The sequence below is a fragment of the Aegilops tauschii genome, chromosome 5, assembly GCF_002575655.3.
Source record: "Aegilops tauschii subsp. strangulata cultivar AL8/78 chromosome 5, Aet v6.0, whole genome shotgun sequence".
Lineage (NCBI taxonomy): Eukaryota > Viridiplantae > Streptophyta > Magnoliopsida > Poales > Poaceae > Aegilops > Aegilops tauschii.
The window spans coordinates 311,279,005-311,351,093 of NC_053039.3; positions in this window are offsets into that span (position 1 = coordinate 311,279,005).

Below are 72,089 nucleotides of genomic sequence, written 5' to 3' on the forward strand. Positions count from 1 at the left end.
GCCTCTGGTTGGAGCACTGCTCTAGTGGTCTTGTACTTTTGCTTCCTTCCTCTGCCCCGCTAAGTGTGGCCGTAAGTGCGGCTCTAACTGCCCGTGCACAAGTAACGGGGTACAAAGAGGGCCCCTACTTTTGTACACCGACAGCGCCCAGGGGGGTAGGGCGCCCCCACCCTTGTGGGCCCCTCGTGACTCCACCGATCTATTTCTTCCGCCTATATATTGTCATATATCCCAAAACCAACAGAGAGAGCCACGAAAACACTTTTCCACCGCCGCAACCTTCTGTATCTGTGAGATCCCATCTAGGGGCCTTTTCCGGCGTCCTGCCGAAGGGGGATTCAATCACAGAGGGCTTCTACATCAACACCATTGCCCTTCCGAGGAAGTGTGAGTAGTTTACCACAGAATATGGGTCCATAGCTAGTAGCTAGATGGCTTCTTCTCTCTCTTTTATTCTCAATACCATGTTCCCCTCGATGTTCTTGGAGATCTATTCTATGTAATACTATTTTGCGGATGGTAAGGATTTGATGGACTATGGAATAAGGAGTAGCAAGACTAAGCTTGGGGATGCCCAAGGCATCCCAAGTTAATATTCAAGGACAACCAAGAACCTAAGCTTGGGGATGCCCCGGAAGGCATCCCCTCTTTCGTCTTTGTCTATCGGTAACTTTACTTGAGGCTATATTTTTATTCACCACACGACATGTGTTTTGCTTGGAGCGTCTTGTATGATTTGAGTCTTTGTTTTTTAGTTTGCCACAATCATCCTTGCGGTACACACCTTTTGAGAGAGACACGCATGAATCGTGATTTATTAGAATACTCTATGTGCTTCCACTCGTGCGCGTCGATCCTAAACAAACGGTTTTTTACCCCTTTCCGCGACGGCATTTGGAACCGTCGCCAAGTGAGTGTGGGCGATAGGGGGGTCCTTACCACACGACCCAGAAACCGTCAGGGATATGCCCTCCTGGCACACACGTTCGGCAAAATGAGGTCGTGTGCGAATGGCGAGCACTCAAATACGGAAATACATATAGTAGAGCTAAAAAAAATACAATTATATGGCAAAATTGTTTCTGGTCGCAAGTACATCCCACACAGTCAGTCCCCGCTAAACGTTTCTGTTCGTATGCACATCCCACACAGTCGCTCCAAGGAAAACGTTTCCGTTCACAGGTACATCACACACAATTTTTCCCGTTAAATCGTTTGCGTTATTGAATGTAGCACACACGGTCCGTAGAAGAAACTGTGTGGCAAAGGCTGTCCATGACACACATTTTTTATGTGGTAAACGTTTGCGCAAGGTGGCCTAACGCAAACAGTTTTCAAGAGAAAGTCGTGTGTGATTGTTCATTGATCCAACACGGTTTATTCCTAGAAACTGTGTGTGTTGCCTGAGGTCATCGCCCACGGTATTTTTTCAACAACCGTTTGCAATATCAAAACCCAATTAGCAGGCTAATTCGCCAGTAGCAGGCTAATTGCCCTATTATTAATAATCCATTTATTAATCTAATTGACATTCATATTAAGCACACAATATATTTCATTTCCATATTAAGGAAGCAGAATTTCATAATTGAAATACATCAGAGTATAACATGATATAGCTTCAGCACTCAGCTACCCCATTACACAACTGCACCAGCAGCAAGTTCCACATGCAACATGTAGAACCTTTCGAAATTAGCATTATAGACGGTATATAGACAGATGCATCTCATCCGGAAAACTGCTGAAGCGGAAGGCGAATATTGAGCCTTCATTCATGTTGAAGGTCTTTGCAACTTTAGGCCAGTGCCTATAGATGATTGACCGTCCGTCCTTCGACCTCTTCAGGAACACTTCAATATTGAACCATGGGTGTTGTATGAAAACCTTCCTCGCCTCCTGACCATAGAGGTGGTTTGAGAGGTAATCATCAGTGAACTACTTTGGAAAGGCCTGAAAACAAGGATGTGCATAAATATCTTCTCTATATTGGAAATGGGGCAAAGGAATAAAAAAAGGCAAGGTATAATCGTTAGTACCATCTTGTAGTGAACTAATGTCTTCTTCATTGTGCAGACAAAGATGTTGTTGTTTTTTGTCGCTAATTTCTTTATCCTAACAATCTTTCTGAGTTTCTTGATTTGATTGATATTCATGGACAACTCATTTCCCCATATGCAAAAAGGGTCGAACAGTGGGTCAAAACCTCTGACAGCAGGACCTACATGTGCAAGACCAAATTGTTAAAAACCAAAATGTTAGAATGGTTCCTGCAATTGCACAATAATGTGCTATTAGACAACGGACCATGCACGTGCTAACCTCGATTGTAAACCTCAGTGCTTCCCATTGTTTCCCTGCAACACATATAAGGTAGTTAGTCATCAGGTTAAGTAAGGGTTCGCATGCTATTAGTAAAATATGTTGATGAAAAATAAGCACATTGCAGATTCATCAGATTAATTGAAGCCACACGGAAAACCCATTTACCCAAACCAAGCATGATTAAGAACTAGGAAATATAGCACTTGTATATGTTTCCCAGGTATTAAGTGCAACCAAATTCGATTTATTCCTCACATGCACAACAATACAAAATTCTACCCACGACAATTGGACATCGCATTGCAGAATTGAACCAAGCAGTTAACTAAACACCACAACAAATGAACCAAACATTAACTGAGCACCACATTGCATAATATAACATCGAACCAAGCAGTTAACTAAACACCACAACAAATGAACCAAACATTAACTGAGCACCACATTGCACAATATAACATACTCCTAATAGAAGATCAGAGAGTTAACCAAATAGTTAACTATAGCCAATTGTAGCAATTGTATTTGTTTCTCATGTATTTACTACAGCCAAATTCAATTTATTCCTCACATGGTATACAATAACAGAATGCACCCACAATTTTGTAAAGATAAATTTGATTTATTTCTCACGTGGAAGACAATACAAAATTGCAGCCTGAAGAATTGAACATCACATTTGCAGAATTGAACCAAACAGTTAACTGAAGACGACAACTAATTAACAAAGCAGTTAATAAGTGAGCACCACACTGCACGACATATATAACATATACACTAGAGAAATAGATTGCATGGTGAAATTAGATAGCACAATTCACTAGATTTTGTGAAGGAAAGGCAGGAGCAGCACACGCAACGGGTAAACCGAGCATGCTTAACCGGCATAGCTAGCAATTGGCAAGGTGCTCCTCCAAGATCTGGGGGTCGGCACGAAGGCAGCCATCGCGACCTCATCCGCGCGTGCGGCTGCGAGTTGCTTCTCCGCTGCCAAATGCTCCTTGAGGTCCTGGCTATACTGCGTGCACCATGGCTTAGGTCGTCGCTTATTTGGTGGAGGGGTCGGTGATTTGGGTGGAAGGTGTCGCGCTCGCGCCGGCGGTCGGGGCATGTGGGATGTGGAAGGAGGAGGAGGATGGGGGTCGGGTGTGGATTACCTGCCTGGATAGAGGAGGCCGAGCAGCATGAAGGAGGGTCGCCGGCGAGGAGGCGGCAGCGCTGCAAGCAAGGAGTGAAGGTTTCAACTTGGAAAGGAAGGCGGAAAGAGGGGAAATGTGGCTTTTGGTAAGCGGGAGGGGGCGGGGAGGTAGATATTTCGCGGAAGCCGAAAAATTGGAATCGCTTCAGCCAAAAAACTGGTGCGCAAAGTGTCATCAGACACGGTCCCTTATTCAGAATTGTGTACGATATGTGGACATCACAAATGATTCAGATAGCTTAACCCGTGTGTGATGAGTTTGAACATCAAAATTTTTGGTTGAATTTCCATGGTTACAGTGGTCATCCACGTCATTGCATAATTTGGGTACACCAAGGAGACTACAGCACACCCACACTTCTTAATCGAGCAAGTTCAGCAATTAAACATAGCTAGCAGACCTAAACATTACTCTAACAAATTAAAGACCGGCGCTCTTAATTAGAAAAAACATAGAGTACTACTACGGCTGGTGCTCGTCGATCTCCGCCGCCGCCTCCATGTCCAGCTCGCGCCCGATGGTCTCCTGGGGAAGGGGCTCCATGGCATCCATCGCACCATACTCGGCAAGCATCTCGCCATCCGCGTCCGCCATCTCTTTGGAAAAGGCCGCCACAAGCTGGGCGTGGGGCGCACGCGATCTGGGCTTGGACGGGCTCCCCGTCACAAGGTATGCGGCGGAGGAACGGATGGCTGCTCGAATGCTCGCGGCAATTGCCAGCTCTTCGGCCGTGGGTTGCCGACCGTTGTCGAAGAAGCTTCATTCGATTTGTGCGGTGACCACCAGGAGCTGGGTGTGGGCGGCCTTGACATGGTCGTGGGCGGCCTCCATCAGGGCTAAGGCCGCCGTTGCGGAACGGATAGCTGTTGTGCCGCTCTCGCCAGTTGCTATCCCCGAGGCAGATGTTGCTGCCGCCACCTGAGAAGCAACAGCGGCCGTTTGGGCTGCCTTTACCGCCCGGTCGCAAATTGCGGCCGCGCTCATGCCCCTTATTAGCACGCGCATGGCGGCTGTGGCCGCGCTCTCGCCGGAGTGGGCCACCGAAGTTGCCCTCACGACGCGGGTCCACGTGCCCATCTTTCACCGGTGACGATTGAATAGTGAAATGATATTTGGGGAGTGAGCTAGTGTGCTTGAGATGCCGCCTGTGGCCGACGCACCTTCTCGCGTAAGCCATAGGCGTACTATACACCGACGGTGCTCCAAGATATTTTGTACTACATCTCACACGGTTGCTGATAATAAACTGTGTGCGATCTACTTGAATTTTCATCTTGATTTGAATTACATAATGGGGTCACAGTGGCAATGGATGGTGTTTGAATTGCTAGACCTTTTATCTGGAGTGAACATGCAACTATATGTGTGTCGTAAAAGAATTGGAATTATTCAGGGTTCGTTTGAACATTTTATACATTAAATTGGTTTTCTAGCCATTTCAGGTGAACAATTCAAATTTGAACTACATGCACATGCTCCAGTGCATATAAATTGGTTGAAAAATCAAATCTGTGTCCTTGGGTGCATGCTTAGGTCCCATGCAAGAAATGGGAATGAATTTCAAACACTAGGGCACCGTTGATTGCCGGCAAAACATTGAGATGCCTGGTTTTTAAATTCTAGTAAATCCAAAACTCGTCTGAAATTCATGAAACTTGGCATGCTATCATGGAGTAGCATAAACATGCCGTGGTACAAATTTTGTCCCATTTGGGGCAGGTTTGGGTATATGCTTCTCACAAACCGGAGTTTCTCACAACAAGCATGATGGTTTTCGGTAGGGAACGTCCCACCTTTGGGGACGAAACGATATCCATTGCCTCTTATTGCTTTCAATTTTTTTCTCGTGTCAACATAGAACAACAGGAGTGTTGTGTGATTTTTTGTGATTTTTCGGTGTTCGTTTGAACATTTTATACATTAAATTGGTTTTCTAGCCATTTCAGGTGAACAATTCAAATTTGAACTACATGCACATGCTCCGGTGCATATAAATTGGTTGAAAAATCAAATCTGTGTCCTTGGGTGCATGCTTAGGTCCCATGCAAGAAATGGGAATGAATTTCAAACACCAGGGCACCGTTGATTGCCGGCAAAACATTGAGATTCCTGTTTTTTAAATTCTAGTAAATCCAAAACTCGTCTGAAATTCATGAAACTTGGCATGCTATCATGGAGTGGCATCAACATGCCGTGGTACAATTTTTGTCCCATTTGGGGCAGGTTTGGGTATATGCTTCTCACAAACCGGAGCTTCTTACAACAAGCATGATGGTTTTCGGTAGGGAACGTCCCACCTTTGGGGACGAAACGATATCCATTGCCTCTTATTGCTTTCAATTTTTTTTCTCATGTCAACATAGAACAACAGGAGTGTTGTGTGATTTTTTGTGATTTTTCGGGGTTCGTTTGGACATTTTTATGCATTAACTGAGTTTTCAATGAATTTTATGTGCATAATTTAAATTTGAACTACATGCACATGCTCCAGTGCATATAAATTGGTTGAAAAATGAAATTTGTGTCCTTGGGTGCATGCTTAGGTCCCATGCAAGAAATGGGAATGAATTTCAAACACCGGGGCACCGTTGATTGCCGGCAAAACATTGAGATGCCTGGTTTTTGAATTCTAGTAAATCCAAAACTCGTGTGAAATTCATGAAACTTGGCATGCTATCACGGAGCGGCATCAACATGCCGTGGTACAAATTTTGTCCCATTTGGGGCAGGTTTGGGTATATGCTTCTCACAAACCGGAGCTTCTCACAACAAGCATGATGGTTTTCGGTAGGGAACGTCCCACCTTTGTGGATGAAACGATATCCATTGCCTCTTATTGCTTTCAAATTTTTTTCTCGTGTCAACATAGAACAACAGGAGTGTTGTGTGATTTTTTGTGATTTTTCGGGGTTCGTTTGGACATTTTATGCATTAACTGAGTTTTCAATGCATTTTATGTGCATAGTTCAAATTTGAACTACATGCACATGCTCCAGTGCATATAAATTGGTTGAAAAAAATCAAGTATGTGTCCTTGGGTGCATGCTTAGGTCCCATGCAAGAAATGGGAATGAATTTCAAACACCGGGGCACCGTTGATTACCGGCAAAACATTGAGATGCCTGGTTTTTAAATTCTAGTAAATCCAAAACTCGTCTGAAATTCATGGAACTTGGCATGCTATCATGGAGCAACATCAACATGCCGTGGTACAAATTTTGTCCCATTTGGGGTAGGTTTGGGTATATGCTTCTCACAAACTGGAGCTTCTCACAACAAGCATGATGGTTTTCGGTAGGGAATGTCCCACTTTTGTGGACGAAACGATATCCATTGCCTCTTATTGCTTTCAATTTTTTTCTCATGTCAACATAGAACAACAGGAGTGTTGTGTGATTTTTTGTGATTTTTCGGGGTTCGTTTGGACATTTTATGCATTAACTGAGTTTTCAATGCATTTTATGTGCATAATTCAAATTTTAACTACATGCACATGCTCCAGTGCATATAAATTGGTTGAAAAAGAAAATCTGTGTCCTTGGGTGCATGCTTAGGTCCCATGAAGAAATGGGAATGAATTTCAAACACCGGGGCACCGTCGATTGCCGACAAAACATTGAGATGCCTGGTTTTTAAATTCTAGTAAATCCAAAACTCGTCTGAAATTCATGAAACTTGGCATGCTATCATGGAGCGGCATCAACATGCCGTGGTACAAATTTTATCCCATTTGGGGCAGGTTTGGGTATATGCTTCTCACAAACCAGAGCATCTCACAACAAGCATGATGGTTTTCGGTAGGGAACGTCCCACCTTTGTGGACGAAACGATATCCATTGCCTCTTATTGCTTTCAGTTTTTTTCTCGTGTCAACATAGAACAACAGGAGTGTTGTGTATTTTTTGTGATTTTTCGGGGTTCGTTTGGACATTTTTATGCATTAACTGAGTTTTCAATGCATTTTATGTGCATAATTCAAATTTGAACTACATGCACATGCTCCAGTGCATATAAATTGGTTGAAAAAAATCAAGTATGTGTCCTTGGGTGCATGCTTAGGTCCCATGCAAGAAATGGGAATGAATTTCAAACACTAGGGCACCGTTGATTGCCCGCAAAACATGGAGATGCCTGGTTTTTAAATTCTGTTAACCATTCACGTGACGCCACGTGTCTTGGTTTTAATGGCTGTAGGAGGTGCCGTGCGGACAGCTGCTTGACCTTGACTGAACGGGAGGCGTGCGAGCGCCGTCCGGTGCGCAGGCTGACCGAGAGGCCTGCAAGCTGTCCTTGAGTGCGCAGGCTCACCGGGAAGCGTGCGAGCTGTACGCTGCGCCGGCTCACTGGGATGCGAGCCCTTTGACTTCCATGGCCGCCCGCCTTGCTCGCATCGTCTCCACTAATGGCGCCCAAGCCACAGTTTAATTCACTTTTTAAATATAAAACACTCATCGCAAACATTTTAGTTAGAACACCCGTATGCAAACCGACAGCTTCTGCAGGAAGCCAAGAGAAAATGTGCCGAGCAGGATTTCTGCAGCTCTTGATCGCAAACCTTTTAGATAGAACACCCGTATGCAAAGTGAGAGCAGCGCATGATTTGTGCATCCCTTCAATGCAAACGGTTGTTTTGGCTGACCCATGTGGAACCACGTACAAACAATTTGGTAGGATTTGTCAATCCTTGTAACACTGCGATTTGTCAAGATATGAAGCTAAAAATCACTAGCAGTATCTAATTTTTGCAACTAAAATTTAGTAATTAAGCATAGATTTCATTCATAGGTTAAGCAGTCGTTCTTAATTTATACAAATAGTTCAACTCGACAGCTAAACTGACCAAACTTTTCCCCAATTGTTGCCAACCACATACTAAAATAGCTAGTTCAACAATATATACTACCTAATTTTAAGTACTTTGTACAGTTCCACCACATCTATAGTCAGATGAACTGAACAAAATAGCCCCTAAATACTACTACTACTACTGCGGAGGGGCTTTGTACTACTTCCGGCTGCCTCTCCTCTGCCGAGCACACTTAGTAAGAGGCGGAGGAGGAGGAGCCTACCGACGAGCTGGGCAACCGCAATGCGGTGCCTGCCGCTAATGCAGCTTCAGCGTCGCTCGTCTCGAACGCCCTCTGCCGCTCCAGACGACCCCTCTCGAAGTGGTGGTTCTCCTTGTAGATCTCCTGATCCTCGCCTCTGAGGCGGCGTGTGCCGCTGCCACTGCGATGGTAAGGCTCTTTGCGTGCTCGACGAGGCGCTCCTCCTCCTCCCGCAGGAACTCGGTGTAGCGCGCAAGGTCGCTGTCGCACGTGTGGGCATCCACCTCCGCCTCCCGCCTTCGGGCGGCGGTGGCGGAGCGGGTGATGACCTCGGCGGTCGACGGTGGGCTGGCGGCCACGGCGGCCGACGACGGGGTGGTGGCCACAACCACCACCTCCCGCCTTCGGGCCGCGGTGGCGGAGCGGGTGATGGCCATAGTTGCCGGCAGTGGGGTGGCGGCCACGACGGCCATCTCCCACCTTCGGGCTGCGGCGGCGGAGCGGGCGATGGCCCTGGCTTTCGACGGTGGTGTGGTGGCAACGGCGGCCGGCAACAGCTGCCGACGGGCACCGGCGGCGGAGCGTGTGGTTGGTGTTCCGCGCACACCCAACAGGGACGCCACGCGCACTACACTACACCGGGGACTGCTCCGCCGCCGCGGTGTAGCCTCCCAGCTGGAGCTGTCCTCTGATGACGGCGGAGTGGCTGAGCGACGACGATGGAGCGGTGCCATTGGCGAATGTGGGAGAAGCAGACGAGATAAGCTACAGGGATGGAGGGGAAAATCCGACGCAGGACTCGCCGGCCGTGAGTGTTTTTATAGCAGGCCGGTAAGCATTGCGATTTTGGGGGATTTCACTGAGTCGAGTGGGAAGCTTGTGCGGGAACCTGCGAGGTTGCACGGGAACGGGCTCACCGACGATTCATTGGCGCCATCGTTTGGCAAAAAGAACGCCCCCGCGCGCTGCGCAAGCTTGTGCTGTAAGCCGTCTGCGGCAGCGGGGTGACAAGACGTGCGAGAGGAGGACGAAAGGCCACGTACACATACGGTTAATAAAAAACGTTTGCCATTTAATTACCTATTGTACCACCATCCTGGTTTATAAGTATGATTTAACTAATAAAATATGAATGCATGTCGCCAAAGATTATATAGTTGGATTTGTATTTGAACATAGTTTCCAATTATATAATTTTTAAAACATGCATTAACATTTTGTTGGTTAAATTTGAGGGCAAAGTATGGCACGAAATATAAAGGAGACTATGGACTAGACGGAGGTGGTACCACACGGCCGCTCTCTATGCAGCGACGCAACTGTCGGCCGGCTTGTAGGCGACCATTTGCTGCGTGTTCAACTGCTCCATGCGCGTGGTTGCTTGCGGTTCAGACGGCTGCGGCGCGCTCTGCTCGCATCCCGCCGCGCGCGCTCTGCTCTCGCGTCCCTCTGGGTGCTCTACCCTCGTCCCTCCATGCGCGCTACCAGTGTTTTGGGCTGGCGCACGATCACGTACGTTCGTGTGCAAGCGGTTGCGCCGGGCGCGGCGCGACAATGCAGTTACCCGCTGTAAAAACTGCCATGCGGACGCGCCGAGAATCCACGCCGCCCATCCCCCTTTTATTCCTGTGGCCATTTACCTTCATCTCTCGTCTCACACGTCACAATAAGCACACCCACGAGGACACATACAGAGAGGACATCCAACGGTTCCAATGGCACTCCCCGTGGCTCCAATGGCGCTCCCAGCGGCCGACGACGACAACGGCGGGCAGTTCACCATGCATCACGTAGTGGACACCCACGTGAGGGGGAAGGCCCTCTCGGTGGTGTACACGAATAATCCGGTCTCGGTGGAGAGCTCCATCCAAACTATGGAGCAGTTCCTTGCTGAGGACAAGTACCGAGTGGTCGGCTTCGACCTCGAGTACACCATCGGTCATGCCGGGCACGATCAGAAGGTTGCCGTCGCCCAGTTGTGCGTGCGACACGACGTCCTCGTCTACCACTTCCACCTTGACACAAGGCCTTGCGAGCGTTTCACCAGGTTTATCAAGAGCTCCGACTACAGTTTCGCTACGGTGGACACCACCAACGATCTAAAAGCGCTCAAGGTTTCGGACTTGAAATGCCCGAATCGTGTCAACATCCAGCACCACTACAAGGTCTGGGGCACCGACAAAAGCAAACTGAACTCCCTAGTTGACCTCGCCTCGGCCATCATCGACCCCTACTACGCGAAGATGAAGCAAGAGAGCAATAAGGACAAGAACGCCTGGCACAATGTGTGGCATAAGAGACTGGATGAACAACATGTCAAGTACGCGACCATTGACGCGTACACAAGCTACGAGATGTACATGCGGATCGTTGACATGAGGAACTGTCTTCTTCCTGACCCAGACGAGGGATCGAGCCACATAGCAGTGGTGGGAGCGTCACAAGAAGTAAATGACTAGACGATCGTTTCTCCTACTTTAGAATGCATGCAATTGTTTATTGAGGTGTGTGCGAATGATCTGCTTATGTAATTGGATGTTTATTTCAGTTATATATATATACACATGTTATTCTACTGTAGACAGAGCAATTCACACGGCTTATTAGCAACAATCGTCTGTGTTATTATTGGTCTTCGCACACATTTCAGATTACGGACCTGTTTGCCGTGTATCACACACATCTTATTCAGTTGAACCGTTTCCATTGTGTTGCCTAATCACACACAGTTCATCCTAGTGAACCGTATGCTATATATCACAGACGCCTTCATCTGGTTGCCCATTTCTTTTGTGCCTCCTCATCACAAACAGTTCATTGAGCTGAACCGTATGCCCTGCATCGCACACGCAACTAAATTCTGAACCATGTTTGATGCATCTGTCAGGCAAACGTTTTGCACCTTTTTGACGGTTTTTTACACCAGTTTCGTCAAAGGGTCTCTGATCGTAGTGTCGCATTTGGACCATCCTGCAGTAGTGTTCACTTATATCTTTTGAGCTAGGCAATATTGCTCTAGTGCTTCACTTATATCTTTTAGAGCATAGCGGTGGTTTTATTTTATAGAAATTGATGAACTTTCGTGCTTCACTTATATTATTTGAGAGTCTCTAAACAACATGGTAATTTGCTTTGGTTATAAATTTAGTCCTAATATGATAGGCATCCAAGAAGGATATAATAAAAACTTTGATATAAAGTGCATTGAATACTACGAGAAGTTTGATTCCTTATGATTGTTTTGAGATATGAAGATGGTGATATTAGAGTCATGCTAGTAAGTAATTGTGAATTTGAGAAATACTTGTGTTAAAGTTTGTGATTCCCGTAGCATGCACGTATGGTGAACCGTTATGTGATGAAGTCGGAGCATGATTTATTTATTGATTATCTTCCTTATGAGTGGCGGTCGGGGACGAGCGATGGTCTTTTCCTACCAATCTATCCCCCTAGGAGCATGCGCGTAGTACTTTGTTTTGATAACTAATAGATTTTTGCAATAAGTATGTGAGTTCTTTATGACTAATGTTGAGTTCATGGATTATACGCACTCTCACCCTTCCACCATTGCTAGCCTCTCTAGTGTCGCGCAACTTTCGTCGGTACCATAATTGTAACCCACATATACCTTCATCAAAACAGCCACCATACCTACCTATTATGGCATTTCCATAGCCATTCCGAGATATATTGGCATGCAACTTTCCACCGTTCCGTTTATTATGACAGGCTCCAGCATTGTCATATTGCTTTGCATGATCATGTAGTTGACATTGTATTTGTGGCAAAGCCACCGTTCATAATTCTTTCATACATGTCACTCTTGATTCATTGCACATCCCGGTACACCACCGGAGGCATTCATATAGAGTCATGCTTTGTTCTAAGTATCGAGTTGTAATTCTTGAGTTGTAAGTAAATAAAAGTGTGATGATCTTCATTATTAGAGCATTGTCCCATGTGAGGAAAGGATGATGGAGACTCTGATTCCCCCACAAGCCGGGATGAGACTCTCGACGAAAAAAAGAGGCCAAACAAAATGAGAGAAGGCCCAAATAAAAAAATAAGAGAAAAGAGAGAAGGGGCAATGCTACTATCCTTTTACCACACTTTTGCTTCAAAGTAGCACCATGATCTTCATGATAGAGAGTCTCCTATATTGTCACTTTCATATACTAGTGGGAATTTTTCATTATAGAACTTGGCTTGTAAATTCCAATGACAGGCTTCCTCAAATTGCCCTAGGTCTTATGAGCAAGCAAGTTGGATGCACACCCACTTAGTTTCTTTTTGAGCTTTCATAAACTTATAGCTCTAGTGCATCCGTTGCATGGCAATCCCTACTCACTCACATTTATATCTATTGATGGGCATCTCCATAGCCCGTTGATACGCCTAGTTGATGTGAGACTGTCTCCTTCTTTTTGTCTTCTCCACAACCACCGTCTATTCCACCTATAGTGCTATGTCCATTGCTCACGCTCATGTATTGCATGAAAGTTGAAAAGGTTTGAGAACATCAAAAGTACGAAACAATTGCTTGGCTTGTCATCAGGGTTGTCAATGATATAAATATTTTGTGTGATGAAGATGGAGTATAGCCAGACTATATGATTTTGTAGGGATAAGCTTTCTTTGGCCATGTTATTTTGAGAAGACATAATTGCCTTGTTAGTATGCTTGAAGTATTATTGTTTTTATGTCAACATTAAACTTTTGTTTTGAATCATACAGATCTGAACATTCATGCCACAATAAAGAAAATTACATGGATAAATATGTTAGGTAGCATTCCACATCAAAAATTCTGTTTTTATCATTTACCTACTCGAGGACGAGCAGGAATTAAGCTTGGGGATGCTTGTTACGTCTCCAACGTATCTATAATTTTTGATTGTTCCATGCTATTATATTATCTGTTTTGGATGTTTTATATGCATTAATATGCTATTTTATATTATTTTTGGGACTAACCTATTAACCTAGAGCCCAGTGCCAGTTTCTGTTTTTTCCTTGTTTTAGAGTTTCGCAGAAAAGGAATACCAAACGGAGTCCAAACGGAATAAAACTTTCGCGATGATTTTTCTTGGACCAGAAGATATCCAGAGGACTTGGAGTACAAGTCAGGGAAGCCACGAGGGAGCCACAAGGACGGAGGGTGTGCCCAGGGGGGTAGGGCGCGCCCCCACCCTTGTGGGCCCCTCTTGACTCCACCGACCTATTTCTTTCGCCTATATATTCTCATATATCCCAAAACCAACAGAGTAAGCCACGAAAACACTTTTCCACCGCCGCAACCTTCTGTACCCGTGAGATCCCATCTAGGGGCCTTTTCCGGCGTCCTGCTGGAGGGGGATTTGATCACGAAGGGCTTCTACATCAACACCATTGCCCTTTAGATGAAGCGTGAGTAGTTTACCACAGACCTACGGGTCCGTAGCTAGTAGCTAGATGGCTTCTTCTCTCTCTTTGATTCTCAATACCATGTTCTCCTCGATGTTCTTGGAGATCAACTCCATGTAATACTATTTTGCGGCGTGTTTGCCGAGATCCGATGAATTGTGGATTTATGATTAGCTTATCTATGAATATTATTTGAATCTTCTCTGAATTCTTATATGCATGATTTGATATCTTTGCAAGTCTCTTCGAACTATCGATTTGGTTTGGCCAACTAGATTGGTTTTTCTTGCAATGGGAGAAGTGCTTAGCTTTGGGTTCAATCTTGCGGTGTCCTTTCCCAGTGACAGTAGGGGCAGCAAGGCACGTATTGTATTGTTGCCAACGAGGATAAAAAGATGGGGTTTACATCATATTGCTTGAGTTAATTCCTCTACATCATGTCATCTTACTTAATGCGTTACTCTGTTCTTCATGAACTTAATACTCTAGATGCAGGCAGGAGTCGGTCTACTTGACACGGATGTGATGACTATATTCATGATCATTGCCTTAGATATCGTCATAACTTTGCGCTTTTCTATTAATTGCTCGGCAGTAATTTGTTCACCCACCGTAATATTTTCTATCTTGAGAGAAGCCTCTAGTGAAACCTATGGCCCACGGGTCTATTTTCCATCGTATAAGTTTCTGAGCTACAATTTTAGTTTCCGATGTACTTCCTTTGCAATCTTTTACTTTCTGTTCTATAAACCAAAAATACCAAAAATATTTAGTTTACCATTTATCTATCTCCATCAGATCCCACTTTTGCAAGTAACCGTGAAGGGATTGGCAACCCCTTTATCGTGTTGGGTGCAAGTTGTTGATTGTTTGTGCCGGTATTCGGTGACTTGTTCGTTATCTCCTACTGGATTGATACCTTGGTTCTGAAAACTAAGGGAAATACTTACTCTACTTTGTTGCATCACCCTTTCCTCTTCAAGGGAAAAACCAATGCAAGCTCAAGAAGTAGCAGGAAGAATTTCTGACGCCGTTGCCGGGGAGATATACGCCAAGTCAAGACATACCAAGTACCCATCATAAACTCTCACCTCTTGCATTACATTATTTGCCATTCGCCTCTTGTTTTCCTCTCCTCCACTTCTAAAACGATTTTCGAAAAGATTTGCCTTTTTCTCGCCCTCCTTCCGTTCGATCTTTTGTTTGCTTGTGTTACCATGTGCCTTCTTTTGGTTGCATCTTTGCTTGCTAAAAGTTTATGGATCCTCATCCACTTGCTAATCTTTTTAAGAGATCCAATTATGATGAACCTATTGCTAGTGAGTTGAGTGCACTAGATTATCTTTATGAAGTTTTGCTTGAAATTTGTGAATCTGAAAATTGTGATGAAGTGTTAAAAGAAGAAATTTATGAAGTGATTCATGATAGCTCCTTGGATGAAAAGCATGATTGCAATGGTTCTACTATAAATTCTATTAGTGTCAGTTGTGCTAATGATATGCAAAACCCTAAGCTTGGGGATGCTAATTTTGCTATGTCCACTACTTGTTGCAATGATCATGATTGGGGTGATTTTTCTTATGATCTTGAAAATTTAGTTAAGCCTCATGATGAATATGTTTGCAATAATATTGAAAGTGGGTTTGGAAGAGTGTCAACTTTAGGAAATAATTATCCCACTACTTTGGAGATTGATAAATCTTATGAAATTTTTGATAAAAGTGGGTTCGGAGAGGTCATGACTTTATTTGATGATAATCCCACTATTTTGGAAGAGTGTCAACTTTGCATGCATGTGGATCATGTTGAGAATATTTTATGTGATAGTTATATTGTTGAATTTTCCTATGATCCTACATGCAATTACTATGAGAGAGGAAAATATGGTTGTAGAAATTTTCATGTTACTAAATTACCTCTCTTCATGTTGAGATTGCTAGTGTTTCTTTCTCCTTCCTTGCATGTGCTAGGTTATTCTTGCCTTGCTAATTTGTTTTCCTATAAAATTCCTATACATAGGAAGCATGTTAGACTTAGATTTGTTTGTCACATGTTTTATGATGCTCTCTTTGTGTTTCAATTATTATCTTTCATGTGAGCATCATTGAAATCTTTATGCCTAGCTAAGGGCGTTAAACAATAGCGCTTGTTGGGAGGCAACCCAATTTTATTTTTGTTTTTGCTTTTTAGGTTCTGTTTTGCGATAACTAATTCATCTAGCCTCTGGTTAGATGTGGTTTTGTGTTTTAATTAGTGTTTGTGCCAAGTAAGACCTTTGGGATAGCTTACGGTGATAGTTGATTTGATCTTGCTGAAAAACAGAAACTTTTATGCTCAGTCCCAGAATTTTTAAAAATCACAGAAGCGTTATAAAATACTGATTCTTTTTGCAGAAGATTAATAAACAAATTGCTTAGGTTGTCCTAATTTTTTAGAATTTTTGGGGTTACAGAAGTATTCGAAATATCCAGATTGCTACAGACTGTTATGTTTTTGACAGATTATGTTTTCTATGTGTTGTTTGCTTATTTTGATGAATCTATGGCTAGTATCGGGGGGTATGGACCATGGAAAAGTTCGAATACAGTAGATATTACACCAATATAATAAAGAATGAGTTCACAACAGTACCAAAAGTGGTGATTTATTTTCTTATACTAACGGAGCTTATGAGATTTTCTGTTGAGCTTTGTGTTGTGAAGTTTTCAAGTTTTGGGTAAGGATTTGATGGACTATGGAATAAGGACTAGCAAGAACCTAAGCTTGGGGATGCCCAAGGCACCCCAAGTTAATATTCAAGGACAACCAAGAGCCTAAGCTTGGGGATGCCCCGGAAGGCATCCCCTCTTTCGTCTTTGTCTATCGGTAACTTTACTTGAGGCTATATTTTTATTCACCACATGATATGTGTTTTGCTTGGAGCGTCTTGTATGATTTGAGTCTTTGCTTTTTAGTTTGCCACAATCATCCTTGTGGTACACACCTTTTGAGAGAGACACACATGAATCGTGATTTATTAGAATACTCTATGTGCTTCCACTGGTGCGCGTCGATCCTAAACAAACGGTTTTTTACCCCTTTCCGCGACGACATTTGGAACCGTCGCCAAGTGAGTGTGGGCGATAGGGGGGTCCTTACCACACGACCCAGAAACCATCAGGGATATGCCCTCCTGGCACACACGTTCGGCAAAATGATGGGCTTCCTCAAATTGCCCTAGGTCTTCATGAGCAAGCAAGTTGGATGCACACCCAGTTAGTTTATTTTTGAGCTATCATAAACTTATAGCTCTAGTGCATCCGTTGCATGGCAATCCCTACTCACTCACATTGAAATCTATTGATGGGCATCTTCGTAGCCCGTTGATACGCCTAGTTGATGTTAGACTATCTCCTTATTTTTGTCTTCTCCACAACCACCGTCTATTCCACCTATAGTGCTATGTCCATGGCTCACGCTCATGTATTGCGTGAAAGTTGAAAAGGTTTGAGAACATCAAAAGTATGAAACAATTGCTTGGCTTGTCATCAGGGTTGTGCATGATTTAAATATTTTGTGTGATGAAGATGGAGTATAGCCAGACTATATGATTTTGTAGGGATAAGCTTTGTTTGGCCATGTTATTTTGAGAAGACATAATTGCCTTGTTAGTATGCTTGAAGTATTATTGTTTTTATGTAACACCCCGGATGTAACTTTCCATATTTGTAACTCCAACTCTTGCCATTTTCGGCTATGTGTTATGTTATTCCCTTCGTGGTCGGGTTTTGTTTTTCGTTTTGCATTTTGTTCATATCATGCATCTCATATCATGTCATCATGTGCATTGCATTTGCATACGTGTTCGTCTTTTGCATCCGAGCATTTTCCCCGTTGTCCGTTTTGCTATCCGGCACTCCCACCTCCTCCGGCGCACCCCATTTGTTTTCCTTTCGTGAGCGGGTGTTCAACGTTCTCGGAATGGACCGAGGCTTGTCAAGTGGCCTTGGTATACCACCGGGAGACCACCGGTAAAGTTTCGTTCCATTTGGAGGTCGTTTGGTACTCCAACGGTTAACCGGGTAACCGCAATGTCCTTTTGTGTGTTGCAGCAAAACCCCTCTCTAACCAGCCCAAAACCCCTCTAAGTCATCTCCATGCTCTAGGTCGTTCGATCACGATCGTGTGGGCGAAAACCGCACCTCATTTGGACTCTCCTAACTCCCTCTACCTATATATTTGCACCTCCCCCCGAAATCTCGGATCCCGAAACCCTAGCCCTCTCCCTCCGCGCGCCGGACGTGTCCGCCCGGCGCCGGACGAATCGCGCCGCCGCCCACAGCCAGTCCCGCGCCGCCATGTCAGCTACTCCACCGCCCGTACGCCGCGGCCCGCCGAGGCCCGCAACCGGCCCCCGCGGGCCCGTGCGCTCCGCCCCCATGCGCCCCGAGCCGCCGCCGTCCTTCGTCCCCCCGCGCGCGCCCTCCTGCGCCGGCGCCGCCGTGCCTCACCGCTCCGCCGTTCGCCGGCCGCCGCCACCAACGCCGCCGACTCGCCCCGCCGTCCCCGAGCTCTGGCAGCCCGCGGGACCCCGCGCACGAGCGCGCCCAGCGCCCGACGCCGCCGCTCCGGTGTCCTCCCTCCGGTCTCCCTCGCCGTCCTCTCCCCGAGCTCCGGCGAGCTCGAGCAGCAACTCCGGCGAGCCACCAAGCTCGATCCAGATCTGGTCAAAAGCCTCGGTTGACTTCTATTCCCCCTCGTTTTTTTCCAAGTCCCATGTATTTTACAGTACATGCACCTGTTCATTGCATCATAACTCTCTGCATATAGCCCCGTTTCACACGTGTAATATATAGAAATGTTCGTCTTGTGATGCTCTTCATTTTGTTCCATTGCACCATGTTCATTTGAGTCCATCTTGATGCCCAAATCTCTAGTGCAAGAGTGCTAGTTGCTGTTATCTGTTGTTACTTATCAGAACTTAGGGTTTTGTTATTTTTGTTGCATTTAATCTGTGCATCTTATGGGCATGAGCTCTACATGTGTTTTGTTGTATGACATGCCATCTTTACAGAGGTGTATGCCATGTATTTTTGTGATCTCTGTGGTGACTAGCACAAGCATGCAAACTAGGCCTCGTGATGTTTCTGATTTCAGGGACTCAGTAGCTTTTCTAAGTCTGTGTCTGCTGTTATTTTGTTGCTATGTATCCATGTGGCTACAGAGAGATCCATGCTTATTTTGGAGATGTTCAGCAAGGATGTTTTGTAGATATTGTTGTAATTGATCCATTCATGCCGTTGTTTGCAATTATGGAGGGCCATAGTATGACTCAATCTTGCTCTACTTTGGCTATAAAATATTTCTGGCAGATTGTTTACGTGTTATTCAATTGTGCCAAGCTTGTTGTAGTTGTTTCATACATGCTATGTATTTGCTCTTGCCATGGATAGCTTCATAAAATGCCATCTTGCTGTAGGTATGATTGTTTTGTCATGCATTTCTTTGTGATGAGTGCATCAAGCTCACCAAGATGCCTTCATATTATTGTTTCTGCCATGCTCTGTTTTCTGCCAAGTCTGAAACCTGTTAACGGAACTTGCTATGTTTACATGGTTGCCATCATATCTTCTGGTCCTTTTTGGCTTATGGTCAGTAAGAAACTTTTGTCATATGCATTTAGTAGAATACTGCCATGCCTTGTTTTGCCATTTTAAGTTCCTGTAGTATGTTCATTTCGTGCTCTGAACATTGCTACCTGATGCTGTTTCAGGCATGTCCAGTAATTTCACCAAGTCTGTGAACCTGTTATCTTTTGCACTTTTGCCATGCTTGTTTGAACCTACTGTGGTGTGATCTAGCCGAAGCTCAGTGTTCATCTTTTGTCAAGCATCTCCTGTAGATTGCTTCCATATGTTTTGTTGCTATGTTGGAGTGCTGTAGCATTGTTACTTGTTGCATTCTAAGTGCTATCATGCTGTTAATTGCAGATTCGTGTCATTCTTGTTTTGCTTGCCATTTGCAAACCGTGCATCCGTTTCCGGTGATCTTTATATCGATTTCGACCGAAATCATCTCATATTTCCAGTGGAATGCTTGGTTTGCCAGTTTACTGCCTTGTTCATCATTTTCCTTCCGGAGCACGCATATGCATCGCATATCATATCTCGCATACCATTCATGTTTTGCATCATGTTGCTTGTGCATTTTTCGTGATTGATTGTGGTTCCGTTGCTTGTGTTCTTGTTTTGGGTAGAGCCGGGAGACGTGTTCGTGAACGAGGAACCTGTTGAGTACGCTTACGAGGATCAAGCTTTCGTCAACTCTGAGAACCTTGCAGGCAAGATGACCATACCCTCGAAATCACTTCTATCTTTGCTTTGCTAGTTGTTTGTTCTATTGCCATGTTGCGCTACCTACCACTTGCTATATCATGCCTCCCATATTGCCATGTCAAGCCTCTAACCATCCTTTCCTAGCAAACCGTTGTTTGGTTAAGTTACCGCTTTTGCTCAGCCCTTCTTATAGCGTTGCTAGTTGCAGGTGAAGTTGGAGTTGGTTCCATGTTGGAACATGGATATTTTGGGATATCACAATATTTCTTATTTAATTAATGCATCTATATATTGGGTAAAGGGTGGAAGGCTCGGCCTTATGCCTGGTGTTTTGTTCCACTCTTGCCGCCCTAGTTTCTGTCATACCGGTATTATGTTCCTTGAGTTTGCGTTCCTTACGCGGTTGAGTGATTTATGGGACCCCCTTGACAGTTCGCCTTGAATAAAACTCCTCCAGCAAGGCCCAACCTTGGTTTTACCATTTGCCACCTAAGCCTTTTCCCCCGGGTTTTCGCGAGCCCGAGGGTCATCTTTATTTTAACCCCCCCGGGCCAGTGCTCCTTCGAGTGTTGGTCCGAACTGAGTAGACTGCGGGGCCCCCTCGTGGAAACTCGAGGTCTGGTTTTACTCATAGGATGTCTCATCCGGTGTGCCCTGAGAACGAGATATGTGCAGCTCCTATCGGGATTTGTCGGCACATCGGGTGGCTTTGCTGGTCTTGTTTTACCATTGTCGAAATGTCTTGTAAACCGGGATTCCGAGACTGATCGGGTCTTTCCAGGAGAAGGTTTATCCTTCGTTGAGCGTGAGAGCTTATGATGGGCTAAGTTGGGACACCCCTGCAGGGTATTATCTTTCGAAAGCCGTGCCCACGGTTATGAGGCAGATGGGAATTTGTTACTGTCCGGTTGTAGAGAACTTGTCACTTGACCCAGTTAAATTACATCAACTGTGTGTGTAGCCGTGATGGTCTCTTCTCGGCGGAGTCCGGGGAGTGAACACGATTTGAGTTATGCATGACGTAAGTAGGAGTTCAGGATCACTTCTTGGTCATTACTAGTGGACGACCGTTCCGTTGCTTCTCTTCTCGCTCTCTTTTGCGTATGTTAGCCACTATATATGCTTAGTGCCTGCTGCAGCTCCACCTCATTACACCATCCTTTCCTATAAGCTTAAATAGTCTTGATCTCGCGGGTGTGAGATTGCTGAGTCCTCGTGACTCACAGATTCTACCAAAATAGTTGCAGGTGCCGACGATGCTAGTGCAGATGATGAAATCGACCTCAAGTGGGAGTTCGACGAGGAACGTGGTCGTTACTATGTGTCTTTTCCCGATGATCAGTAGTGGAGCCCAGTTGGGACGATCGGGGATCTAGCATTTGGGGTTATCTTATTTTCATTTGGATTTGACCGTAGTCGGTCTATGTGTGGATTTTGGATGATGTATGAATTATATTTATGTATTGTGTGAAGTGGCGATTGTAAGACAACTCTCGTTATCCCATTCTTGTTCATTACATGGGATTGTGTGAAGATGACCCTTCTTGAGACAAAACCACAATGCGGTTATGCCTCTAAGTCGTGCCTCGACACGTGGGAGATATAGCCGCATCGTGGGCGTTACAAGTTGGTAATCAGAGCCATCCCCGACTTAGGAGCCCCCTGCTTGATCGAATCACTGGCGTTGTTGAGTCTAGAACAAAAATGTTTTGAGTCTTAGGATTATATATATCGGAGAGTAGGATTCTTTTTACTCCTCAGTACCTTCGTCGCTCTGGTGAGGTCTCCTGACGTAGAAGTTTTGACTCTTCTCTCCTCAAATTTAACTAAATTTCTTTTAGGATCACACGGGTATCTTAGAATTGTTCCGATGGTTTTGTGACGAGAACATTGTTCTTGGTGCCTCCTGACATTTAGGGGTTGTGGCAGTGTCCCGGGGTGTCGTGGAATTGTCACGGCAGATGTCCTCGTGTTAGGACTTAGTCGTGGAGCCATCGCAGCTAGGAAGCTTAAAGGGGTTAAACGGGACAAGGAACACGAGGATTATACTGGTTCGGCCCCTTACGGTGAAGGTAAAAGCCTACGTCCAGTTCGAGGTGGTATTGATTAGGGTTTCGACGACCAGGAGCTAAGCCGCCCTGCCTGGTTATTGACTTTTATCTTACTTGTCCCTGAACCGCCGCCGGGTCGTCCCTTTATATAGAGAGGTTGACGCCCAGCGGCTCTCAGAGTCCCGGCCGACTTATAACAGTATCCGGCTCGGACTCTTAACTATTCTTGCCTTACACTACAAGTCTTGCCATGACGGCGGTTTATCACTACGGGCCTTAAGCCATCTCCGGGTCTTAAGCCCATTACTGACCCGCCGTCTTCGAGCTTAGTACTGGGCTTCACGTGACGATCATTACGAGTGACCCGGCCCCTCCTGGGCGGGTGACTCTAATGGTTATATCCTCAACATTAGGCCCCAGATTGATTTGAACCGGTTCATGTCAATCTTCAATCCCTTTGAGAGAAAAACTTCCGGCTTATATTTGTGCAAAGGTTTTAACCCGCCGTGACGTCATCCTCTGGATCCCTGATAACCCGCCATGACGTCATCTTCCATTAAGTTCATTTTTTATTCTGTCATATCCCAACGGATCTTATCTTTAATGGCCATCCCGAAAATCGAGGCGTTTCTGTGGCGAGATAATCACGCCGTGGCCTCCTCGTTTCTCACGCCCACTTATTAGCCGCACCTTATAAATAAGCCCGGCCCATGAGCCTTCATTCACTTGTCGCCTCCATCGTCTTCCTCCTCTGACACCCGAGAGCTCGAGCTCCGCCGCCGCCGCTCTCCTGGTCTTCATCAACCTCGGCCGCTGCATCACCCTGACCTGTCCAGAGAAACGGCGGCGACCTCCGCGACTCGTCAGCACCCGTAAGTCCTTGCCGCTCCATAGAGTAGATCTGCATTAGGGTTCTTGCTGTTCTCCCCTGTTCTTCGCCATTTCTTCACAGTTTCTTCTACACGGCCCCCGGCGATCCAGAAAACATATAGAACTCGTGCGGCTGTGGTTTCGCACCCATTTTCAATAGTAGCACGCCCCCTTACTTGCAAGGTGATCCCTTTAGAGCTCATGAACTTCTCTGTATCCGCCTTCTAGGTCTAGAAATTTTTCCTTTTTAGCCGATCGTTTGATCCAAAATAATTAATGCGATCCGTCAAACTTGTTTGCGCCACACTTAGTCAAAAATTGCATCTGTTTAGTTATGGCGGCTCATATCTCCGGCTTAAAAGAGGCCACGCGCTGTAAAATTTCCGGCTCATTTATGATAAAGTTTTAGACAACTTGAATTACTCACGATGCCCTCAGCGGCTGAGATAACCCGTCGAATTAGCCATATGTCATTAGGCCCCTTCATAATCCGCCATCTTGAACATTGAACTGTAAACTTCCTCCGGCTTATAGTTGAACCAGACATTTCCTTTTGTCATAGGCTTTCATCTTTCACAATGCCACCCAAGGCTCCCAAGGCACCCATCACGTGCAACTGGATGAGATCCAATGTTACTGATGACACTTTAGCTGATTTCGTGAAGACGGGTTACCTGCCCAAGAAGGAGGTCATGTCTTATCGTGCCCCTGACCCGTCGGAGGAAAGACCTCAACCAAGAGATGGCGAGGTGGTGATATTTGCTGATCACATGAGCCGGGGCTTCGCCCCTCCCGGCTCAAAATTCTTTAGAGATGTTCTGAACTTCTTCGATCTGCGGCCGCAAGACATAGGACCCAATTCCGTGTCGAATATTTGCAACTTTCAAGTATTCTGCGAAGTATATCTTGGAGAAGAACCCAGCCTACTGCTTTTTAGGGAGTTGTTTTATCTGAACCGCCAGAATGAGTGCGCCAACGGGCCTAGCTTGGAACTTGGCGGGATCTCCATTCAACGACGGAGAGATTGCCTTTTCCCTTATGCTGAGCCGCCAAGCCACCCAAAAGACTGGAACCAGACATGGTTCTACTGCCAAGACACTTCTCCGGCTGATGAGAGCCCTCTGCCCGGCTTTCGTGCCCTGCGTCTGGAGCCAACTCACCCCCTGCCAGACAAACTATCTCAAGCTAAACGTCAACCACTGATTCCTACCATCAACAAGATTGAGGCCCTTCTGGGAAATGGCCTTAATGGCGTAGATCTGGTCCGGGTCTGGATTTCTTGGCGGGTGATTCCCCTGATCCGCCGCCCCGGCTTAATGTGTGATTACACGGGCCGGAAGGATGACCCTCTGCGGCACAGCTCCAACGATCTTCCTGAGGACGTCGTGGACGACATGACCAAGTCTCTCTTGAATGAGAGCTTAGCCGACTGTGGGAGGACCGGCTTAAGCCCCTTCTGCCAAGCTAACCCGGCTCCGGCGGTAAGCTACCAATCGGAGCACCTTACCTTCCATTTTTACAGTTTTCGTTTTAACTTCAAGGAAACCTTTATTGCATTTTTCCAGGCTAATGATAAGTTCTGGAAGGTCAAGTATGACCATGAGGCTGCTAAAAAAGCCAGGAAAGCTAAGAAAGCCGCCAGGAGAGCCGCTCCCCGTAAGAAGGGAAGTAGGCCTAGCGCCTCAGAGCTGCTTCAGTTGGATGATAGCTCCGAGTCAGAGGTAACACTTGATTCGTTAGGCTCCTATTCTGCTTTTCGTCTGTTTTTTAACCACCTTATTGACTCGATTATCCGCAGGATGATACCGGAGCGAGTAACCCGGTGACTGAAGAGGTAACTATACTTTCCTCCGACTCAGACCCCTTGCCAAGGCTGAAAGTCCGAAGAGTAACCCGGAAAGTAAGATTTTCGCATCCTTTAGCTTATCAAGATCCTCAATTTCTTTTGAAGCAATAGATTCATGAGAGCCGGAGGCAAACCCGGGCCAGCAAGGATGCAGACCTCTCCTCCGGCTTACCCGAGGCATCAAGAAAGCGCCGGACCGAGGTTATCTCCAGCTTATACCCTTTTCATCCTTTAGCGGGCGTCACTCGTCAACCACTTAACTCGTTTGATTCAAATTATCAGGAAACTTCACCTTCCTCTGGTGACTCTATGCAATCTAACCTGCCGGCTTTCAAGACCGCACCCGGGTAATGATAATCATCTCATTTGTGCTTATCTTATTTATGTTTTTGTACTAACCTTTTGTCCTTTCAGTGCTCAAGCAAAGCTCAGCAAGAGGGCGAAGAAGAATAAACCGGTCGAAGAACCGGTCCTGACTGAACCGGAGGCTTCTGCTCAAGAGCCGCCATCTGCCTCAGCTCCTGAAGCCACCGCTCCAACTGATGAGCCAGTCATAGAGGCTTCTACTAACCCGGAGATCCCCAGCCCAGCTCAGCCGGCCGATGACCCGGACGTTGTAATCACCCGGACAGAATTTGTCGAGCCGGGGAGACCCACTGTGCTGGCCAAATGCTCTGCCAAAGAAGAACTGCTGGAGCGCCACAGGGCCAGATTGGAGATCACTGACTATGCGAATTTGAGCATTGGAGACATTGTTTCGGGTTACATTGGTCAAGTGCACAACAGCCGGGACCTGGAGATTGACATGGTAAAGCAGATACAGCAAAAATCTGAGGTACAACTCTCTTGCTTACTCCATAGGCATCCTGAACTAGAATCTTTGCTTGCTAAGTGCTCTGGGACTTACTTTCATAAACCGGCACTGTAACTAGAATCTTTCAGCATACATTAGCCCCCAAGTGCCAAGCGTCTTTGCTTGCAAAGTGCTTGGGACTTTAATGTTGCATGATAATCACTCATACTATAACCCGGAATTTGTACAGGCTGCCTGCAAAAAATTTGAAGCTGAAATCTCTGAGCTGAAGAACCGCCTGAAGACTCAGGAAACTGAGACCCAGAAGGCCAACGCCAAGTTTGAGTTCAGTGTTGCTGCACAAGAAAAGCTGAAGAAGAAATTTGAAACCGAAAGAAAGACTTGGGTTGAGGAGAAAACTGCTTTGGTCAGCTGGGCTGAACAAGCGGAGGCTGCTCTGACGGAGAGAACCGTCGAACTCTCCGGCTTAAAGCGCCATGTGTCATAGATGGTCGCCGCAATCTTCGGTAAGTCATTCCGCAAGCCTTTAACAAGCTTACATTCTTTATGTCTTAGAAATCCCACAATTGCCATCAACTCACCTAATTTTGTTATGCAGGTCCCAGAAGCTCCAACCTTAATCAGAATGTTCTGACCAAGTTGAAGGCCGTGTACACCTTGGTGGAGCAACTCTACACTGGGTCACAGCGTGTGTTAGCCGTTGTGGATCTGTCCAACGAGGTTCCGACTCACCTGGCGGATGTACTCAGGCGGCTTGCCGTTCTTCCTCAGCGCTTCCAAGAGCTAAGATGGGCCTCTGCAAGAGCCGGAGCTATAGCTGCTTTGAGCCGGGCCAAGGCTTTTCTTCCGGAGCTAGACCCGGCCGACATCGCTCTTGGATACCCCAGCCTGAAGGAAGACGACACCTCCTTTGACCAAAAAGACTTTGCTGCCTGTGTGAAGAGCGTGCGCCCGGTGGCCACCCTGATTGGGAATGACACCGACCTTACCAAGTATCAGCCGGGCTACGACGCAGAAAATCAGAGGATCCCCACTCCACGTTATGAAGCCATCAGCTTAATCCCTCCGACTCGTAAGCATACCTTCGCCCCAGAAGTTGACCCGGCCGGGTTAATTGATGACGAGGCTCAATTTGAAGCTTTGAGCGGCATTGACTGGAAATCATCAACCTTCCAGGTCATGGAATCAGCCGGAGGAGTGGAGAGGGATGAGCCGGAAGCTTCAACTTAACAAGCATCTTGACTTTTAGGCGGCTCATGGGTACACCTTAAAACAATGCCTTACCTTTTGGACTCGGGGAGTCTTGTAATAGAGTAGGACAAATACTTAATTTTGTCGTTCCATCGCGCACGTGTTGAATGCTTAACTCTATTGAAGCTGCTTCTTCTTATTCCTCTGGGTTATAATTGCTCAGTTATTTTCCTTAAGCTCGAATAGCTGTCTTTAACCATCCGGCATAGAAAACAAGTCACAAGTCTCTGGGCGGCTTACCGCACCGAGAATCATAGACCTTATAAATATAACCCGGAATGTGAATAAAAGTCACCAAAGGCCGGCCCTCAATTATATCCTTGATGTAACCATAATAGCATACTTACAAGCCTTTAAGTATACTTCCGGTTCATGTAATAACCCGAATAATGAGGTTAAGATCTCAACTCCGGTTCACCGGCATCAATAATACTTACTATGTGTTATCAACGTTGTGAATCAAAATTAAGTCGGTGAAGTAAGAGCCGCCCTTGCACCCTGTTGATATGACCAAAAGAACTTGTTGTAAGTCAGAAGATCAAAACTTAGGGGCTTCCGGTTCGAATACGACCAGAGAACCGTCCCAAAGGGGTTAAGCTAAGATTCGAATGCGATCATATAGCCCCCAGTGGCTTTGGCGATGCCGATCAAGAGGGTACCGACAGCTATGTTCTCTTTGGTTCGAATACGACCCATGTTTGAACAGGAAGCCCCCAAATGACCTTAAGAGTTGTTTAACGATGCTGATTCGAATACGATCCACGTCGGTTCCCAAAGGGGGTTGAGCTATGATTCAAATATGATCAAAGAAAACTCCCCAATGAGCTCGGCAATTTGCCAATCAAGTGGGTATCGACAGCTATGTTCTCTTTGGTTCGAATACGACCTATGTTTGAACAGGAAGCCCCCAAGTGATCATATTGTTATCGGCTAGATTCGGATACGATCATAAGCCAGATCCACCTCCAAGTGACCATGTAATGTTGTAACAGAAATAACACATTTACCTTTGGAGGAGAAAAGGACAGAGGTCCTGCTTTATTATTCATCATAATATATACATGGCTATAGAAATATGTACATTATGAGAGCCAGTGGCTCAAGTGTAATAAGGCCGAAGCTGAGCTACGTTCCACGGCCTCCGGGTCTCTTCCTCCGACTTACGTGAATCTTTGTGCTCCCGAACATCAATAAGGTAGTATGACCCGTTGTGCAAGTTTTTGCTGACCACAAAGGGCCCTTCCCAAGGCGGAGATAACTTGTGTGCATCTGTTTGGTCTTGGATAAGCCGGAGCACCAGATCACCTTCCTGGAAGACCCTGGACTTAACCCGGCGGCTGTGATAGCGGCGCAGGTCTTGCTGGTAAATCGCCGAGCGAGCCGCTGCCACATCACGCTGCTCGTCCAGCAAGTCAATAGAATCTTGACGCGCCTGCTCATTATCCGCCTCAACATAAGCCGCCACTCGAGGCGAGTCATGACAGATATCGCTAGGGAGGACTGCTTCCGCTCCATAAACCATGAAGAAAGGCGTATAACCCGTAGATCTGTTAGGAGTAGTATTGATGCTCCATAATACGGAGGGTAAGTCCTCCACCCAACAACCCGGCGTCCGTTTCAAAGGGACGAAAATCCGGGGCTTGATGCCCTTCAAAATCTCCTGATTAGCTCTCTCAGCTTGACCATTGGATTGAGGGTGAGCCACTGAGGAAACATCAAGCCGAATATGCTCTCGTTGACAAAACTCCTCCATGGCGCCCTTAGACAGATTGGTACCATTGTCAGTTATAATGCTGTGTGGAAAACCAAAGCGAAATATCACCCTTTTCATGAACTGAACCGCTGTGGCCGCATCACACTTGCTAACTGGCTCTGCCTCAACCCACTTTGTGAACTTGTCAACTGCCACCAAGAGGTGGGTCTTCTTATCCTTGGACCTTTTAAAAGGCCCAACCATATCAAGCCCCCAGACCGCAAATGGCCAAGTAATTGGAATCATCCTCAGCTCCTAAGCCGACACATGAGCCCGTCGCGAGAACCTCTGACATCTGTCACATTTACTGACTAAGTCTTCCGCATCAGCGTGAGCCGTCAGCCAATAAAAACCATGACGAAAAGCCTTAGCCACGAGGGATTTTGAGCCGGCATGATGGCCACAATCCCCTTCATGAATCTCACGTAAGATTTCTTGACCCTCCTCAGGGGAAACACAACGCTGGAAAGTTCCAGTAACACTGCGATGACGCAGCTCGCTGTTAATAACAATCATTGACTTAGACTGCCGGGTTATTTGTCTAGCCAAAGTTTTGTCCTCAAGTAACTCTCCCCGGGTCATGTAAGCCAAGTATGGCACCGTCCAGTCTGGGGTTACGTGGAGAGCTGCCACCAACTGTGCCTCCGGGTCAGGAACAACCAAGTCTTCCTCTGTAGGCAACTTAACAGAAGGGTTATGCAAAATGTCCAAGAAAGTATTAGGTGGCACCGGCTTTCGCTGAGAACCCAGCCGGCTTAAGGCATCAGCCGCCTCGTTCTTCCTGCGATCAATCTGCTCTACTTGGTATCCCTGAAAGTGTCCAGCAATGGCATCAACTTCGCGGCGATAAGCCGCCATGAGAGGGTCCTTGGAATCCCACTTGCCTGACACTTGCTGTGCCACTAAATCTGAGTCGCCAAAGCACCTTACCCGGCTCAAACTCATCTCCTTAGCCATCCGAAGACCATGGAGCAAGGCCTCGTACTCAGCTGCATTGTTGGTGCAAGGAAACATCAACCGTAGCACATAACGAAACTTGTCACCTCGAGGGGAAGTCAATACAACTCCAGCCCCCGAGCCCTCCAATTGCCTAGACCCGTCAAAATGAATAGTCCAGTATGTATTGTCCGGTTTCTCTTCAGGCACCTGCAGCTCTGTCCAATCGTTGATGAAGTCCACCAATGCTTGAGTTTTCATAGCAGTGCGTGGCACATACTTCAGACCATGAGGCCCAAGCTCTATGGCCCACTTAGCAACTCTTCCTGTGGCTTCCCTGTTTTGGATGATATCTCCCAGGGGAGCAGAACTAACCACAGTGATAGGGTGACCCTGGAAATAATGCTTAAGCTTCCGGCTTGCCATGAATACCCCATAAACAAGCTTCTGCCAATGTGGATACCGTTGCTTGGACTCAATGAGCACTTCACTGACGTAGTAAACCGGTCGCTGAACCGGGTACTCCTTACCCTCTTCTTTGCGCTCCACCACCACAGCCACACTGACGGCTCGTGTGTTAGCAGCAACATACAGCAATAAAGGTTCCTTATCAACCGGAGCAGCAAGGACTGGGGGCTCAGCCAACTGTCTCTTCAAATCCTCAAAGGCAGCATTAGCAGCATCGTTCCAAACAAAGTTATCTGTTTTCTTCATCAGTTGGTACAGTGGCATGGCCTTTTCACCCAAACGGCTTACAAACCGGCTTAGAGCAGCGATGCGACCCGCCAGACGCTGGACGCCGTTTATACACGCCGGCTTAGCCAGGGAGGTGATTGCCTTGATCTTTTCTGGGTTAGCCTCAATGCCTCTGTGAGAAACCAGAAAGCCCAAGAGCTTGCCTGCAGGAACACCAAAAACACACTTGGCCGGGTTAAGCATCATCTTGTAGACCCGGAGATTATCAAAGGTTTCTCTCAGATCATCTATCAAGGTCTCCTTCTCCCTGGATTTAACCACGATATCATCCACATAAGCATGAACATTGCGCCCAATCTGGTTATGAAGACAGTTCTGCACGCAACACTGATAAGTCGCCTGTGCACTCTTGAGCCCAAAAGGCATAGATACATAACAGAAGGCTCCAAAAGGAGTGATGAACGCTGTCTTCTCCTGGTCCTTAACTGCCATTTTAATCTGATGGTATCCAGAATAAGCATCCAAAAAACTTAAGCGCTCACAACCCGCCGTAGCATCAATAATCTGATCAATACGGGGGAGAGCAAAAGGATCAGCCGGACAGGCCTTGTTTAAATCCGTGTAGTCCACACACATCCGCCAGGTGCCGTTCTTCTTAAGCACGAGCACCGGGTTAGCCAACCATTCTGGATGAAAAACTTCAACGATAAACCCGGCCGCCAAGAGCCGGGCCACCTCCTCACCAATGGCTTTCTGCCTCTCCTCATTAAACCGCCGAAGGAATTGCCTGACCGGCTTAAACTTTGATCAACATTAAGAGTGTGCTCAGCGAGTTTTCTAGGTACACCTGGCATGTCAGAAGGCTTCCATGCAAAAATGTCCCTGTTCTCACGGATGAACTCGATGAGCGCGCCTTCCTATTTCGGATCCAGATTGGCACTGATGCTGAACTGCTGAGACAAGTCGCCTGGAACAAAGTCAACAAGTTTAGTCTCATCAGCGGACTTAAATTTCATTGCCGGCTCATGCTCTGTGGTTGGCTTTTTCAGAGACGTCATATCTGCCGAGTCAACATTGTCCTTGTAAAACTTCAACTCCTCTGTTGCACAAACAGATTCTGCATAAGCCGCGTCACCTTCCTCACACTCCAAGGCTATCTTTCGGCTGCCATGAACCGTAATGGTCCCGTTGTGACCCGGCATCTTGAGCTGCAAATATACATAACACGGCCGTGCCATGAACTTGGCGTAAGCCGGCCGCCCAAATAGAGCATGATACAGACTTCTTATCTTAACCACCTCAAAGGTCAATTTTTCCGCCCTGTAATTATACTATCTCCAAAAGCCACCTCCAGCTCGATCTTACCAACCGGATATGCCGACTTACCAGGCACCACACCATGGAAAACAGTATTGGACTGGCTGAGATTCTTGTCAATCAGCCCCATACGCTGGAAGGTCTCATAGTAGATGATGTTGATGCTGCTGCCTCCGTCCATGAGTACTTTAGTGAATTTATATCCTCCCACCTGAGGGGCCACCACCAGGGCCAGGTGACCCGGATTATCAACCCGGGGAGGGTGATCTTCCCTACTCCACACAATAGGCTGCTCAGACCATCTTAAGTAGCGTGGAACCGCCGGCTCAACAGCATTCACAGCTCTCTTATGAAGCTTCTGGTCACGCTTGCACAGACTGGTGGTAAACACATGATACTGTCCACCATTGAGCTGCTTTGGATTGGTCTGGTAACCCCCCTGCTGCTGCTGATGACCCTGGCCGGACTGCTGATTAAAGCCCCCTTGAACATTCTGAGAATTGGAGTTTGAACCGCCGCTCGGGCCATGAAAGCCGCCGGCGCCTGAGCCGCCGCCCGGGCCATTGTTGCTATCAAAGGCATTGGAACTCTTAAAGGCCTTCATGATTGCGCAATCTTTCCATAGATGAGTGGCCGGCTTCTCCCTAGAGCCATGCCTTGGACAAGGCTCATTCAACAACTGCTCCAGCGTTGGGCCTGACCCGCCGGCTCGAGGAGGTGGCCTCCCCTTACGTCTCTGGTTGTTACCCTGTGAGCTGGCGTTGGCTACAAACTCCGTGCTGCCATCCGCCTTACGCTTGTTGCCTCCTTGGTTCGCCGGGTTATGCTGGGGGCCTTTGCCATTGCCATTCCGTTTTCCCTTCCCTGTCCTTTCATCATCCGACGCGGGATCCTTGGTACTATCAGAGTCGGCGTACTTGACCAGAGCCGCCATCAGCGTACCCATATCATTGCAATCGCGTTTGAGCCGCCCGAGCTTCATCTTCAGGGGCATAAAACGACAATTCTGCTCCAACATCAAAACTACAGAGCCGGCATCCATCTTATCAGATGAATGTATTATCTCCTTGACCCGGCGAATCCAATGGGTTGTAGACTCGCCCTCTTGCTGCTTACAGTTAGTCAAATCCACAATGGACATAGATTGCGTACATGTATCCTTGAAGTTCTAGATGAACTGGGCTTTTAACTCAGCCCAGGACCCGATAGAGTTAGGCGGCAGTCCTTTTAACCAAGTGCGGGCAGTCCCATCTAACATCATGGTCAAGTACTTGGCCATTGCCGCTTCACTGACTTCCAGCAACTCCATGGCCATCTCGTAACTCTCAATCCATGCTCCGGGTTGCAGATCGGCCGTGTAATTAGGCACCTTCCTAGGCCCTTTGAAATCCTTGGGCAGACGTTCATTGCGGAGAGCCGGCACCAGACAAGGGACACCTCCAGTTCTCGTAGGTATGCCCGCATCGACAGAAGCCGTCGGATAAGCCGGGGGTGGCTAGTAAGCCGTCAATTAAGGTGCCAGCTCCGGCTCTTGCCGTGCTCGGTCTTGGTCTACTGCATGAAAGGCTTCATTATGAACCGGGGCGTGGCCAGGAGGCAAGTCATGGCGTCGGACATTGCTTGAGCCGGTCGCTGAGACCATGTGCCTGCTATAACTCGGGCTCCGGCCTGGACGAGGGGTTGAGTGAATCCTGTCCCGGCTGTAAGAATATGCCTCTTGCTGCGCCAGAGCCGTCTGAAGGAGTTCTGTGACACCCAAGTTTCTATTGAATTTTTCAAAAAGATTTTTATTTGACTTGAAGGGAGTGATTTAAAAATTTTCTTCAAGAGAACTCTCACTCTCAAATATTTTTCTTTATGGCAAAAATTTTATTTGAATTCACCCAAGATCTGCCTTTGACCGGAGTGGAAATGGGATGAAATCGGAATGGACTTCATTGTCGGATTACCCCGATCACAGCGTGGAAATGACGCCATCTGGGTCATCACAGACCGACTAACCAAGGTTGCTCACTTCATTCCCGTGAAGACTACCTACTCCACACAAAGACTGGCAAAACTCTATCTCTCCCATATAGTTTGCTTGCACGGAGTCCCAAAGACTATAATATCAGACCGAGGCACCCAATTCGTCTCCAAATTTTGGGATCACCTACAACAAGCTCTGGGCACGCAACTAGCTTTCAGTACAGCATACCACCCTCAGACAGATGGACAAACAGAACGTGTAAACCAAATCCTAGAGGATATGCTAAGAGCCTGTGTGCTCACCTATGGATCCAGTTGGGAAGAGAGTTTGCCGTATGCCGAATTTGCGTACAACAACAGTTACCAAACCAGTTTGCAAATGGCACCCTTTGAAGCATTGTACGGACGGAGGTGTCGTACCCCATTGAATTGGTCAGAAACAGGTGACAGCCGTATCTTCGGCCCAGATATGCTTAAGGAGGCCGAGGAAAAAGTTAAACAAATCAGGGACAGACTCAAGACAGCACAGAGCCGACAAAAGAGCTACTATGATCAGAAGCATCGTGAGGTCAGCTTTGAACCTGGTGATTCCGTATACCTCCGAGTATCTCCTATGAGGGGTCTGCAACGGTTCAAAATTAAGGGGAAGCTAGCCCCAAGATTTATTGGACCATTTTGTGTGAAGGCATGAAGAGGCACGGTAGCCTACCAGCTAGACCTACCCAAGGAGCTGTCAGACGTCCATGACGTATTCCACGTCTCGCAGTTGAGGAAATGTGTGAGTAACCCGGAGAAACATGTAACTCATGAGGACATTGATATGCAACCAGATCTCACCTACAGAGAAAGGCCAGTAAAGATTTTAGAAGAGTCTGAACGGAGGACCCGTCAGAAAACGACAAAACTTTTCAGGGTCCAGTGGAGCAACCACACTGAGGATGAAGCCAAATGGGAAAGGGAAGATTTCCTCCGAGCAGAGTATCCATATCTATTTGAGGATCAGCAGAAATCTCGAGGACGAGATTTTTCCTAAGGGGGTAGGTGTTGTGACACCCAAGTTTCTATTGAATTTTTCAAAAAGATTTTTATTTGACTTGAAGGGAGTGATTTAAAAATTTTCTTCAAGAGAACTCTCACTCTCAAATATTTTTCTTTATGGCAAAAATTTTATTTGAATTCACCCAAGATCTGCCTTTGACCTGGGGAGTTCTTGCTCTTCATTTGGGCTGAAGACAAAATGTTTTTCATTTGAGAGAATAACTTTTGAAAACCTTTTCTTGAATTTGCACTATGGCTTTTGGAAAGTACTTTGCCACTTTCAACTATTCCTTCTTGCCATGGCATAAGTGCAAATCCTCTCTCCTAAACACTCCCTCACCTCTGGATCATGATTTACATCAAATCCAGCAAGTTGAACCTCCCCATGTATTTATTTTCCATTCAAATTCTATTCAAATATTTTCTGCCTTCTATTCTACCTCTTGGAGATTTACAAAGGAACTCCATTTTCTGTTTGGACTTTTACCACCAAACTTCTTTCCCCTCCTAGTCCTTTGAACCCTCAACCTAGAACCATGAAGATCCACTGGTCTCCAGTTCAAAATTTTCAAACTACATCAGCTGCAAGTTTGGACCAGATTTGCCAAATTTGGTGAAATTCATTCAAAACCTTCTCCAAAAATTCCAAGTAAATTCAGGCAGCCCCTGGGTGCTTTGAGTGATCGTCTCACCAAGTTACAGCTCCAGAAAAATTTATCTCTTTACCAAAACCTACTGTCGAACACCTGCAATGCTTGGTCACTGTCAAGATTCAGTAAGTTCAGAGTTCAGTCAAGTGGCTGCTGTCGTTTTCTTCAGAAACGGGCGTCGATCTCGCCAGTACCCTCGCGTCGCCTTGCTCCTCGTCCTCGCCCTCTCGTTCCTGCACCGCACGAGTGCCTGGCATCTTGCGGGCGTCGGCGACGAGCAGCAGAAGGTGCGCCGCCCCGTGACCGACGCCGGCGGCGGCTTTGCGGACGCCAGCGGGAGACACGGCGCCGCCGACTCCACCCAGCGCCGCCCAAACCATCGGAGCCCGCCGCGTGGCCGTCCACTCCCCCGAATGCGCTGCCGCTCTCGTCGTGAACCCCAGGGCGCGGAGCGCGCTCTCTGCCGCCGTTGAGCCCGTGCGGTCACCTCACCGTGGACAGACGCCATTACGCCAAGACCAACCCCGTTCAGCTGCAAATCGAGTCCAGTAACATCCACTGATGCTGCTCGACTGCTCAAACCCCCTGCCAACCCATTGCTCCGCCGTAATCGCTCGCCGGAGATTCTCCGTTCACGGCCACCTCGTCGATCTGCCTATAAATAGGGGCCCCGAGCTTCAACTCGAGCACACACCAGCCCTACACTTCCCCTAGAGCATGCCCAGCCACTGGAAGAGCCGCGAGGGGGTCTCCTTCCTCGACTCCGGCCGCCGCGATCCGCCACGGGATCCAGCCCGATTCGCCCCCGTGTGTGCTCCGCAGCCCCCATTCTCTTGCCAGTAGCTTCTCCTTGCATCACCCGTTCTGACCCGCGCCTCAATTCGTACTTTGCAGCCCTCCACCGGAGTTCCCCAACCTCACCCGAACTGCCGTCCGCCGGAGATAGTGTCGCCGTCGACGTGGTGCTCCCCGTTGGACGAGTCCACCACCCACCGACGCGGAAGAAGACACTGAAGCTCTTGGTACCCTCCGTTTCTCCTAACTCGCCGTGGTTCGACGCCGGCGTCCATCGCCGTCTTCGGGCGCCGGCGAGCTTTCAAACCTGACATGCGGGCCCCGCGTGTCAGCCTCTGTTTTATTTCCCCGAACCGTTTTCTGTTGGCGCCTTCGGGCAAAATACGTTTTCTCCTTGCGCTTGCGCATTCCCAGCCGAAGCGTTTTCTGTTTTCTCAGTTAAAACCCTGGAACTTTTCTGTTTCATTACAGAAAGGTCCCTGGACAGAAACCTTTATAACTTTTTAATGAAAAGGTATTTTTGAGTGATTCTTTTTCTGTCAATCTCCAAATTTCGTCTAGTTTTTTATGGGATTTATTTGAAAAATATTTGGCAAAGTTTCTGTGCATGTGTTGGTTTTCACGTTAGTACCCCGTTTCGTGATTGCCGTAGGTTCCGGGAGAGGGGACGGAGCCGCGAACTTCGCCGAGCTAGACTCCGACTTCTCCGAACCAGGCAAGCATGTTTGAACATTTGATATGGCAGATGTTTTGCATGTTCATGTGGAAGTTTGTGTGTGGCATATGAGTGTCGGTAAATATCTCGTTGCTCGTAAGGCAACGACCCAGTTGTTCCGAAGTTGCGATGACCTCTGATGAGAGGTGGCCTAATCATGTGGTGACATGAAGGGCAGCAAGGTGGTACTGTTGTAGCATGCCAGCCTTGCGTCATCCGACTTTCTTCGACGTTAACGTGGTTGGAGCCACGTTATCGATCTTTTCCCGCATGTTCCAAAGTTGCGATGACCTCTGATGAGAGGTGGCCTAATCATGTGGTGACATGAAGGGCAGCAAGGTGGTACTGTTGTAGCATGCCAGCCTTGTGTCATCCGACTTTTCCGACGTTAACATGGTTGGAGCCGTGTTATCGTCCCTTCCCCTTTCCGTGCTACCACATGTCTCATTGCCAGGATACGGTTTAGTAAGTTGGTAACCTCTTTCCGTGTACACACCAAACAGAGAGGCCGGGATGATGGTACCTTGGCCCAGGATTAAAGCTAGTCATTCGGTCAGGGGGCATGGGTGTTTCCGGTTGGGACCGAGAGGGGGGGCACCCCCTTATAGCGCGCGTATAGAAATTTGATCCCATGCTACGCGAGGTTGTAGCCTCCCCGACTCAGGGTTTTTCCTGAATGTTGCCGAGGGTGATCCCTGGCTTCGGATGGTTAAATTGGGTGTGTACTGGTTAGACGTGTTCCTTCCAGAACACCGTAGACGGAACTAGTCCCCGTGACTACTGAAATCCGTTGGCTGTGGTTAAGTACAAACTCTGCAGAGTCAATTCTTTCCATATCATCGTATCCATGATTAGTAATGTAGACTTTACATCCAAATCTATCCGTGTGAAAATCTTGCCCCCGGTGAACAAGCTCAAGCGGTAAAATCTCAGATTTATTGTTATTCCAGTTGATGGACTAACTTTATTTTGTGTCTCATGCTTGTGATAAATTTATGTCTCCGAGCTATTGTATTAATGAGTTGTGACATAAGCCCTTTATGTGACGTCGCGCAGACGTCCGACTGTGGCGTGTACTCGTTTCTCACTTTCGATATAAGCCCTTTATGTGATGTCGCTCAGACGTCCGACTGCGGCATGCACTGTCTTTACTTCCTGTTATAAGCCCTTTATGTGGTGTCGCCCCGACGCCCGACTGTGGCATTATTATTCTGCATTTTCCGCTCGAGGAGTCTTTCAGACACTCGTTTGGCACCTGTATTTTTATTCCGCATTTTCCTCTCGAGGAGTCTTTCAGACACTCGTTTGGCACCTGTATTATTATTCCGCATTTTCCGCTCGAGGAGTCTTTCAGACACTCGTTTGGCACCCGCATTACTATTCAGCAGTTTCCGCTCGAGGCGTCATTCAGACCCTCGCTTGGCACCCAGTATTTATTATCTCTATGTCTGATCGCACTGGTTAACTTATTCATGTGTTTCATGTTTGCATTTGTTATACCTTATGTCTGAACTGTCTTGCGAGTACTTTCATAGTACTCACCTGGCTTGTTGATTTGGCCAGATGTTGACGAAGGCGATCTCTTGGATGAAGAGTTTGATAGCGCGTCCGACGCCTAGAGGAGTCCCAGTCAGTCCTGCGCGATCCCGGATATTGGTCACTTGTATCGTTTACGCTTCCGCCACCCGCAATAAGTCTTCTCGAGCCTCACTCCGACGCTCGAAGAGTTGTAGTATTCCGGAATCATGTCACTCGCTTCGCGATGATATTTCCACCACCGTTTTTATCGTGAGTTAGTAGTTTACCACCCTATCCGCCGTATTGTTTTATCGGCGTGCATGTAATAAATTGTTGGGCAGTCTCTGCTCAACCTTGTATTATATTTAGTACTCCTGGTATTTTTCTTCTGTGACCAATGTATTGTCTATCAGTGAGAAGGAATTCTTCCTCGCTGGTCCGTAACAGGGATTGGTTTCTCAATAATTATTTTATTGAAAAACCGGTCGTGACAAGCTTGGTATCAGAGCCAGGCTGACTGTAGGAAGCCACTAGGTGCGATCGCTAATCGGTTATTAGCGTCTTTAGTGCTTTTTCAGCATTTTGCAATTGTAGCTATTTTCTGTTAGTCATCATAAAATTTATGACATGACTACTCAGAATTTTTGCCTACTTTTGTAGATGGCTGGCAGCAGCTGTGAGAATCGAGTGTTCACCAACGTGCCCGAGGGGTTTGTCAAGCTCCTCGTCTCCATCACCAAGCTCGCGATCGGGCCAGCAGCTCGCCCGGAGTTCACCCTCTATCAGCACAAGCTCAGTGACGACGTGTCTATGCACCAGGCTGTGGTGCAATTCAGGGGAGGACGATCTGCTGCTCGCCATTTCCGTTTTACGGGAAGGGCCATGCCTACGGAGAGGCATGCCATGCAGATGGCTGCCCGTGAGGCGATAGCTCGCCTTCGGGACATCCTTCCTACGATGAAGACTCGTCGCTACCGCTACCTCCCATGCCATGTGCCTTACACCAGCCACTATGCGTTCGCCTGCCATCGGGGAGAGCGAGATGAAGCCATCGAGATGGTTGTGGAGTATCTCAAGGCTCTGGAGGAGTCTTTCGACAACCTCGTAGATGATCTTGTGGCTGCCCGCATGGACTTAGTCCGGGGCGGTCCTGCCAGCAGGAAGGAGCTTCTCCACACGACGCCGCCTCTGACATTCGTCTCGTCTTCAGCCTCGTATGCACCGGCCGTTTTGGCCACTGCTCGCCGTCTGCCTACCACTGAGGAGTTCGACCGAGTCATCGCTCCTACTCCAGTCAGAGCCGCACCGCCTGCCGCACGCGCTCTACCGCCAGTCGCCCTTGCACCATCACCGCAGCGTAGCGTCGCACGCCAGGAACCAGCTAGAGAGGAGGAGGTTGATTCTCCTGGACCGCTGAGCCTTGCCATCGGCAAGGGGAAGGAGATCTTCACCATCTCCGACTGAGAGCACCGAGTAGCCGCGTGTTATGCCTGCTTGTATGATGTGTTGTTTTTATCTGTACGCTAGTTTGTATTGGTGTGTTTGCTGCCTTCCGGAGTAGTACGCTAGTTTTTAATAACATGTCAAGATTGTGTACGCACAACCTGAGTGCTGTATCTTGTGTTTGCTTTCGCTTGTAAGATTTGTGTTAAGCACTTCTTCTCCGTGAAAATCATTTGTGTTTCTTGAAAACCTTGAAGCCTTTTTGATTATTGCCTTTGCAAGGGTTTTCCTGCGCTACACGGTTTTTCTCATGGGTTTTGCAAATGATACCCCAGACTGGAAAAATGTCTCGCCCTTGGACTCGCTCTATGCCCAATCAGCCAGAAGAGGTTTACGGAACACAGACCAGCAACAATTTCACTCAGGGTCAGTCCAGCCAACAGGACAGTGAAGCGGCACTATCTCAAGTATGCCGTCTCTTCGAGCAAAGCCAGCAACAGCACCAGGAGATGATGAACCATGTCATCAATATGGGAAACCACCGTGAACCCTATCAACCACATTCCAAGTTATCTGAGTTACAGAAGACTCGCCCCTCAACTTTTGCTCACACCGACAGGCCACTGGAAGCCGATGATTGGCTTCGCGAGATTGAAAGGAAACTGATTATCGCTCAATGCTCAGATCATGAGAAGGTGCTTTATGCACCACACTACCTTACTGGAGCAGCCGCAGCATGGTGGGAAAACTTCCTACACATGCACCCCAGGGAACACAACATCACCTGGGAAGAATTCAAGGAAGGCTTCCGTGGGGCACACATTCCCAGGAGCATCCTAAAGATCAAGAAGAGAGAGTTTGATGACCTGAAGCAAAGAGGCATGACCGTCACAGAATACAACGGCCAGTTTACCCAACTGTCTCGTTATGCCTACGACGAGCACATGACAGAAAACAAGAAGATGGAAAAATTCCTGGACGGCCTGGCACCAGCATTAAGATGCCAACTGATTGTACACACCTTTCCGGATTTTAAGACGCTGGTGGACAAGGCCATCACCCTAGAGAATGAGCGCCGTAGTCTGGAAGATATCCGCAAGCGGAAGAGGGACAAGACGACTCTTGCCCGCAGCAACCGAGGCAAGACTGAGGTCCCAAGGACAGACACGAGGAGATCCACGGCTACTGAGCCAAGACCCGTCGGACAATTTCATGCCAGAGACAAGGAGTTCACATACCGTCCAGGGGTCACCTGCTATGCTTGTGGTCAACAAGGGAATTATGCTAAACAGTGCCCGAAGCCAAGAGACTCGGCACCCAAGCCGAACAATGGTGGAAACAATCCAGCCCCCAAGCACAACAACTTCAATCCCAGCAACAACCACAGGAAGGGTCACTTGAACCATGTGACCAGGGAAGAAGCGCAGAATGCCCCAGACATCGTGCTCGGTACGTTCCCTGTCAACACAGTACCTGCCACGGTTTTGTTTGATTCTGGAGCTTCCCATTCGTTCGTTTCGAAGAGTTTTGTTTCGCAACATGGTTTTCCGATACTCCCCTTGGAAAAATCTATGATCATCAAGTCCCCCGGAAATAAGCAAATTGCTCAGGGTTACTGCCAGGGAGTGGTCATTGAGTTCGAAGGACTACCATTCCACGCGAATCTCATCGTGTTGGAAAGTAAAGGACTGGATGTCATTTTAGGAATGGACTGGTTAACCACCAACAAAGGATTCATCGACTGTTTCAATCGGACAGTGATTCTCACTCACCATCACGGCAAGACAATAAGAGTTTCCGCTCAAGAAAGGCCACGATCACAGAAACCAAAACTGAACAAGATGGACATCACAGAATTAAGAAAAGTGCCAGTGGTATGCGAGTTCCCTGATGTGTTCCCGGAAGAACTACCAGGTATGCCACCAGACCGAGAGATCGAATTCAGCATTGAATTAGCACCTGGCACCGCTCCCATTTATAAGAAGCCGTATAGAATGGCACCCTCAGAATTGGTGGAGTTGAAGAAGCAGATAAAGGAATTACTGGACAAGGGGTTTATACGAGCCAGCTCCTCACCATGGGGTTCGCCCGTATTGTTCGCCAAGAAGAAGGATGGGACACTGAGACTATGCATAGACTATCGAGCCCTCAATATGGTCACCATCAAAAACAAATACCCGATGCCACGGATAAATGATTTGTTTGACCAGCTCGCACAAGCTAAAGTATTTTCAAAGATTGATTTGAGATCAGGATACCATCAACTGAAGGTACGAACAGAGGATATCCCCAAGACAGCATTCACTTCCAGATATGGGTTATACGAGTTTACGGTGATGCCGTTTGGACTAACAAACGCCCCCGCATATTTCGTCCACCTCATGAACAAAGTATTCATGAAATTCATGGACAAATTTGTGGTGGTATTCATTGATGACATTCTGGTTTACTCAAGGACACCAGAAGAACATACTGAGCACCTCAGGATTGTTTTGGGAGAATTGAGGAAACATCAGTTGTACGCCAAATTTAGCAAATGCGAATTTTGGCTAAGACAAGTTGGTTTCTTGGGCCATATTTTGAACCAAGAAGGCGTGGCCGTAGACCCAGAAAAAGTCAAGGCCATACTAGACTGGAAGCCACCCGCGAATGTTACAGATGTGCGGAGTTTCCTAGGGATGGCCGGGTATTACAGGAGGTTTATTGAAGGATTCTCCACTGTGGCAAAACCTATAACACAGTTACTCAAGAAGGACAAGAAATTCGTATGGACGGAAGCATGTGAGCAGAGCTTCCAAGAACTCAAGAAGAAGCTAACAACCGCACCAGTCTTAACCGTACCAGACATACACAAGAGCTTTGAGGTGTATTGTGACGCGTCCCGAAAAGGTCTCGGATGTGTGCTAATGCAGGATGGCAAAGTTGTCGCATATGCCTCCAGACAGCTGCGAAAACATGAGGAAAATTACCCAACACATGACTTGGAACTAGCAGCAGTTATACATGCACTCAAGGAGTGGAGGCACTTTCTGTTGGGAAATCGCTGTGAAATATATACGGACCATAAGAGCCTCAAATATATCTTCACACAGCCAGAGCTGAATTTACGCCAACGACGCTGGTTGCAACTGGTCAAAGACTATGACGTCGGCATCCACTACCACCCAGGAAAAGCAAATGTAGTGGCCGATGCCCTTAGCCGAAACCCCAGCCCGGACAGTGACGGTCAGCAAAACTTGAGGCCTGAGTTTCAGCGAGAGTTCACTCGGCTCAACATGATGTTAGTCTCTGAGGGCACCATATCGAACCTGGAGATACAACGCACCCTAGTGGAACAAATCAAGAAGGCTCAACAGGGACATCCCAGTATCGAAGGCATAAAGAAGAAAATGAACCGTAGTAAGACTTCAGAATTCGTCACGGACAGTGAAGGAACATTATGGTACCGGGACAGACTTTGCGTACCTAACATTGAGGAACTCAAGCAACAGATCTTGACGGAGAGCCACACCGCTCCATACTCGATACATCCCGGAGGAACCAAAATGTACAAGGACATTCAGGAAAGATTTTGGTGGCACGGTATGAAAAGAGATATAGCCACATTCGTTGCTTGTTGCGATTCATGTCAGCGCATCAAGGCCGAGCACCAAAAGCCAGCAGGGCTACTCCAGCCTAACAGGATACCGGAGTGGAAATGGGATGAAATCGGAATGGACTTCATTGTCGGATTACCCCGATCACAGCGTGGAAATGACGCCATCTGGGTCATCACAGACCGACTAACCAAGGTTGCTCACTTCATTCCCGTGAAGACTACCTACTCCACACAAAGACTGGCAAAACTCTATCTCTCCCGTATAGTTTGCTTGCACGGAGTCCCAAAGACTATAATATCAGACCGAGGCACCCAATTCGTCTCCAAATTTTGGGATCACCTACAACAAGCTCTGGGCACGCAACTAGCTTTCAGTACAGCATACCACCCTCAGACAGATGGACAAACAGAACGTGTAAACCAAATCCTAGAGGATATGCTAAGAGCCTGTGTGCTCACCTATGGATCCAGTTGGGAAGAGAGTTTGCCGTATGCCGAATTTGCGTACAACAACAGTTACCAAACCAGTTTGCAAATGGCACCCTTTGAAGCATTGTACGGACGGAGGTGTCGTACCCCATTGAATTGGTCAGAAACAGGTGACAGCCGTATCTTCGGCCCAGATATGCTTAAGGAGGCCGAGGAAAAAGTTAAACAAATCAGGGACAGACTCAAGACAGCACAGAGCCGACAAAAGAGCTATTATGATCAGAAGCATCGTGAGGTCAGCTTTGAACCTGGTGATTCCGTATACCTCCGAGTATCTCCTATGAGGGGTCTGCAACGGTTCAAAATTAAGGGGAAGCTAGCCCCAAGATTTATTGGACCATTTTGTGTGAAGGCATGAAGAGGCACGGTAGCCTACCAGCTAGACCTACCCAAGGAGCTGTCAGACGTCCATGACGTATTCCACGTCTCGCAGTTGAGGAAATGTGTGAGTAACCCGGAGAAACATGTAACTCATGAGGACATTGATATGCAACCAGATCTCACCTACAGAGAAAGGCCAGTAAAGATTTTAGAAGAGTCTGAACGGAGGACCCGTCAGAAAACGACAAAACTTTTCAGGGTCCAGTGGAGCAACCACACTGAGGATGAAGCCACATGGGAAAGGGAAGATTTCCTCCGAGCAGAGTATCCATATCTATTTGAGGATCAGCAGAAATCTCGAGGACGAGATTTTTCCTAAGGGGGTAGGTGTTGTGACACCCAAGTTTCTATTGAATTTTTCAAAAAGATTTTTATTTGACTTGAAGGGAGTGATTTAAAAATTTTCTTCAAGAGAACTCTCACTCTCAAATATTTTTCTTTATGGCAAAAATTTTATTTGATTTCACCCAAGATCTGCCTTTGACCTGGGGAGTTCTTGCTCTTCATTTGGGCTGAAGACAAAATGTTTTTCATTTGAGAGAATAACTTTTGAAAACCTTTTCTTGAATTTGCACTATGGCTTTTGGAAAGTACTTTGCCACTTTCAACTATTCCTTCTTGCCATGGCATAAGTGCATATCCTCTCTCCTAAACACTCCCTCACCTCTGGATCATGATTTACATCAAATCCAGCAAGTTGAACCTCCCCATGTATTTATTTTCCATTCAAATTCTATTCAAATTTTTTCTGCCTTCTATTCTACCTCTTGGAGATTTACAAAGGAACTCCATTTTCTGTTTGGACTTTTACCACCAAACTTCTTTCCCCTCCTAGTCCTTTGAACCCTCAACCTAGAACCATGAAGATCCACTGGTCTCCAGTTCAAAATTTTCAAACTACATCAGCTGCAAGTTTGGACCAGATTTGCCAAATTTGGTGAAATTCATTCAAAACCTTCTCCAAAAATTCCAAGTAAATTCAGGCAGCCCCTGGGTGCTTTGAGTGATCGTCTCACCAAGTTACAGATCCAGAAAAATTTATCTCTTTACCAAAACCTACTGTCGAACACCTGCAATGCTTGGTCACTGTCAAGATTCAGTAAGTTCAGAGTTCAGTCAAGTGGCTGCTGTCGTTTTCTTCAGAAACGGGCGTCGATCTCGCCAGTACCCTCGCGTCGCCTTGCTCCTCGTCCTCGCCCTCTCGTTCCTGCACCGCACGAGTGCCTGGCATCTTGCGGGCGTCGGCGACGAGCAGCAGAAGGTGCGCCGACCCGTGACCGACGCTGGCGGCGGCTTTGCGGACGCCAGCGGGAGACACGACGCCGCCGACTCCACCCAGCGCCGCCCAAACCACCGGAGCCCGCCGCGTGGCCGTCCACTCCCCCGAATGCGCTGCCGCTCTCGTCGTGAACCCCAGGGCGCAGAGCGCGCTCTCTGCCGCCGTTGAGCCCGTGCGGTCACCTCACCGTGGACAGACGCCATTACGCCAAGACCAACCCCGTTCAGCTGCAAATCGAGTCCAGTAACATCCACTGATGCTGCTCGACCGCTCAAACCCCCTGCCAACCCACTGCTCTGCCGTAATCGCTCGCCGGAGATTCTCCGTTCACGGCCACCCCGTCGATCTGCCTATAAATAGGGGCCCCGAGCTTCAACTCGAGCACACACCAGCCCTACACTTCCCCTAGAGCACGCCCAGCCACTGGAAGAGCCGCGAGGGGGTCTCCTTCCTCGACTCCGGCCGCCGCGATCCGCCACGGGATCCAGCCCGATTCGCCCCCGTGTGTGCTCCGCAGCCCCCATTCTCTTGCCAGTAGCTTCTCCTTGCATCACCCGTTCTGACCCGCGCCTCAATTCGTACTTTGCAGCCCTCCACCGGAGTTCCCCAACCTCACCCGAACCGCCGTCCGCCGGAGATAGTGTCGCCGTCGACGTGGTGCTCCCCGTTGGACGAGTCCACCACCCACCGACGCGGAAGAAGACACTGAAGCTCTTGGTACCCTCCGTTTCTCCTAACTCACCGTGGTTCGACGCCGGCGTCCATCGCCGTCTTCGGGCGCCGGCGAGCTTTCAAACCTGACATGCGGGCCCCGCGTGTCAGCCTCTGTTTTATTTCCCCGAACCGTTTTCTGTTGGCGCCTTCGGGCAAAATACGTTTTCTCCTTGCGCTTGCGCATTCCCAGCCGAAGCGTTTTCTGTTTTCTCAGTTAAAACCCTGGAACTTTTCTGTTTCATTACAGAAAGGTCCCTAGACAGAAACCTTTATAACTTTTTAATGAAAAGGTATTTTTGAGTGATTCTTTTTCTGTCAATCTCCAAATTTTGTCTAGTTTTTTATGCGATTTATTTGAAAAATATTTGGCAAAGTTTCTGTGCATGTGTTGGTTTTCACGTTAGTACCCCGTTTCGTGATTGCCGTAGGTTCCGGGAGAGGGGACGGAGCCGCGAACTTCGCCGAGCTAGACTCCGACTTCTCCGAACCAGGCAAGCATGTTTGAACATTTGATATGGCAGATGTTTTGCATGTTCATGTGAAAGTTTGTGTGTGGCATATGAGTGTCGGTAAATATCTCGTTGCTCGTAAGGCAACGACCCAGTTGTTCCGAAGTTGCGATGACCTCTGATGAGAGGTGGCCTAATCATGTGGTGACATGAAGGGCAGCAAGGTGGTACTGTTGTAGCATGCCAGCCTTGCGTCATCCGACTTTCTTCGACGTTAACGTGGTTGGAGCCACGTTATCGATCTTTTCCCGCATGTTCCAAAGTTGCGATGACCTCTGATGAGAGGTGGCCTAATCATGTGGTGACATGAAGGGCAGCAAGGTGGTACTGTTGTAGCATGCCAGCCTTGTGTCATCCGACTTTTCCGACGTTAACATGGTTGGAGCCGTGTTATCGTCCCTTCCCCTTTCCGTGCTACCACATGTCTCATTGCCAGGATACGGTTTAGTAAGTTGGTAACCTCTTTCCGTGTACACACCAAACAGAGAGGCCGGGATGATGGTACCTTGGCCCAGGATTAAAGCTAGTCATTCGGTCAGGGGGCATGGGTGTTTCCGGTTGGGACCGAGAGGGGGGGCACCCCCTTATAGCGCGCGTATAGAAATTTGATCCCATGCTACGCGAGGTTGTAGCCTCCCCGACTCAGGGTTTTTCCTGAATGTTGCCGAGGGTGATCCCTGGCTTCGGATGGTTAAATTGGGTGTGTACTGGTTAGACGTGTTCCTTCCAGAACACCGTAGACGGAACTAGTCCCCGTGACTACTGAAATCCGTTGGCTGTGGTTAAGTACAAACTCTGCAGAGTCAATTCTTTCCATATCATCGTATCCATGATTAGTAATGTAGACTTTACATCCAAATCTATCCGTGTGAAAATCTTGCCCCCGGTGAACAAGCTCAAGCGGTAAAATCTCAGATTTATTGTTATTCCAGTTGATGGACTAACTTTATTTTGTGTCTCATGCTTGTGATAAATTTATGTCTCCGAGCTATTGTATTAATGAGTTGTGACATAAGCCCTTTATGTGACGTCGCGCAGACGTCCGACTGTGGCGTGTACTCGTTTCTCACTTTCGATATAAGCCCTTTATGTGATGTCGCTCAGACGTCCGACTGCGGCATGCACTGTCTTTACTTCCTGTTATAAGCCCTTTATGTGGTGTCGCCCCGACGCCCGACTGTGGCATTATTATTCTGCATTTTCCGCTCGAGGAGTCTTTCAGACACTCGTTTGGCACCTGTATTTTTATTCCGCATTTTCCTCTCGAGGAGTCTTTCAGACACTCGTTTGGCACCTGTATTATTATTCCGCATTTTCCGCTCGAGGAGTCTTTCAGACACTCGTTTGGCACCCGCATTACTATTCAGCAGTTTCCGCTCGAGGCGTCATTCAGACCCTCGCTTGGCACCCAGTATTTATTATCTCTATGTCTGATCGCACTGGTTAACTTATTCATGTGTTTCATGTTTGCATTTGTTATACCTTATGTCTGAACTGTCTTGCGAGTACTTTCATAGTACTCACCTGGCTTGTTGATTTGGCCAGATGTTGACGAAGGCGATCTCTTGGATGAAGAGTTTGATAGCGCGTCCGACGCCTAGAGGAGTCCCAGTCAGTCCTGCGCGATCCCGGATATTGGTCACTTGTATCGTTTACGCTTCCGCCACCCGCAATAAGTCTTCTCGAGCCTCACTCCGACGCTCGAAGAGTTGTAGTATTCCGGAATCATGTCACTCGCTTCGCGATGATATTTCCACCACCGTTTTTATCGTGAGTTAGTAGTTTACCACCCTATCCGCCGTATTGTTTTATCGGCGTGCATGTAATAAATTGTTGGGCAGTCTCTGCTCAACCTTGTATTATATTTAGTACTCCTGGTATTTTTCTTCTGTGACCAATGTATTGTCTATCAGTGAGAAGGAATTCTTCCTCGCTGGTCCGTAACAGGGATTGGTTTCTCAATAATTATTTTATTGAAAAACCGGTCGTGACAAGTTCCCTGACCCGGCGGGTTTCAATCGCCGTTGGAGAGTCTCCATCGATTGGGAGAGCCGCCAGCCGCGCCGCCGCGGCAACCATGTTTTCCAACGGGTTAGCATAATGACCCGGTGGTACGGGCACGTACTGGGGCGGGGCAGCGTTCACCCGGGAAGGTCCCATCACTTGGGGCTGAATTGGTGTTCCAACCCCGGGCGCCGTGATCTCTGGCGGGTTACTGGTCCCTGCACCAGGCGTGTTGAAGAGGTTTCGAGGATCGTAAACCGGAGGGAGTCGAGATTGGGCCTTTTGATGTCTCCTTCGCATGACCTCGTTGGACGCGTTCTGATCCATCGTGAGCCGGAAAGACTGCGCTTGAATCAGCTGAGTCTGGGCGTCGAGAGCCGCCCTCTCTGCAGCCATCCTGATCCCTTCCGCCGCCAGGTCCTCCTTGGCCTTTGCTAGGTCCAACTTTAACTATGCCACCTCCGCGTCATGCTGAGCTTGATCCGCTGGGGCGATAGTAGCGGTTAACAAGGCCGTCATCTTGTCTGTGAGATCCATCAGCACTTGAGCCGGCGAGTGCACAGGGCCTCCTGCCCCAGTGGTGGAGTTTTGAACAGGTTGTGCGCCGGCCATGAAGATCCCAACCCGGCTCGGCGGCTCAAAGGGGTCCGGAATACTATCGCCATTGGAACAACCCCTGAGCCTGCCCTCTTGAAGTTGATATAATGAGTTTGTCTCGTCCGTAGACGACTCGCCGTCAGAGCGGGCGGCCGTCTCATCACCAGATCCAGATCCTTCAGAGAGTCCTTCATGGATACATCCCACGAAAGCATGTTTCAAGGCAGGTAGAGCCCGGGCGGGTCGTGCATGCTGAGCCGTCTCGATGAGATCGGCGCAGAGATCCGGCTCAGGGCCCGGCTCACCAATCTTGCCAATGAAGACATGTATTCCGCCGAAGGGGACCCGGTATCCGTACTCGATTGAGCTGGCGTCGGGGCCCTAGTTTGCATCGTCGATGTAGAGCTTGCCGCGACGACTCTTGGTCATACGGCCCACCGCGTATCCCTTGAGCCCTTCGAAGCTGCCCTTCAAGAACTCAAATCCACCGTGCGCCAGCCCCACGGTGGGCGCCAACTGTCGTGGAATTGTCACGACAGGTGTCCTCGTGTTAGGACTTAGTCGTGGAGCCATCGCAACTAGGAAGCTTAAAGGGGTTAAACGGGACAAGGAACACGAGGGTTATACTGGTTCGGCCCCTTACGGTGAAGGTAAAAGCCTACGTCCAGTTCGAGGTGGTATTGATTAGGGTTTCGACGACCAGGAGCTAAGCCGCCCTGCCTGGTTATTGACTTTTATCTTACTTGTCCCTGAACCCCCGCCGGGTCGTCCCTTTATATAGAGAGGTTGACGCCCAGCGGCTCTCAGAGTCCCGGCCGGCTTATAACAGTATCCGGCTCGGACTCTTAACTATTCTTGCCTTACACTACAAGTCTTGCCATGACGGCGGTTTATCACTACGGGCCTTAAGCCATCTCCGGGTCTTAAGCCCATTACTGACCCGCCGTCTTCGAGCTTAGTACTGGGCTTCACGTGACGATCATTACGAGTGACCCGGCCCCTCCTGGGCGGGTGACTCTAATGGTTATATCCTCAACATGGGGAGTTGAGCTCCGAGGTGTTGTCGTCACAATTTTATCGTTGCAGTTCTGGAATACCTGAGTTTCGCCGACATCGAAATCTCTTTTATGCAGTTGTTGGTGAGATCACCTCGACGCCACCCAGTACTGGGGCGGGAGTTCGGGAGTATTGCCATAACTCGTATAACAGATGCTTTTCGAAGGTTGAGGTACACGATTTCCGAAGGTTTCTTGGTTATGTGTTGACGGATGGATACAGCTGGATCTAGGGATTGCTAGTTTGGGTGATATATTTTGTGTCCCTTGTATCCCCAACACCAGATTGCATAACCAGAAAGTTTCGGGAGTTTATAAGTGGGAATTCAAGTAGCTCCTAGGATATCTTTCCGACAGACGCATGATATGAGATTGGGGTTCGACGTCTAGTGGTCCGCCTTTCCACGTTGGTTTTACAGTGGTCTCGTAGTGTCTTAAAGAGTCCTTGGCTATGCCGACTCGGGGACGCTTCGTATGTCATGTGCACTGCCTTATACATGATGGTGCTGTACGATCGAGCCCGTGTGGGCCCCACCACGAAAACTTCGGACGAAATCTCTATCATATGTTTGTTCCGGCTTATTCTGCAAGCCAATACTTTGTTTTGTTTTGAATTGTGGTATTCGAGTTGCTTCGAAGTCAAATGTTGATTCCATACCTTTTTCTAAGTGGCTTCTCAACTTAATGGAAGTGTGATGTTTTACTATGGAATTCATTCGTTCATCCTCGTTCGAATGTTTATTGTAAAGACTATATGTTGCAATTTCTATCCGTAGGTTCTACTTGTCTATTTGTCTATCAAGATGCTAACGGATGTCACCCTCTTCAGGATGGCTCCGCCAACGCGTCAGAATCCGGAACAATGAAGGGAGTCAAGCGAACCCTCCGCCACCACCTCCGCCTCCGGAGGCATGGCAAGCTATCATGGCAGCCACCAACGCCAATGCTCAGATGATTCTGCAACTCTTGCAAGAACACACCCAAGGGCAAGGCAATCAAGGAAATCAAGGTCAAGGAAATAATCAGCCTCACTTCGCTACCCTCAACCAGTTTCTCGCAAATCAGCCCAAGTCTTTCAGCTACTGTGCCAAGGCCACGGATGCCGATGATTGGCTCGTGGACATCAACAAGCATTTCGAATGTAGCAATGTCAGGCCTGAGGACTATGTCAAGTTTGCTTCTTTTCAGCTCAAGGACCAAGCTGCTGATTGGTATCAACAATACAAAGATTCCAGAGGAGGTCGTGTGACAATTGGACTGACTTTTGTCGGGACTTCAAAGCGCACCACATTCCACAAAGTGTTGTTGAGAGCAAGCGTGAGGAGTTCCGCAATCTCAAGCAAGGCAACATGTCGGTGTATCAATTCAACATCCAGTTTCAGAAACTTGCTCGCTTCGCTAAACAAGACGTTCCTGATGAAAAGAGCATGATCTATCATTTCAGAGGTGGCCTTAGAGAGGATCTGCAGTTAGCTCTCGTTCTTGTTGAGCCTACTCAGTTTGATCAATTCTACAATATGGCACTGAAGCAAGAGGCTGCTCAGCTCAAGTGTGAGGCTTCTAAGAAGAGAGTCAGGGACGCAGTTCAGTCTTCTTCTTCCTCACTAGTGGCTGCTAAGCAACAGAAGTTCTGGTTGCCTCCTCCTCCGTTTCGTCAGCCTTAACAGCAGAAGAACAAAGGTGGCCATGGATCTTCCCACTCTTCCAACTCTGGCTATCAGAACAAGTCTCAGAATCAAGCTCCAACGTTGAATGCTCCTTATCATCGTCCACTCTCAGAGGTGACTTGCAACAAGTGTCAGCAGAAAGGTCACTATGCTAACAAGTGCTTCAATCAAAGGCGTCTTCCGCCTCCTCCTCCTGTGAGATCTTCCAGCAATGCAGTGGTCAAGCATAATCCCAAGGCTGCAAAGGTGAACACGATGAATGCAGCTCAAGCGGAGGAATCTACTGATGTGATAATGGGTAATCTTCCTGTTAATGATATTCCTGCAGAAGTCTTATTTGATACTGGTGCATCACATTCTTTCTTGTCATACCCATTTGCATCGAAGCACAATTTTGACACAGAGATTTTATCCAAAGTTATGCAAGTTGTTTCTCCGGGAAAGCTTTTGACTTCTAGTTTGGTTGCTCCCGATGTTTCCATCAAGACGGGGAACTATAAATTTCTGTCTTCTCCAATTGTTCTTGGTGACTCGGATATTGATCTTATTCTCGGGATGGACTGGCTTTCTAAGCACAAGGCTCAACTTGATTGTGCTGCCAGGGAAATTCAATTGACACACTCTTCTGAGGATGTTATTATTTATGCCCCTCGTGATGAAACCATTCGGTTATTTTCTGTCAATGAGAAGGGCGAATTGAATGCCATCTCTCAGATTCCAGTCGTTTGTGAGTATCAAGATGTCTTTCCAGAAGAGCTTCCGGGTATGCCTCCTCACCGGCCAGTTGAGTTCGTTATCGATCTTGAGCCGGGAACTGAACCCGTTTGCAAGCGTCCATACAAGCTTGGACCCAAGGAGCTGAAGGAATTGAAGAAACAGCTCGATGAACAAGAGCGTCTGGGTTTGATCAGACCGAGTTCATCTCCATGGGGTTGTGGTGTTCTTTTTGTCCAGAAGAAGGATGGCTCGGAACGACTTTGTGTCGACTACCGTTCATTGAACAAGAAGACAATCAAGAACAAGTATCCACTTCCCAACATCAATGAGCTATTCGAGCAACTCAAAGGTGCTAAAGTATTCTCCAAGCTTGACCTTCGTATGGGTTATCACCAGATTCGCATTCGTGAAGAAGATATTCCCAAGACAGCATTCAGAACAAGCTTTGGTTCTTATGAATATACTGTCATGTCTTTTGGCCTTGTCAATGCTCCTCCAACCTTCTCTCGGATGATGAATTTCATCTTCAACCCCTATACCAATGAATTCGTCCTGGTGTATCTCGATGATATCTTGGTCTTCTCCAAGAATAAGAAGGATCATGCCAAACATTTGCGATTGGTGCTCGACAAGCTCAGAGAGTATCAATTCTATGCGAAGTTCTCAAAATGTGAGTTTTGGCTTGATGAAGTTCTTTACCTTGGTCACATCATCTCTGCCAAGGGCATCGCTGTTAATCCCGAGAAGGTGTCTGCAATTGTGAATTGGGAACCTCCTCAGAATGTCAAGCAGCTCCGCAGTTTTCTTGGTCTTGCAAGCTATTGCCGAAGATTCGTTGAGAATTTCTCTAAGATTGCAAAGCCTCTTTCCAACCTCCTCCAGAAGCATGTGAAGTATGTCTGGTCTCCTGAGTGTGACGTTGCTTTCAACACTCTCAAAGAGAAACTCGTCACAGCTCCTGTCTTAACTCCTCCTGACGAATCCAAGCCATTTGAAGTTTTCTGTGATGCTTCTCTACAAGGTCTCGGTGCTGTGTTAATGCAAGAGAAGAAAGTTGTGGCCTATACCTCTCGTCAGTTGAAGCCTAATGAGAAGAACTACCCCACTCACGATCTTGAGTTGGCGGCAGTTGTCCATGCATTAATAACGTGGAGACATCTCTTGTTGGGAAGAAAAGTGGACATATTCACCGATCACAAGAGTCTCAAGTACATCTTCACTCAGCCCAACCTCAACCTCAGGCAGACTCGTTGGGTTGAAATGATTCAAGAGTACAATCCGAGTATTGAATATACTCCAGGCAAAGCCAATGTCATTGCAGATGCTTTGAGCAGGAAGGCTTATTGCAACAGCTTAATTCTCAAGCCATTCCAACCGGATCTTTGTGAAGCTTTCCGCAAGCTGAATCTCCAAGTTGTTCCTCAAGGCTTTCTTGCCAACCTCATAGTCTCTCCTCTTTGGAAGATCAGATTCGTGAGGCACAAATCCTGGATACCATGGTGAAGAAGGTGAAACGTGGTATCGACAAGGGTCTTTCCAAATACAAGTGCTATCGCATTGATGACAGAGACACTTTATTCTTCGAGGACCGGATTGTGGTTCCTTAAGGTGATCTAAGGAAAGTCATTATGTGTCGGGTGGTTGGTGCGACATATGCCAATGGATGGCGAATCATTGTGGGAGCCAATAAGACGTCGCCGGTGCCTGGAAACGGGATGAGGCGAAGACATGCACGCCGGCGGATTTTACCCAGGTTCGGGGCTCTCCGAGGAGATAACACCCCTAGTCCTGCTCTGCAGGGTCTCCGCATGATCACTAGATCGAGAATGGGTAGCTACAATTGCTCCTAGAGCTGTTGGGTTCAAGGGAGAAGAAGAACAAGGTTAGCTCTTGCTTCTCTCTATCTATGGTGTCTGTGTGTGCTATGCTTAGAAGGAAATTCTATGCTCAGAGGCCAACCCTTTGCATGGGTGCTCCGGGGGGTTTATATAGGCCTACCCCCCGGGGGTACAATGGTAATCCGACTGGGAGCTGGTCCCAGCCGTCAGTGTCTACACTTGCTGGCTTCTCCGCCGGCAATTGGGCCCCGCCGGCCGATGGGTCCCGCCGGCTGCCGGCGTCTTGGTCGACAGGCCGGCCCCACCGCCTAGGGTCTTGTCGGCGGCTGCTTACTGTAGCCTCGCCTCTGATGACGAGGGCTTTGTCGAGGTAAGCGTGGCTACAGTGGGCCGCCTTGGGGGCTCTCACTGTAGCCTTACCTCGTCTTGTCTCCTTAATGGGGCTCCTGCTTCGAGGAAGGGAGTAGCCGGCTTCTGGGAGCCGGCTACGCCCTTGGCCGACTGGGAAAGGCCGGGCCGCCTCCACGCCTCTCTCTGGCTGAAGGGGCCCGCCGCCCGTGGGCCGTACGGGAGTCTGTCGTGGATGACGTCGAGGCTAGCATGGCTACAGTGCCAAGCCGCACGGGAGACGGTCGTCCCGTACGGCCTCCTGTAGCCATGCCCGCCTCGGGCTTCGGGGATAGTGGGCCGCACTGTGGCCACTCCCCGTCTTGTCGCCGTTATGTGGGAACAACTTTGGTGGTTGTGATCTCGGCCGGCTCCTAGGAGTCGGCGTCCTTCTTGGCCGGCTTCTTGGACTCGGCCACCCCGTAGTCGTCCTGGGGAGGGGTTGTTTGAGGCTGGGTCGCCTTCCGGGAGTTGGCTTCAGAGGTAGCCGGCCAGGGAAGGCAGCCCAAATGCTTGGAGTGCTTGAAGGCCCAAAGGCCTGATAATTTTTCTGAAGAACCAGGGGTAGTCGGCTAGGCTACCCGTGGCCATTATCTCCGACAGTAGTCCCCGAAGCTGATTGGGCTTCGAGGTGGAATAGGGGTTGAGAAGCTCGATCACCTTTCTATCGTGACAAGCCGGCAGCTGGGAGCCGGCCTTGGTCAGGCGCGCCGCCTGAGTCGAAATCTTCTGGAGTCGGAGGGCGGGAGCCCGCTGGCGCGTGCACCGGGCCGCGGGCCGGCCACGGGCCGTCTGCGAACCACGTGGCCGGAAAGCCTGCCAGCCCACGTGCGTGACGGGACGTCACCGCAGGGAGGGGGCCCGCCACGTCCGCGCCCAGGCTCAGGCGCGGATCCTTTGTATCCCGAAACCGCGCGCACGTCCCGTGCGGCAGTTTCGGCTCGCATTTATGCGCAATAATCGCGAGACGTGGGGGGAGTGGGCGCAGTTAATCCCACGTCTCCCCCACGTCCGGCCTCTTCGGCCTTGCCTCGCGAGGCTATAAGTAGGGGGAGGTGGAGGGCGGCAGGCCCTCGCACGCTCCTCCTACTTCCACCGTCTTCTTCGCTCGCCCGCTCTCGCGACAGCGCCTCGCCGCCGCGCTCTTCCACTGCGCATTCCTCCGCCGCCGTGCTAGCTTCCGCCATGCCTCCCGCCACGGAGCAGTATGGCGGGGATTGGGACGGCTCCAACGTCCACGACGACCACGTCGACTTCCTCCGCGACACGCGGCGGCTGCCCACCGCGGACAAAGTGGAGGTCCACCTCGCGCCGGCGAGGGAAATCACACCGGAGCCGCAGGAGGGCGAGCGGGTGGTCTTCCGCTCGCACTTCTTGCGCGGCTTCGGCCTGCCAGTGAGCGCCTTCTTTCGCTCCTGGCTCGACTTCTATCAGCTCCAGCCGCACCATCTCACCCCCAACGCGGTGGTGCTGCTGTCCGCCTTCGTCACCCTGTGCGAGGGCTACCTCGGCGTCCTCCCCACCCTCGAGCCCTGGGGGGAGTTCTTCCAGTCGAAGCTGGGCACGCGCATGCGGGGCGTGCCGGCTCAGACTGGCGCCTTCATCGCGTCGTGGAGATCGGTCGCCGACAACCCCTTCCCCGTCATCCCGCTAATCCAATCGGTGAAGAAGTGGCAGAAGTCGTACTTCTACGTGCGGAACATCACCCCACGGGGCGACTACATCAACCTGCCGGCTTACGTAGCCGGCCCACCGGCGGGCAGGCTGCCCCAGTGGTCCTTCCGGGCGGTGACGCTGTCGCCGGCTGGGAACGCCGCCGTCGCCCGACTGCGGGTGATGGTCCAGTCGGAGGGCCTGATGGGGCCCGATCTTCTGGCCGCGTTCGTCACGCACCGGGTTCTTCCGCTCCAGAGCCGGCCTCATCTGATCTGTTAGATGAGCGGCCAGCTCGATCCGAGCCGAATGTGCACCAAGGAGATGCCGCGCGAGGAGGTCGCCTACATGGTGAACTACCTTGCGAACTGCAAACTCACCGAAGAGTGGCAGTTCGGCAAGGAGCCATATAGCCGAGCCAATCCTCCGCCTACGGTATGTTCCCCTTGTCTCTTTTTCTCTCTCTTTGATTTGTTGCCGAGCACCTCTTGGCCGATTCTGACTTAGTCGGCTTGTTCTTCGACAGAGCTCTCTGCTTCGGCCGGCCGACGGGTCAGACGCGGAGCGCCGATTCGCCCCCGACCGGACCGAACATGACCTGGAGGACCCCGACCTGGGGGCGGTCAGTATGGACGACGACGTCGAGCCGGGCGGAGGCCAAGCCGGCGGCGAAGCAGGCGGCTCCGGGTTCACTGCCACCTTTGACGACTGGCCGGACGACGATGAAGCCGAAGCCGTCCCGCGCCGCCAGCCGGCATCTGGACGCGGCGCGGGCTCCTCCGCCGCGCAGCCTGCTCGGGGTGGAGGTCAGAAGCGTCGCGCCGCCCAAGGCTTGTTCGGCAGCCGAACGAAGAAACCCAGAGGCGGGGCGGCAGCCACCAGGCAGGAGGAGGCGGCCGCGAAGGCGGCTCGTTTCCGCAAGGTGGTGAAGCAACCGCAGACCGTGTCGGGGTAAGTTCGCTTTCTTTGTGTACTCTCTTTCTTTCTTTCTTTGGTGGTTCTTGAACTCTCGTCTTTTTCTTCAACGATCAGAGCTCCGTTTTCACTTGAGCGGGCGGCTGCCGGCTCCGTCGTCGAGTCGCCAAGGGGCTCTGGGAGCACCACCCGCTGCGTGGACCCCCGCGTCGACCTCCAGGAGGCGACGGAAAGGAACGCGCGGGAGGCGCGAGAGGAGCAGGAGGCACGGGAGGCGGAGGCACGGAAGGCGGCCGCCGCCAAGGCGACACGGGAGGAGGAGGCGGCGAAGGCACTCGCCGAGGCCGCAGCCAGGGCCCAGGAAGATGCTGAGGCCGCGGCGGCGGCGGGGGAGGTTTTGATGGTCACCCCGCTGCGCATCATGGCGCCTGGGGACATGGAGCCCTTGCCAGGGGGAGCCAGCGGCGACCAGCCGGGGCTGGGGGGAAGCGGCGACGACGTCATCATCTTGGAGAAGGCGCCGGAGCCGACCCCGCCAACTGGGGCGGCCCAAGGCGGCCGGCCTGATCCGCCGCCTGCACAGTCGGCGGAGGGCGAGCCGGCCGCGAGGGCTGAGGTGGCGGTCCGGGTGCCGCCGAGCCGGCGCGCGGGGAAGGCCGCGTCGGAGACACAGAAGGCCGCGTCGGAGCCACGGCCGGCCGTGGGCTCCAGCTCGTCGGCCCGAGACGCGGAGGCGGCCAGCGCTACCTCGGGGTGGACGCCAGGCGGAGGGACAGCCGTAGTGAACGTGGCTGCACAAGACGTCCGGACCCGGCTCCAAAGCCAAGCCGCGGCGCTGAGGCAGTTCACCGACGAGTTCCTCGCAACGCAGGCGACCATCCGGGTTAGTATTCCCGTCTTGTTTCTTCTTGATCTTGATTTCTCCTCTTGATCTTGATTTCTTCCGTGGGGGCGCGTCAGCGCACCCACTGGGTGTAGTCCCCGAGTTCCGAGTCGGTTGCTGAGCAGGCGACTTGGGACTTCTTGGAGGTTTTGCCTTTGCTGTTTTTGTTCTCACTTCGGTCTTCTGTCCATCTTGCAGGACTACCACAACCTTCGAGCGGCCGCCTTCAACTCCCAGGCTCGGGAGCTGACTCAGAAGACCGCCGACCTTACTGAGAGCCGAGGTACGTGATTTGTTCTTTATCTCATGTGGGGGCGCGTCAGCGCACCCACTGGGTGTAGTCCCCGAGATTCGGGCCGACTGCTGAGTAGTCGGGTCGGATCTTCCTTGACGACTTCTTACTTTTCTTCTTCTTCTTCTTCTTCCGTTTCTGCAGCGGCCAACGCCAGTCTGAGGGCACAGCTCGGGGAGTCCCAGACTGCTCTTCGTGCCAAGGACGCCGAGCTCGCCGCCTTGGTGCAGGAGCGCGACCGCCTGGTCAAGAAGCTGGCCAACCAGGAGGAAAGCCATAAGGCGGCACTGAAGGCGGCGCAGGACTGCGAAGCCACTCTCCAGGCCGAGTTCGAGACGGAGGCGGCCGGCTGGGCAGAGGCCAGGCAGACTCTGGTCTCCGGCTATGGCCAGATCGAAGATCTGGTTGACGGTAAGTCATCTACCTCTTCGTCCTTTCTTGCCATCTGCCACTTTGGCTTGTTTTCTGATTTTGGTGCTCCTTTCTTCCTTTCTTCTTCTTCGCGCAGAATATTTCCCTGGCTATTCTACTGCCGCCAACCAGGCCATCGAGGCCCGTCGCCAAGCGCGAAGGCAGGCCGGCTTTGAGATCTCGCCAACCGCCGGCCACTCGCTGGAGGAACAGCTCCTGGCGATCCAGGCTCGCATCCAGCCGGCTCACCGGCTGCTCCGCCGGCTTCAGCGTGCCGGGGCGTAGGTCTTGGCCGCCCTCTGGCCCGGCCAAGTGGTCCCTCGCACCCCCAGTCGGACTGCCGACTGGCTGGAGGTGGCAGTCGGCCGCTTCGAGGCTTGGAAGGCCTCGGCGGCTCGCTCCGGCGCCAGGCGGGCGCGGGAGTTCGTCAAGGCTTGGTATCCCACCCTGAGCCTGGACCAGCTGGCTACCTGGCGGCAGCAAGCCGACACGAAGCTGGAGCCGGCGCGGCCGGCCATCATTCGGCGGGCTTCGGCGATCGCCGACTACACCGACACCAGCGTCTTCGCCCCCGAGGTGGACGACAATGGAGTCGCCCAGCCGGAAGAGTGGTTCGGGCTGGACCCGGCGTACGGTGAGGACTCGGCGGAGGAGATCGACTCCAGCGACGAGGGCGAAGAGGAGGAGGAGGAGGGTGAAGACGCCGAGCCGGCTGGTGGAGCAGCCGGCCAGCCTCAGCCTAACCGCGCCTCCAGCACTACGTCGCGCGCGAGTGCGTCTCCAGCCGCAGGTGGTGGTCAAGCCGGAGCCCGCTAGTCGGCCACTCCTTCAGCCGGCGAGGTCGCCTTCACCGACCGGCTCGGCCTCCATGTCGCGCCCTAGTCTGCCGTCTTTGCTTTTCCTGTCTTGTTTCTCTTTAGAACAATGTTTGGTTAGATTCGCACAATTCCACCCACTGGGTGTATTCGAACTTATGTCTGTTGCCGGCCTGTTGGCGGCTTTATGTATATATAGCTTATGCAATTGGCCTTTCCTTGTACTTTTGCTTGTTGTCCTTCTGCTTTTTCCTTTGCCGCCCTCCCTTGGTTGCCGCCTCCCCAGTCCAACAGTTGCTCCGCAATCTGTAGCCGGGGGGGTGCTTGGCCGATTGGGGGGGGGAAGTACTCTAGCTTTGTTGGACTAAAGCTAAGTTTTTAGGAAGCCGGCCAGCCAGCTGTTCTGGTAGCCGGCAGGCATGTTTGGAGGCCGTCTCTTTGCTATATAGGTTCGTTGTTCCTTAGCCATTTTTCGTGTGGGCGTCCTTTCTGTCTTTCCTCTTGCTAGTCGGACAGTCAGTTCTTTGAGCTGCGACTTTCAACAAGAGAGGACTCGGGAGCCGGCGCACTACTTTTCTGACTTTAGGAAAAACTTTCGATATAGCTCAAGGCGGCCAGTCCCCGGGCCGACTAGTCGAACCCGGTGCCGGACAAAAATTCGAAATGTAATAATACATTCATGGATATGACACTCGTCATTCATAGATAAATAAAAGGCAGTCCCCGAGTACTGTTCGGGGGGCCTGTTGGTTTGTACTTAATACAAAAGGGTAGCGTGATACATAGTGCTTTTCAGCTGTAAAATCGTCTTAGGAGGTTTGCGTTCCATGGTCGCTCCGACTCCTTGCCGGAGTCGTCTCTCTTGCGTGCTCTTGGTTTTTGTGCGTCGATCAAGTAGTAGGAGTTGTTGCCGAGTGCCTTGCTGACGACGAAGGGGCCTTCCCAAGGGGCCGAGAGCTTGTGCTGGCCGGCTGTTCGCTGGATCAGCCGGAGCATAAGGTCGCCCTCTTGGAAGGATCTTGGCTTGACTTTCCGGTTGTAGTAGCGGCGCAGCCCTTGCTGGTAGATGGCGGACCGGCTGAGTGCCAACAGTCGGCCTTCTTCCAGTAGGTCCACGCCGTCTTCTCTTGCTTCTTTGGCCTCCTCCTCCGTGTACATGGTGATCCGAGGCGAGTCGAACTCGATGTCTGTTGGGATGACAGCCTCGGCACCGTACACGAGGAAGAAGGGAGTGAAGCCGGTTGAGTTGTTGGGTGTAGTGCGCAGGCTCCAGAGGACAGCCGGCAGCTCTTCGAGCCTGCAGCCGGCTGATCGCTCCAGTGGTACAACCAGTCGGGGCTTGATGCCGGAGAGGATGAGTCCATTTGCTCGCTCGACCTGGCCGTTTGACTGCGGGTGGGCAACGGACGCTAAGTCCAGTCGGATGCCCTGCGTCGCGCAGAAACGTGCCAGTGCTCCTTTGGCGAAGTTCGTGCCGTTGTCGGTGATGATGCTGTGCGGCACGCCGTACCGAGTAGTGATGTCGGTGATGAATGTCACGGCAGTCGGCCCGTTCAGCTTCTTAATCGGCTTGGCTTTGATCCACTTTGTGAACTTGTCCACAGCGACCAGTAGATGTGTCAAGCCGCCGCGGGCTGTCTTGAAGGGGCCCACCATGTCCAGTCCCCAGACGGCAAAAGGCCAGGTGAGGGGAATGGTCTTGAGTGCGGAGGCCGGCAGGTGTTGCTTGGAACTAAAAACTTGGCATCCTCTGCAGCTCTTGACTATATCTTTAGCATCCTCCAAGGCAGTCGGCCAGAAGAAACCATGGCGGAAGGCCTTGGCCACAAGGGATCTTGAGGCTGCGTGGTGGCCGCACTCGCCTTGGTGGATGTCTTTGAGGATTGCCACTCCTTTTTCTGGCTCGACACAACGCTGGAAGACTCCAGTGACGCTGCGCTTCACAAGCTCTCTGTTGATTATTGTGTATGCTGCGGCTCGTTGTTGCACTAGTCTTGCAGAGATCTCATCAGCCGGCAGCTCTCTGCTGACTAGGAACTTGAGATGGGCTGGGCCCATGAGGGAGCTGTGACTTCTTCTTCTGTTAATGTGGCCACCATGACTCGGGTGGGTGGGTTGGGCGTTGAATTGGAGTCGGCCACCGCTTCTTGTGTCGTTGCAGTCCCCGGGCCGACTGCTGCAGTCCCCGGGCCGGGTTCTGAAGTCCCCGGGCCGGGTGCCACTACGGCAGTCCCCGGGCCAGTTGTCGAAGTCCCCGTGCCGCCTGCGGGATTTCTCCAGTCGGATCCGGCTGTATCTGGCGCAGGCGGTATGAAGATGGAATCCGACTCTGGAGACGGCTTGATGGACGGCTTGAGGAGGCGCTGGAGGGAGACGCCAGTCGGTATGGCTTGTCGGGTGGAGCCGATCCATGCTAGGGCATCTGCTTGGTCGTTGTCGGCCCTTGGCACGTGAAGGAACTCACACCCTTCGAAGTATCCGCTTATCTGCTGGACGAGGAAACGATAGCTCACCATGTTCGCGTCCTTGGCGTCCCAGTCGCCAGATGATTGCTGGACCACCAAGTCTGAGTCACCGTAGCACAGGATCCGGCGTATGCCGAGTTCTTTGGCTAGCCGGAGCCCATGTACGAGCGCCTCGTACTCGGCGACGTTGTTGGAGGCGGCGAAGTGGATCTGCAGCGTGTACTTGAGCTTGTCGCCTTTGGGAGAGGTGAGGACGATGCCGGCTCCCAAGCCGGTGCGCATCTTGGACCCATCAAAGTGCATCCGCCAATGGGTAGAATCGGGAGCCGGCGGTAAGTACTGGGTCTCGGCCCAGTCGACGAGGAAGTCGGCCAATGCTTGCGACTTGATGGCGGTGCGGGGTTGATAGAAAATCGTGTAGGGCGCCAAGGCAATGGCCCATTTGGCCACCCGGCCGGATGCATCCCGGCTGCCTATGATCTCGGCGAGCGGGGCAGTGCACACGACCGTGATGGGGTGCTCTTGGAAGTAGGGCTTCAGTTTCTTGGCAGCGAAGTACACCCCATAGCACATCTTCTGGTAGTGCGGGTAGTTTTGCTTTGAGCTGGATAGTACTTCGCTGAGATAGTAGACCGGCCTCTGGACTAGCTGGGCTCGGCCTTCCTCCGGGCGCTGGACCACAACAACAGTGCTGACGACTCGGCTAGTCGCGGCGATGTAAAGGAGCATGGGCTCCTTCTCAGTCGGCGCAGCCAGGACAGGCGGAGTGGTCACATTTTCTTCAACTCATGGAAGGCTTGGTCAGCTTGATCATTCCACTCGAAGTGAGTGGACTTCTTCATGAGTCGGTACAAGGGGAGAGCCTTTTCTCCTAGTCGGCTGATAAAACGATTCAGGGAGGCTAAGCAGCCAGTGAACTTATGCACATCTCGCAGCTTGGTGGGAATCTCCATCCTCTCGATGGCCTTGATCTTGACGGGGTTGCACTCAATGTCGCGTTCGGAGACCAGGAAGCCTAGCAGCTGGCCGGCTGGTACTCCGAACACGCACTTCTCGGGATTGAGCTTGATCTGGAATCGGCACAAGTTGGCGAATGTTTCTTTCAGGTCTTCTAGCAAGGTACCGCGCTTCACTGTCTTCACCACAATGTCGTCTACATAGACGTGGGCATTTCTGCCGAGTTGTTTCAAGAGACATTTCCGCATGCAATGCTGAAAAGTGGCACCGGCATTTCTCAAGCCGAATGTCATTGTCAGGTAGCAGAAAGCTCCAAAGGGTGTGATGAAGGCAGTCTTCAGGCGGTCAGCCGGGTCCAACTTGATCTGATGATACCTTGAGTATGCATCCAAAAAACTTAACAGCTCGCATCCGGCTGTGGAGTCTATCACTTGGTCAATCCGTGGCAGAGCAAACGGATCTTTTGGGCAGGCCTTGTTCAGACTGGTGTAGTCTATACACATACGCCACTTGTTATTCTTCTTCAGAACCAGGACTGGGTTGGCAAGCCATTCTGGAAAGAACACTTCCATGATGAAGCCGGCGGCAAGGAGCCGGGCTATCTCTTCTCCCACAATTCTTCGCTTCTCTTCTGACAGTCGGCGGAGGGGTTGCTTGACCGGCTTCGCATCAGCTCGGACATGTAATTTGTGCTCGGCGAAATCCTTCGGGACACCCGGCATGTCCTTTGGGGACCATGCAAAGATGTCTCGATTCTCATGGAGGAAGTCGACGAGCTCGCCTTCCTATTTACTGTCCAAGTTCGCCCCAATGACAGCGAACCTCTCCGGGTTTTCCGGGTCCAGAGGTATCTTCTTCGTCTCTTTGGCAGGCTGGAAGGTGCCCTGCGCATCACAATCCTTGGGGTTGGGGGACAAGGCCGACTGCTTGCCGGCCATGGCCACAACCCGTTCCAACATCTTCTTCTCTTCTGCCACCACGAGGGACTCGGCCAGCCGGCTACTGGCCATGGCGCACTCGATGGACTTCTTGTAGTCGCCGGCTACCATGATGATCCCCTTCGAGCTCGACATCTTCATCTTCAGGTAGGCGTAGTGGGGCACAGCCATGAACTTGGCCAATGCAGGTCGGCCAAGCAGTGCATGATAGGGGCTCTCCAAATCCACTACCTCGAACCATATTGCTTCCCGGCGGAAATGATCTTTGTCTCCGAAGAGAACATCCATTTTGATCTTGCCGATTGGAGAGCAAGACAGGCCGGGTACGATACCATGGAAGACGGTGCGGCTCGACATGAGCTGCTTCGCTTTGATATTCAGCTTCTCCATGGTATCGCGGTATAGTATGTTGATACTGCTTCCGCCGTCTATCAAGACACGGGAAAATCTGGCAGCTCGCCTCTCCGTCGCGAGGGTGACGTCCAAGACCATTGCATAGGAGCCGGGCGAAGGCATCACCTGTGGGTGGTCGGCCTGGCTCCAGCTGATCGGCTTCTCTGACCAGTGCATGAACTCGGGGGCGCTGGTGGCGACTGCGTTCACTTCTTGATGCTGTCGGCGTCGGCTGCGCTTGTCGTCGGCTTGACTGGTGAAGACGACGTAGGCGGCGTGCTCTTCGGGAAATTCGTCTTGGATGGTGCCGACTGCCGGCCGAGCCGTCGGCTGCTGGGGGGCTGGAGGCGGCGGGCCGGGAGGCGGATGCGGCAACATCCCTTCGCCCTTGGTGATGCGTGTGAGCCAGTGGCATTTCCGAGTTGTGTGGTTGGACGGCTTCGCGCCGCTGTGGAACTTGCAGGGGCATCTAGAGCTTGCTCGTAGGAGAAAGACGGCTGCCAAGGCGGCCGGCCACCCTTCTTCTTGGGAGCGGGCCGTTCTTCGGGCTGCTCGTCTTCAACTGTGGCCACCTACCGACTGGAGGAAGTCGGCATGGGGCCCTTGCGCTTGTGGTCGTTCTGGTAGGGGCGCCGGTTAGGGTCGCCAGCCGGCGTCTTGGGAGCCGAAGCAATCACTTTCCCCGAGGCGTCTACTCGGAGCTCGGTCTTCATTGAGGAGTTGGCAGTGGCGTACTTGTCGGCGATGACTAGCAACTCATCAAGGGTAGCCGGCTCATCGCAGAGGAGTCGGTGCTTGAGGAGGGTGCCCTCCCGGCACCCGGTGGTGAAGTACTGGATGGCCTGGACCTCGTGCACTCCCTCGCAGGAGTTGCGGAGCTCGGCCCATCGCGTGAGGTAGTCGCGGGTCGACTCATTGGGCCCTTGGACGCAGAGGGAGAGCTGGCGAGGCTTGGGAGGCCGCTTGTAGGTGCTGGTGAAGTTGCGGACGAAGACTTCGGTGAAGTCCAGCCAACTGTTGATGCTGTAGGGCTTGAGGCTGTTGAGCCATGTACGCGCCGTGCCTTGCAGCATGAGGGTGACGTACTTCACGGCGACGCGCCGATTGCCGTTGGCTATGCTGACGGCCGTGGAGTAGTCGATGAGCCAGTCTTCCGGCTTCACCGAGCCATTGTACTTGGGCGTGTCTCTGGGGAGCGAGAACCCTTTGGGGAAGGGCTCGTCGCGGATGCGGGGGCCAAAGCATGGCGGGCCGACATCGTCTTCTTCTTCTAACGCCAAGGATCGAGCGAGGCGGTCGATCCTGTGGCGGGCGTCGTTCTCGCCGACTCCTTCTCGGCGGCCGAGTCGGTCGCCAAGAGTCGGATGTGTGATAGGCGGCGGAGTAAGGCATCTTTCTCTTCGAGGCGGGGGAGGCGGCAGGTTTCCTTGGTGTTCAACTGCTCGGGGGCGGCCTTCCGCGTCGCGCTCGATGGTAATGCGAGTCCGGCTGCGGCTGTCGGCCGGCTCCTTGTCTTTCTTCTGGCGCGCGCCGCTCGCAGGCGGCGAGCGGGACGTCGCGGCGTGCTCCCGGCGCGGGGGATGACTATCAGCGCGGGCGCCGGCTTCGTGCCGTTCTGCAGCCGCGTCGATCAGCTGCTGGATCCGTCTTGTCATGTAGGGGAGCTCGTCGGCTCCCAGCCCATTGAGCTCTTCTGCGGCCGCCTGGGCGGCTCGCAAATTCTCGAGCGGGGTGGCGTAGACGGGGCGATCTGCCCCCAGCATGCTGGCAACGGCCGCGCCGCGCTTCTAGACGAAGCCGGCTCGGCTCGGGCCGCTAGGCGGCGGCGTGCCGAAGGCGGTGCGGTCGACTTCGCGCTGGTGGGCCTCGGTGAGGCGTCTCATGGAGGCTATCTTCTGGCCCTCCGCGATGAGGGCAAGGCAGCGTGCCTCCAGGGTCTCGGCATCGGCGTCGGCCGGGATGGGGACGGAGAGGTCGTGCATTGCCGCTTGCAGGGCGTCGCGGGCGTTCTCGCCCGAGTTGGCGACGTGGCTGATGACCAGCACTTCGGTGACAGCGCTGCTGCCGCTGTCAGCTCGAGGGAGGGGGTCGTCGAAGACCACCACGTCGGAGGGGTAGGCGTCGAGCGACGCTGTGTCGGAGTTGATGAGCATCGGGTCGGTGGAGCCGACCGACTCCATGTCTGCAGCAGGCTCGCTGGAGACGTGAAGCTGGTCGAGGAGGCTGACGAGGCGGCTCTCGGGGTAGTCGGTGCCTGCGTCGGACGCAGGTTCGTCGGAGAGGTGAGTCTCGCCGAGCAGATCGGCGAGGCGGCTCGCTGCGCAGGCGTCGCCCCCGATTTGACCGTACACTAATCATGCACGCAAATGTGTACGATCAAGGTCAGGGACTCACGGGTAGATATCACAACACAACTCTAAAACATAAATAAGTCATACAAGAAATATAATACAAGCCAGGGGCCTCGAGGGCTCGAATACAAGTGCTCGATCATAGACGAGTCAACGGAAGCAACAATATCTGAGTACAGACATAAGTTAAACAAGTTTGCCTTAAGAAGGCTAGCACAAACTGGGATACAGATCGAACGAGGCGCAGGCCTCCTGCCTGGGATCCTCCTAACTACTCCTGGTCGTCGTCAGCGGCCTGCACGTAGTAGTAGGCACCTCCAGTGTCGTAAGTGTCATTGTCGACGGTGGCGTCTGACTCCTGGACTCCAACATCTGGTTGCGACAACCAGATAGAAAGGAAAGGGGGAAAAGAGGGAGAGAAGCAACCGTGAGTACTCATCCAAAGTACTCGCAAGCAAGGAGCTATACTACATATGCATGGGTATATGTGTAAAGGGGCATATCAGTGGACTGAACTGCAGAATGCCAGAATAAAAGGGGGATAGCTAGTCCTGTCGAAGACTACGCTTCTGGCAGCCTCCATCTTGCAGCATGTAGAAGAGAGTAGATTGAAGTCCTCCAAGTAGCATCGCATAGCATAATCCTACCCGGCGATCCCCTCCTCGTCGCCCTGTTAGAGAGCGATCACCGGGTTGTATCTGGCACTTGGAAGGGTGTATTTTATTCAGTATCCAGTTCTAGTTGTCATAAGGTCAAGGTACAACTCCGGGTCGTCCTTTTTCCGAGGGACACGGCTATTCGAATAGATAAACTTCCCTGCAGGGGTGCACCACATAACCCAACACGCTCGATCCCATTTGGCCGGACACACTTTTCTGGGTCATGCCCGGCCTCGTAAGATCAACACGTCGCAGCCCCACCTAGGCTCAACAGAGAGGTCAGCACGCCGGTCTAACCCTATGCGCGCAGGGGTCTGGGCCCATCGCCCTATGCACACCTGCACGTTGCGTACGCGGCCGAAAGCAGACATAGCCTAGTGGCGTTCCAGTCCAATCCGGCGCGCGCCACTCAGTCGCTGACGTCAAGAAGGCTTCGGCTGATACCACGACACCGGGATACCCATAACTACTCCCGCGTAGATGGTTAGTGCGTATAGACCAAATGGCCAGACTCAGATCAAATACCAAGATCTCGTTAAGCATGTTAAGTATCCGCGAACGCCGACCAGGGCCAGGCCCACCTCTCACCTAGGCGGTCTCAACCTGCCCTGTCGCTCCGCCACAAAGATCCACTTGCGGGTACTCCTACGAGCCGACCCGACTTTAGTCATCACATGTGTCATGTATGTAGTACATAAGTTTATACCCGTGATCACCGCCCAGGTGATCATGGCCCGATAGTATAGCACAGCAGACGGACAAGAATGTAGGGCCACTGATGGAAATCTAGCATCCTATACTAAGCATGTAGGATTGCAGGTAAAGGTAACAACAGTGGTAGCAAGGATAGGCTATGCATCAGGATAGGATATCGGAAAACAGTAACATGCTACACTACTCTAATGCAAGCAGTATAGAGAAGAATAGGCGATATCTGGTGATCAAGGGGGGGGGGGGCTTGCCTGGTTGCTCTGGCAAGTAGGAGGGGTCGTCAACTCCGTAGTCGAACTGGGCAGCAGCCGTGTCGGTCTCGTAGTCTACCGGAGAGGAGAGGGGGAAGAAACAGTAAATACAATGCAAACATAAGCATGACGATGCGTGACGTGTCAATGAGCGGTGCTAGGTGTGTCCTAACGCAACAGTAGGTGGTACCGGTGAAGGGGGGGAACATACGGGAGGTATTCCCGATGTTTCGCGTTTTCGGACAGACGGACCGGAGGGGGAAAGTTGCTAGTTCGATAGGTTAGGGAGGTGTTGTGGACGAACGGACTGCGTATTCGGATTTGTCTCGTCGTTCTGAGCAACTTTCATATAGAAAACATTTTCATCCGAGTTACGGTTTAAAAGATATGAATTTTCAAAGTTTATTTGAATTTCTGGAATTATTCAATTAATAGAAAAAGGGATATGACGTCAGCATGACGTATGAGTGACGTCAGCGGTCAACAGTCCGGTTGACTGGTCAAAACTGACACGGGGGACCCACCTGTCATAGACAGTGGGTTAAACAGAAGATTAAACTAATTAATTTTTAGTTAATTAACTACTGGGCCCACCTGTCAGTGAGTGATTAAGTTAATTAATTATTTTTATTTATAAAACATTTTTCTTTTTCTCTTTTTTTTTTAATTTTGCGGCAGGGCCCGCATGTCAGTGGCTGGGCCTGCCCAGTCAGCAGTTGACTGGGTCAACCCAGTCAACTGGGACCCACGGGCCCACTGGCAGTGGCACTGGGGGGGGGGGCCCAGGCCAGCCACGTCGGCGGCCGGCGCCGGAGCAACTCCGGCGACCAAATCAGCGGCGGCCCCTCGCCGGAGTTGGCCGGAATCGCGCTACGGGGCTCGGGGAGGAGCGGGGCTAGGCCCATTCGAAAGGGCTCGCAGCGCCGCATCCAGGGGTGGCCGGGGCTTCGCCGGACTTGGCCGGAATCGGTGCCGGCGAGCGGCGGAGGCGGCGACGCGCACGGGTGCCCGACGGAAACGTGGCTACGGCGGGCGGTCGAGCAAGCGGAGGGGCTGGGAAGCTTCTACGTGCGGTGGGGAGTGTTGCGGGCTTGAGCCCGTGACCAAAAGGTCACCGGAGACCCGTCGGCGTCGAGCTCCGCGGCGCGGCGTTCGGGCGCGCGCGGGGAAGAAGCTAGGGGGCGCGTGGGAGAGAAAGGACAGGGGAGGAGGGGGAAGAGGCTCACCGCGCGGCACACGGAGGCCGGTGAGAGCTTAGGAGCAGCAGGTCGTCGCCGGGGAAGAAGGGGGTCGCCGGCGTCCGAAGTTGAAGACGAGCTCGGGGAGGCCGTTGCAGTGGCTCCGAGCTTCAACGGAGAGGCGGAGGTGGTGTAGTCGAGGGCAGCGACGGCGTATGACACGGCGAGGTGGCGATTGGGGCACGGTGGCCGTGTGAACGACGGGAACGGCGGCGAGCGCGTCGGGCGTGGGGAACGAAGGGGAGAGGGAGGTCGATCTGACTGGGGGAGGCGCAGCGGCCGAGAGGGAGAGCGGGGGGTGAGTGGGAGAGAGGCCCGAGGAGGCGGGGGGAGCTGGCGCCCTTATCCTCCCCGTCGCCGGCGAGGGGGTGCGGCGGGGACGGCCCCTGTTCCGACCCCGGTCGGGGGAACAGGGAAGGGGCGAGCGGGAGTGGGAGATGGGCTAGGCCGGCTGGGCCGGGGGTTGGCCCAGTCGGGCCAGGGGTCCAGCGGGGGGGGAGGGCCTTCTCCTTTTTTTTTCTTTTTTTTCCTTTGCCTGTTCTGTTTCTGTTTTCTTTTTATTTGTTTATTTCCTTTTCTGTTTTATTTCACTTAAAAGTATTTAGGTATTTTATAAAAATGTGTTTTCTCCACAATAATTATCAGTGCAATTTCTGGCAGTGCCCGAACATTTTTGTTTAAATTTTTGAAAACTTTTATTTTCCACTTTAAATTTAATTGAAGTTTGAATTAGGAGTTTGAAAAGAAATGTGTTCCAAATGTGATCAAGCCCTGTTTAGCAACATGATTAGCTTAATCACAGAGGGTTATTGTAGCATGATCCTCAGGGTGTTACAAATCTCCTCCACTACAAGAAATCTCGTCCCGAGATTTAGGAGGTAGAAGGAAACAGCGCGGGGTATTCTTCGCGCAGACGATCCTCCTGTTCCCAAGTGGCCTCATCTTCAGAATGGTGCGACCACTGGACTTTGAGAAACTTGATCGCCTTCTGACGCGTGCGACGTTCAGCTTGGTCGAGAATGCGGACCGGATGCTCCTTATAGGAGAGGTCTTGCTGCAATTCGAGCACTTCATGATCCACAGCTCGGATTGGATCCTTGAAGCAACGGCGGAGCTGTGACACATGGAACACATCGTGAACCTGAGCAAGGTTCGGCGGTAGCTCCAGTTGGTATGCCACTTTTCCACGCCTTTCGAGAATAGTGAATGGGCCAATATAGCGAGGAACTAGTTTGCCCTTGATTCCGAAGCGGTGAGCACCCTTCATAGGTGTGACTCGAAGATAAGCCTTTTCGCCAGGTTGATAGACCATGTCTTTATGATGACGGTCATACTGACTCTTCTGACGTGACTGAGCAGTCTTGAGATTTTCGCGAATAATGCGGACTTGTTCTTCGGCATCTTGGATAATATCCGGACCGAAGAGTGGACGTTCCCCAGTTTCTGACCAGTTCAGAGGGGTTCGGCACTTTCGTCCATATAACACTTCGAAGGGGGCCATCTTCAGACTAGCTTGATAGCTATTATTATAAGAGAACTCAGCATACGGGAGAGATTCCTCCCATTTCTTGCCGAAGGAAATAACGCAAGCTCGAAGCATGTCTTCGAGAACTTGATTGACGCGTTCAACTTGCCCTTGCGATTGAGGATGAAATGCAGTACTGAATGACAGGTGAGTTCCCATAGCTTCTTGGAAACTTGCCCTGAATCTTGAAGTGAATAAGCTGCCACGGTCTGAGCTGATAACCAATGGAATACCGTGGAGTGAAACAATCCTGGACAGATAGAGCGTTGCCAACTGGCTAGCAGTGATCGTTTCTTTGACTGCCAGAAAATGTGCAACTTTGGAAAGTCGGTCAATGACGACAAGAATAGCATCATTACCTTTCTGTGATTTGGGAAATCCAGTGACGAAGTCCATCTCAACATGGTCCCATTTCCATTCAGGAATAGAGATAGGTTGCAGAGTTCC